The sequence below is a fragment of the Schistocerca serialis genome, chromosome 11, assembly GCF_023864345.2.
Source record: "Schistocerca serialis cubense isolate TAMUIC-IGC-003099 chromosome 11, iqSchSeri2.2, whole genome shotgun sequence".
Classification (NCBI taxonomy): Eukaryota; Metazoa; Arthropoda; class Insecta; order Orthoptera; family Acrididae; genus Schistocerca; species Schistocerca serialis.
Window position 1 is genome coordinate 374,241 of NC_064648.1, and position 72,089 is coordinate 446,329.

Sequence of the window (72,089 nt, forward strand, 5' to 3'; positions counted from 1 at the left end):
GTCTCCAAGGGTCTAATGTTGCCTCGGGCACTTTACGGTCGTTCTCTTGTAAGTCTAGATTTACGAATCCGACGCCAAAATGATAGTTAATTGTAACGTTCAGGGCCGCCTAATGACGATGGAACTCTCAAATTGCGTCGAGATTCAATACATCGTCCTCCAGCCGACTTGTCTCCAAGGGTCTATTGCTGCCTCGGGCACCTTATGGTCGTTCTCCTGTGAGTCTAGATTTTCGTATCCGACACAAAAATGATAGTTAATTGTAACGTTCAGGGCCTTCAAATGACGATGGAACACTCAAATTGCGTCGAGATTCAATACATCGGCCTCCAGCCGACTTGTCTCCAAGGGGATATCGCTGCCTCGTGCACCACATGGTCCTTCTCCTGTGAGTCTAGATTTTCGAATCCGACGCAAAAATGATAGTGAATTGTAACGTTCAGCGCTTCCTAATGACGATAGAAGACTCAAATTGCGTCGCGATCCAATACATCGTCCTCCAGCCGACTTGTCTCCATGGGTCTATTGCTGCCTCGGGCACCTTATGGTCGTTCTCCTGTGAGTCTAGATTTTCGAAAACGACGCAAAAATGATAGTTAATTGTAACGTTCAGGGCCTTGTAATGACGATGGAACACTCAAATTGCGTCAAGATCCAATACATCGCCCTCCAGCCGACTTGTCTCCAAGGGTCTGTTGCTGCCTCGGGCACCGTATGGTCGTTCTCCTGTGAGGTTAGATTATCGAATCCGACGCAAAAATGATAGTTAATTATAACGTTCAGGGCCTCCTAATGCCGATGGAACACTCAAATTGCGTCGAGATTCAATACATCGGCCTCCAGCCGACTTGTCTCCAAGGGTCTATTGCTGCCTCGGGCACCTTATGGTCGTTCTCCTGTGAGTCTAGATTTTCGAATCCGACGAAAAAATGATAGTTAATTGTAACGTTCAGGGCCTTCTAATGACGATGGAACACTCAAATTGCGTCGAGATTCAATACATCGGCCTCCAGCCGACTTGTCTCCAAGGGTCTATTGCTGCCTCGGGCACCTTATAGTCGTTCTCCTGTGAGTTTAGATCATCGAATCCGACGCAAAAATGATAGTTAATTGTAACGTTCAGGGCCTCCTAATGCCGATGGAACACTCAAATTGCGTCGAGATTCAATACATCGGCCTCCAGCCGACTTGTCTCCAAGGGTCTGTTGCTGCCTCGGGCACTTTATGGTCGTTCTCCTGTGAGTTTAGATTATCGAATCCGACGCAAGAATGATAGTTAATTTTAACGTTCAGGGCATCCTAATGCCGATGGAACACTCAAATTGCGTCGAGATTCAATACATCGGCCTCCAGCCGACTTGTCTCCAAGGGGATATCGCTGCCTCGGGCATCACATGGTCCTTCTCCTGTGAGTCTGAATTTTCGAATCCGACGCAAAAATGATAGTGAATTATAACGTTCAGCGCCTCCTAATGACGATAGAAGACTCAAATTGCGTCGGGATTCAATACATCGTCCTCCAGCCGATTTGTCTCCAAGGGGATATTGCTGCCTCGGGCACCAAATGGTTCGTCTGCTGTGAGTCTAGATTTTCGAATCCGACGAAAAACTGATAGTTAATTGTAACATTCAGGGCCTCCTAATGACGATGGAACACTCAAATTGCGTCGCGATCCAATATATCGTCCTCCAGCCGACTTGTCTCCAAGGGTCTAATGCTGCCTCGGGCACTTTATGGTCGTTCTCTTGTAAGTCTAGATTTACGAATCCGACGCCAAAATGATAGTTAATTGTAACGTTCAGGGCCGCCTAATGACGATGGAACTCTCAAATTGCGTCGAGATTCAATACATCGTCCTCCAGCCGACTTGTCTCCAAGGGTCTATTGCTGCCTCGGGCACCTTATGGTCGTTCTCCTGTGAGTCTAGATTTTCGTATCCGACACAAAAATGATAGTTAATTGTAACGTTCAGGGCCTGCAAATGACGATGGAACACTCAAATTGCGTCGAGATTCAATACATCGTCCTCCAGCCGACTTGTCTCCAAGGGGATATTGCTGTCTCGGGCACAATATGATCCCTCTCCAGTGAGTCTAGATTTTCGAATCCGACGCAAAAATGATAGTGAATTGTAACGTTCAGCGCCTCCTAATGACGATAGAAGACTCAAATTGCGTCGGGATTCAATACATCGTCCTCCAGCCGATTTGTCTCCATGGGGATATTGCTGCCTCGGGCACCAAATTGTTCGTCTGCTGTGAGTCTAGATTTTCGAATCCGACGAAAAACTGATAGTTAATTGTAACATTCAGGGCCTCCTAATGACGATGGAACACTCAGATTGCGTCGCGATCCAATACATCGTCCTCCAGCCGACTTGTCTCCAACGGTCTAATGCTGCCTCGGGCACTTTATGGTCGTTCTCTTGTAAGTCTAGATTTACGAATCCGACGCCAAAATGATAGTGAATTGTAACGTTCAGCGCCTCCTAATGACGATAGAAGACTCAAATTGCGTCGCGATTCAATACATCGTCCTCCAGCCGACTTGTCTCCAAAGGTCTATTGCTGCCTCGGGCACCTTATGGTCGTTCTCCTGTGAGTCTAGATTTTCGAATCCGACGCAAAAATGATAGTTAATATTAACGTTCAGGGCCTCCTAATGCCGATGGAACACTCAAATTGCGTCGAGATTCAATACATCGGCCTCCAGCCGACTTGTCTCCAAGGGTCTATGGCTGCCTCGGGCACCTTATGGTCGTTCTCCTGTGAGTCTAGATTTTCGAATCCGACGCAAAAATGATAGTGAATTATAACGGTCAGGGCCTTCTAATGACGATGGAACACTCAAATTGCGTCGCGATCCAATACATCGTCCTCCAGCCGACTTGTCGCCAAGGGTCTATTGCTGCCTCGGGCACCTTATGGTCGTTCTCCTGTGAGTCTAGATTTTCGAATCCGACGCAAGAATGATAGTTAATTGTAACGTTCAGCGCCTCCTAATGTCCTAATGACCACATGGTCCTTCTCCTGTGAGTCTAGATTTTCGAATCCGACGCAAAAATGATAGTTAATTGTAACATTCAGGGCCTCCTAATGACGATGGAACACTCAAATTGCCTCGCGATCCAATACATCGTCCTCCAGCCGACTTGTCTCCAAGGGTCTAATGCTGCCGCGGGCACTTTATGGTCGTTCTCTTGTAAGTCTAGATTTACGAATCCGACGCCAAAATGATAGTTAATTGAAACGTTCAGGGCCGCGTAATGATGATGGAACTCTCAAATTGCGTCGAGATTCAATACATCGTCCTCCAGCCGACTTGTCTCCAAGGGTCTATTGCTGCCTCGAGCACCTTATGGTCGTTCTCTTGTGAGTCTAGATTTTCGTATCCGACGGAAAAAAGATAGTTAATTGTAACGTTCAGGGCCTTCTAATGACGATGGAACACTCAAATTGCGTCGAGATTCAATACATCGGCCTCCAGCCGACTTGTCTCCAAGGGTCTATTGCTGCCTCGAGCACCTTATGGTCGTTCTCTTGTGAGTCTAGATTTTCGTATCCGACGCAAAAATGATAGTTAATTGTAACGTTCAGGGCCTCCTAATGCCGATGGAACACTCAAATTGCGTCGAGATTCATTACATCGTCCTCCAGCCGACTTGTCTCCAAGGGGATATCGCTGCCTCGGGCACCACATGGTCCTTCTCCTGTGAGTCTGAATTTTCGAATCCGACGCACTAATGATAGTGAATTATAACGTTCAGCGCCTCCTAATGACGATAGAAGACTCAAATTGCGTCGCGATCCAATACATCGTCCTCCAGCCGACTTGTCTCCAAGGGTCTATTGCTGCCTCGGGCACCTTATGGTCGTTATCCTGTGAGTCTAGATTTTCGAATCCGACGCAAAAATGATAGTTAATTGTAACGTTCAGGGCCTTCTAATGACGATGGAACACTCAACTTGCGTCGAGATTCAATACATCGTCCTCCAGCCGACTTGTCTCCAAGGGGATATTGCTGTCTCGGGCACAATATGATCCTTCTCCTGTGAGTCTAGATTTTCGAATCCGACGCAAAAATGATAGTTAATTGTAACGTTCAGCGCCTCCTAATGACGATAGAAGACTCAAATTGCGTCGGGATTCAATACATCGTCCTCCAGCCTTTTTTATCTCCAAGGGGATATTTCAGCCTCGGGCACCATATGGTTCGTCTGCTGTGAGTCTAGATTTTGGAATCCGACGAAAAACTGATAGTTAATTGTAACATTCAGCGCCTCCTAATGACGATGGAACACTCAAATTGCGTCGCGATCCAATACATCGTCCTCCAGCCGACTTGTCTCCAAGGGTCTAATGCTGCCTCGGGCACTTTATGGTCGTTCTCTTGTAAGTCTAGATTTACGAATCCGACGCCAAAATGATAGTTAATTGTAACGTTCAGGGCCGCCTAATGACGATGGAACTCTCAAATTGCGTCGAGATTCAATACATCGTCCTCCAGCCGACTTGTCTCCAAGGGTCTATTGTACGCCTCGGGCACCTTATGGTCGTTCTCCTGTGAGTCTAGATTTTCGTATCCGACACAAAAATGATAGTTAATTGTAACGTTCAGGGCCTTCAAATGACGATGGAACACTCAAATTGCGTCGAGATTCAATACATCGGCCTCCAGCCGACTTGTCTCCAAGGGGATATCGCTGCCTCGTGCACCACATGGTCCTTCTCCTGTGAGTCTAGATTTTCGAATCCGACGCAAAAATGATAGTGAATTGTAACGTTCAGTGCCTCCTAATGACGATAGAAGACTCAAATTGCGTCGCGATCCAATACATCGTCCTCCAGCCGACTTGTCTCCAAGGGTCTAATGCTGCCGCGGGCACTTTATGGTCGTTCTCTTGTAAGTCTAGATTTACGAATCCGACGCCAAAATGATAGTTAATTGAAACGTTCAGGGCCGCCTAATGATGATGGAACTCTCAAATTGCGTCGAGATTCAATACATCGTCCTCCAGCCGACTTGTCTCCAAGGGTCTATTGCTGCCTCGAGCACCTTATGGTCGATCTCTTGTGAGTCTAGATTTTCGAATCCGACGCAAAAATGATAGTGAATTGTAACGTTCAGCGCCTCCTAATGACGATAGAAACCTCAAATTGCGTCGCGATCCAATACATCGTCCTCCAGCCGACTTGTCTCCAAGGGTCTATTGCTGCCTCGGGCACCTTATGGTCGTTCTCCTGTGAGTCTAGATTATCGAATCCGACGCAAAAATGATAGTTAATTGTAACGTTCAGGGCCTTCTAATGACGATGGAACACTCAAATTGCGTCGAGATTCAATACATCGGCCTCCAGCCGACTTGTTTCCAAGGGTCTATAGCTGCCTCGGGCACCTTATGGTCGTTCTCCTGTGAGTTTATATTATCGAATCCGACGCAAAAATGATAGTTAATTATAACGTTCAGGGCCTCCTAATGCCGATGGAACACTCAAATTGCGTCGAGATTCAATACATCGGCCTCCAGCCGACTTGTCTCCAAGGGTCTATTGCTGCCTCGGGCACCTTATGGTCGTTGTCCTGTGAGTCTAGATTTTCGAATCCGACGCAAAAATGATAGTTTATTGTAACGTTCAGGGCCTTCTAATGACGATGGAAGACTCAAATTGCGTCGAGATTCAATACATCGGCCTCCAGCCTACTTGTCTCCAAGGGGATATCGCTGCCTCGGGCACCACATGGTCCTTCTCCTGTGAGTCTAGATTTTCGAATCCGACGCAAAAATGATAGTTAATTGTAACGTTCAGGGCCGCCTAATGACGATGGAACTCTCAAATTGCGTCGAGATTCAATACATCGTCCTCCAGCCGACTTGTCTCCAAGGGTCTATTGCTGCCTCGGGCACCTTATGGTCGTTCTCCTGTGAGTCTAGATTTTCGAACCCGACGCTAAAATGATAGTTAATTGTAACGTTCAGGGCCTCCTAATGACGATAGAAGACTCAAATTGCGTCGCGATCCAATACATCGTCCTCCAGCCGACTTGTCTCCAAGGGTCTATTGCTGCTTCGGGCACCGTATGGTCGTTCTCCTGTGAGTTTAGATTATCGTATCCGACGCAAAAATGATAGTTAATTTTAACGTTCAGGGCCTCCTAATGCCGATGGAACACTCAAATTGCGTCGAGATTCAATACATCGGCCTCCAGCCGACTTGTCTCCAAGGGTCTATTGCTGCCTCGGGCACCTTATGGTCGTTCTCCTGTGAGTCTAGATTTTCGAATCCGACGCAAAAATGATAGTTAATTGTAACGTTCAGGGCCTTCTAATGACGATGGAACACTCAAATTGCGTCGAGATTCAATACATTGTCCTCCAGCCGACTTGTCTCCAAGGGGATATTGCTGTCTCGGGCACAATATGATCCTTCTCCTGTGAGTCTAGATTTTCGAATCCGACGCAAAAATGATAGTGAATTGTAACGTTCAGCGCCTCCTAATGACGATAGAAGACTCAAATTGCGTCGGGATTCAATACATCGTCCTCCAGCCGATTTGTCTCCAAGGGGATATTGCTGCATCGAGCACCAACTGGTTCGCCTGCTGTAGGTCTAGATTTTCGAATCCGACGAAAAACTGATAGTTAATTGTAACATTCAGGGCCTCCTAATGACAATGGAACACTCAAATTACGTCGCGATCCAATACAACGTCCTCCAGCCGACTTGTCTCCAAGGGTCTAATGCTGCATCGGGCACTTTATGGTCGTTCTCTTGTAAGTCTAGATTTACGAATCCGACGCCAAAATGATAGTTAATTGTAACGTTCAGGGCCGCCTAATGACGATGGAACTCTCAAATTGCGTCGAGATTCAATACATCGTCTTCCAGCCGACTTGTCTCCAAGGGTCTATTGCTGCCTCGGGCACCTTATGGTCCTTCTCCTGTGAGTCTAGATTTTCGAATCCGACGCAAAAATGATAGTTAATTGTAGCATTCGGGGCCTCCTAATGACGATGGAACACTCAAATTGCGTCGCGATCCAATACATCGTCCTCCAGCCGACTTGTCTCCAAGGGTCTAATGCTGCCGCGGGCACTTTATGGTCGTTCTCCTGTAAGTCTAGATTTACGAATCCGACGCCAAAATGATAGTTAATTGAAACGTTCAGGGCCGCCTAATGATGATGGGACTCTCAAATTGCGTCGAGATACAATACATCGTCCTCCAGCCGACTTGTCTCCAAGGGTCTATTGCTGCCTCTAGCACCTTATGGTCGTTCTCTTGTGAGTCTAGATTTTCGTATCCGACGCAAAAATGATAGTTAATTGTAACGTTCAGGGCCTTCTAATGACGATGGAACACTCAAATTGCGTCGAGATTCAATACATCGGCCTCCAGCCGACTTGCCACCAGGGGTCTATTGCTGCCTCGGGCACCTTATGGTCGTTCTCCTGTGAGTCTAGATTTTCGAATCCGACGCAAAAATGATAGTTAATTGTAACGTTCAGGGCCTTCTAATGACGATGGAACACTCAAATTGCGTCGAGATTCAATACATAGGCCTCCAGCCGACTTGTCTCCAAGGGTCTATTGCTGCCTCGGGCACCTTATAGTCGTTCTCCTGTGAGTTTAGATTATCGAATCCGACGCAAAAATGATAGTTAATTGCAACGTTCAGGGCTTCCTAATGCCGATGGAACACTTAAATTGCGTCGAGATTCAATACATCGGCCTCCAGCCGACTTGTCTCAAAGGGTCTGTTGCTGCCTCGGGCACCTTATGGTCGTTCTCCTGAGAGTTTAGATTATCGAATCCGACGCAAGAATGATAAATAATTTTAACGTTCAGGGCCTCCTAATGCCGATGGAACACTCAAATTGCGTCGAGAATCAATACATCGGCCTCCAGCCGACTTGTCTCCAAGGGGATATCGCTGCCTCGGGCACCACATGGTCCTTCTCCTGTGAGTCTGAATTGTCGAATCCGACGCAAAAATGATAGTGAATTATAACGTTCAGCGCCTCCTAATGACGATAGAAGACTCAAATTGCGTCGCGATCCAATACATCGTCCTCCAGCCGACTTGTCTCCAAGGGTCTCTTGCTGCCTCGGGCACCTTATGGTCGTTCTCCTGTGAGTCTAGATTTTCGAATCCGACGCAAAAATGATAGTTAATTGTAACGTTCAGGGCCTTCTAATGACGATGGAACATTCAAATTGCGTCGAGATTCAATACATCGTCCTCCAGCCGACTTGTCTCCAAGGGGATATTTCTGTCTCGGGCACAATATGATCCTTCTCCTTTGAGTCTAGATTATCGAATCCGACGCAAAAATGATAGTTAATTGTAACGTTCAGCGCCTCCTAATGACGATAGAAGACTCAAATTGCGTCGGGATTCAATACATCGTCCTCCAGCCGATTTGTCTCCAAGGGGATATTGCTGCCTCGGGCACCAAATGGTTCGTCTGCTGTGAGTCTAGATTTTCGAATCCGACGAAAAACTGATAGTTAATTGTAACATTCAGGGCCTCCTAATGACGATGGAACACTCAAATTGCGTCGCGATCCAATACATCTTCCTCCAGCCGACTTGTCTCCAAGGGTCTAATGCTGCCTCGGGCAGTTTCTGGTCGTTCTCTTGTAAGTCTAGATTTACGAATCCGACGCCAAAATGATAGTTTATTGTAACGTTCAGGGCCGCCTAATGACGATGGAACTCTCAAATTGCGTCAGGATTCAATACATCGTCCTCCAGCCGACTTGTCTGCAAGGGTCTATTGCTGCCTCGGGCACCTTATGGTCGTTCTCCTGTGAGTCTAGATTTTCGTATCCGACACAAAAATGATAGTTAATTGTAACGTTCAGGGCCTTCAAATGACGATGGAACACTCAAATTGCGTCGAGATTCAATACATCGGCCTCCAGCCGACTTGTCTCCAAGGGGATATCGCTGCCTCGTGCACCACATGGTCGTTCTCCTGTGAGTCTAGATTTTCGAATCCGACGCAAAAATGATAGTGAATTGTAACGTTCAGCGCCTCCTAATGACGATAGAAGACTCAAATTGCGTCGCGATCCAATACATCGTCCTCCAGCCGACTTGTCTCCAAGGGGATATCGCTGCCTCGGGCACCTTATGGTCGTTCTCCTGTGAGTCTAGATTTTCGAATCCGACGCAAAAATGATAGTTAATTGTAACATTCAGGGCCTTGTAATGACGATGGAACACTCAAATTGCGTCAAGATCCAATACATCGTCCTCCAGCCGACTTGTCTCCAAGGGTCTGTTGCTGCCTCGGGCACCGTATGGTCGTTCTCCTGTGAGTTTAGATTATCGAATCCGACGCAAAAATGATAGTTAATTTTAACGTTCAGGGCCTCCTAATGCCGATGGAACACTCAAATTGCGTCGAGATTCAATACATCGGCCTCCAGCCGACTTGTCTCCAAGGGTCTATTGCTGCCTCGGGCACCTTATGGTCGTTCTCCTGTGAGTCTAGATTTTCGAATCCGACGCACAAATGATAGTTAATTCTAACGTTCAGGGCCTTCTAATGACGATGGAACACTCAAATTGCGTCGAGATTCAATACATCGTCCTCCAGCCGACTTGTCTCCAAGGGGATATTGCTGTCTCGGGCACAATATGATCCTTCTCCTGTGAGTCTAGATTTTCGAATCCGACGCAAAAATGATAGTGAATTGTAACGTTCAGCGCCTCCTAATGACGATAGAAGACTCAAATTGCGTCGGGATTCAATACATCGTCCTCCAGCCGATTTGTCTCCAAGGGGATATTACTGCATCGAGCACCAAATGGTTCGTCTGCTGTAGGTCTAGATTTTCGAATCCGACGAAAAACTGATAGTTAATTGTAACATTCAGGGCCTCCTAATGACGATGGAACACTCAAATTACGTCGCGATCCAATACATCGTCCTCCAGCCGACTTGTCTCCAAGGTTCTAATGCTGCCTCGGGCACTTTATGGTCGCTCTCTTGTAAGTCTAGATTTACGAATCCGACGCCAAAATGATAGTTAATTGTAACGTTCAGGGCCGCCTAATGACGATGGAACTCTCAAATTGCGTCGAGATTCAATACATCGTCCTCCAGCCGACTTGTCTCCAAAGGTCTATTGCTGCCTCGGGCACCTTATGGTCGTTCTCCTGTGAGTCTAGATTTTCGTATCCGACGCAAAAATGATAGTTAATTGTAACTTTCAGGGCCTTCTAATGACGATGGAACACTCAAATTGCGTCGAGATTCAATACATCGGCCTCCAGCCGACTTGTCTCCAAGGGGATATCGCTGCCTCGGGCACCACATGGTCCTTCTCCTGTGAGTCTAGATTTTCGAATCCGACGCAAAAATGATAGTGAATTGTAACGTTCAGCGCCTCCTAATGTCCTAATGACCACATGGTTCTTCTCCTGTGAGTCTAGATTTTCGAATCCGACGCAAAAATGATAGTTAATTTTAACGTTCAGGGCCTCCTAATGCCGATGGAACACTCAAATTGCGTCGAGATTCAATACATCGGCCTCCAGCCGACTTGTCTCCAAGGGTCTATTGCTGCCTCGGGCACCTTATGGTCGTTCTCCTGTGAGTCTAGATTTTCGAATCCGACGCACAAATGATAGTTAATTCTAACGTTCAGGGCCTTCTAATGACGATGGAACACTCAAATTGCGTCGAGATTCAATACATCGTCCTCCAGCCGACTTGTCTCCAAGGGGATATTGCTGTCTCGGGCACAATATGATCCTTCTCCTGTGAGTCTAGATTTTCGAATCCGACGCAAAAATGATAGTGAATTGTAACGTTCAGCGCCTCCTAATGACGATAGAAGACTCAAATTGCGTCGGGATTCAATACATCGTCCTCCAGCCGATTTGTCTCCAAGGGGATATTACTGCATCGAGCACCAAATGGTTCGTCTGCTGTAGGTCTAGATTTTCGAATCCGACGAAAAACTGATAGTTAATTGTAACATTCAGGGCCTCCTAATGACGATGGAACACTCAAATTACGTCGCGATCCAATACATCGTCCTCCAGCCGACTTGTCTCCAAGGTTCTAATGCTGCCTCGGGCACTTTATGGTCGCTCTCTTGTAAGTCTAGATTTACGAATCCGACGCCAAAATGATAGTTAATTGTAACGTTCAGGGCCGCCTAATGACGATGGAACTCTCAAATTGCGTCGAGATTCAATACATCGTCCTCCAGCCGACTTGTCTCCAAGGGTCTATTGCTGCCTCGGGCACCTTATGGTCGTTCTCCTGTGAGTCTAGATTTTCGAATCCGACGCAAAAATGATAGTTAATTGTAACGTTCAGGGCCTTCTAATGACGATGGAACACTCAAATTGCGTCGAGATTCAATACATCGTCCTCCAGCCGACTTGTCTCCAAGGGTCTAATGCTGCCTCGGGCACTTTATGGTCGTTCTCTTGTAAGTCTAGATTTACGAATCCGACGCCAAAATGATAGTTAATTGTAACGTTCAGGGCCGCCTAATGACGATGGAACTCTCAAATTGCGTCGAGATTCAATACATCGTCCTCCAGCCGACTTGTCTCCAAGGGTCTAATGCTGCCTCGGGCACTTTATGGTCGTTCTCTTGTAAGTCTAGATTTACGAATCCGACGCCAAAATGATAGTTAATTGTAACGTTCAGCGCCTCCTAATGTCGATAGAAGACTCAAATTGCGTCGCGATCCAATACATCGTCCTCCAGCCGACTTGTCTCCATGGGTCTATTGCTGCCTCGGGCACCTTATGGTCGTTCTCCTGTGAGTCTAGATTTTCGAATCCGACGCAAAAATGATAGTTAATTGTAACATTCAGGGCCTTGTAATGACGATGGAACACTCAAATTGCGTCAAGATCCAATACATCGTCCTCCAGCCGACTTGTCTCCAAGGGTCTGTTGCTGCCTCGGGCACCGTATGGTCGTTCTCCTGTGAGTTTAGATTATCGAATCCGACGCAAAAATGATAGTTAATTTTAACGTTCAGGGCCTCCTAATGCCGATGGAACACTCAAATTGCGTCGAGATTCAATACATCGGCCTCCAGCCGACTTGTCTCCAAGGGTCTATTGCTGCCTCGTGCACCTTATGGTCGTTCTCCTGTGAGTCTAGATTTTCGTATCCGACGCAAAAATGATAGTTAATTGTAACTTTCAGGGCCTTCTAATGACGATGGAACACTCAAATTGCGTCGAGATTCAATACATCGGCCTCAAGCCGACTTGTCTCCAAGGGCATATCGCTGCCTCGGGCACCACATGGTCCTTCTCCTGTGAGTCTAGATTTTCGAATCCGACGCAAAAATGATAGTGAATTGTAACGTTCAGCGCCTCCTAATAACGATAGAAGACTCAAATTGCGTCGCGATCCAATACATCGTCCTCCAGCCGACTTGTCTCAATGGGTCTATTGCTGCCTCGGGCACCTTATGGTCGTTCTCCTGTGAGTCTAGATTTTCGAATCCGACGCCAAAATGATAGTTAATTGTAATGTTCAGGGCCTTGTAATGACGATGGAACACTCAAATTGCGTCAAGATCCAATACATCGTCCTCCAGCCGACTTGTCTCCAAGGGTCTGTTGCTGCCTCGGGCACCGTATGGTCGTTCTCCTGTGAGTTTAGATTATCGAATCCGACGCAAAAATGATAGTTAATTTTAACGTTCAGGGCCTCCTAATGCCGATGGAACACTCAAATTGCGTCGAGATTCAATACATCGGCCTCCAGCCGACTTGTCTCCAAGGGTCTATTGCTGCCTCGGGCACCTTATGGTCGTTCTCCTGTGAGTCTAGATTTTCAAATCCGACGCAAAAATGATAGTTAATTGTAACGTTCAGGGCCTTCTAATGACGATGGAACACTCAAATTGCGTCGAGATTCAATACATCGTCCTCCAGCCGACTTGTCTCCAAGGGGATATTGCTGTCTCGGGCACAATATGATCCTTCTCCTGTGAGTCTAGATTTTCGAATCCGACGCAAAAATGATAGTGAATTGTAACGTTCAGCGCCTCCTAATGACGATAGAAGATTCAAATTGCGTCGGGATTCAATACATCGTCCTCCAGCCGATTTGTCTCCAAGGGGATATTGCTGCATCGAGCACCAAATGGTTCGTCTGCTGTAGGTCTAGATTTTCGAATCCGACGAAAAACTGATAGTTAATTGTAACATTCAGGGCCTCCTAATGACGATGGAACTCTCAAATTGCGTCGAGATTCAATACATCGTCCTCCAGCCGACTTGTCTCCAAGGGTCTAATGCTGCCTCGGGCACTTTATGGTCGTTCTCTTGTAAGTCTAGATTTACGAATCCGACGCCAAAATGATAGTTAATTGTAACGTTCAGGGCCGCCTAATGACGATGGAACTCTCAAATTGCGTCGAGATTCAATACATCGTCCTCCAGCCGACTTGTCTCCAAGGGTCTATTGCTGCCTCGGGCACCTTATGGTCGTTCTCCTGTGAGTCTAGATTTTCGTATCCGACGCAAAAATGATAGTTAATTGTAACTTTCAGGGCCTTCTAATGACGATGGAACACTCAAATTGCGTCGAGATTCAATACATCGGCCTCCAGCCGACTTGTCTCCAAGGGGATATCGCTGCCTCGGGCACCACATGGTCCTTCTCCTGTGAGTCTAGATTTTCGAATCCGACAAAAAATGATAGTGAATTGTAACGTTCAGCGCCTCCTAATGACGATAGAAGACTCAAATTGCGTCGCGATCCAATACATCGTCCTCCAGCCGACTTGTCTCCATGGGTCTATTGCTGCCTCGGGCACCTTATGGTCGTTCTCCTGTGAGTTTAGATTATCGAATCCGACACGCAAAAATGATAGTTAATTTTAACGTTCAGGGCCTCCTAATGCCGATGGAACACTCAAATTGCGTCGAGATTCAATACATCGGCCTCCAGCCGACTTGTCTCCAAGGGTCTATTGCTGCCTCGGGCACCTTATGGTCGTTCTCCTGTGAGTCTAGATTTTCGAATCCGACGCAAAAATGATAGGTAATTGTAACGGTCAGGGCCTTCTAATGACGATGGAACACTCAAATTGCGTCGAGATTCAATACATCGTCCTCCAGCCGACTTGTCTCCAAGGGGATATTGCTGTCTCCGGCACAATATTATCCTTCTCCTGTGAGTCTAGATTTTCGAATCCGACGCAAAGATGATCGTGAATTGTAACGTTCAGCGCCTCCTAATGACGATAGAAGACTCAAATTGCGTCGGGATTCAATACATCGTCCTCCAGCCGACTTGTCTCCAAGGGTCTATTGCTGCCTCGTGCACCTTATGGTCGTTCTCCTGTGAGTCTAGATTTTCGTATCCGACGCAAAAATGATAGTTAATTGTAACTTTCAGGGTCTTCTAATGACGATGGAACACTCAAATTGTGTCGAGATTCAATACATCGGCCTCCAGCCGACTTGTCTCCAAGGGGATATCGCTGCCTCGGGCACCACATGGTCCTTCTCCTGTGAGTCTAGATTTTCGAATCCGACGCAAAAATGATAGTGAATTGTAACGTTCAGCGCCTCCTAATGACCTAATGACCACATGGTCCTTCTCCTGTGAGTCTAGATTTTCGAATCCGACGCAAAAATGATAGTTAATTGTAACGTTCAGCGCCTCCTAATGACGATAGAAGACTCAAATTGCGTCGGGATTCAATACATCGTCCTCCAGCCGATTTGTCTCCAAGGGGATATTGCTGCATCGAGCACCAAATGGTTCGTCTGCTGTAGGTCTAGATTTTCGAATCCGACGAAAAACTGATAGTTAATTGTAACATTCAGGGCCTCCTAATGACGATGGAACACTCAAATTACGTCGCGATCCAATACATCGTCCTCCAGCCGACTTGTCTCCAAGGGTCTAATGCTGCCTCGGGCACTTTATGGTCGTTCTCTTGTAAGTCTAGATTTACGAATCCGACGCCCAAATGATAGTTAATTGTAACGTTCAGGGCCGCCTAATGACGATGGGACTCTCAAATTGCGTCGAGATTCAATACATCGTCCTCCAGCCGACTTGTCTCCAAGGGTCTATTGCTGCCTCGGGCACCTTATGGTCGTTCTCCTGTGAGTCTAGATTTTCGTATCCGACGCAAAAATGATAGTTAATTGTAACTTTCAGGGCCTTCTAATGACGATGGAACACTCAAATTGCGTCGAGATTCAATACATCGGCCTCCAGCCGACTTGTCTCCAAGGGGATATCGCTGCCTCGGGCATCACATGGTCCTTCTTCTGTGAGTCTAGATTTTCGAATCCGACGCAAAAATGATAGTGAATTGTAACGTTCAGCGCCTCCTAATAACGATAGAAGACTCAAATTGCGTCGCGATCCAATACATCGTCCTCCAGCCGATTTGTCTCCAAGGGGTTATTGCTGCCTCGGGCACCTTATGGTCGTTCTCCTGTGAGTCTAGATTTTCGAATCCGACGCAAAAATGATAGTTAATTTTAACGTTCAGGTCCTCCTAATGCCGATGGAACACTCAAATTGCGTCGAGATTCCATACATCGGCCTCCAGCCGACTTGTCTCCAAGGGTCTATTGCTGCCTCGGGCACCTTATGGTCGTTCTCCTGTGAGTCTAGATTTTAGAATCCGACGCAAAAATGATAGGTAATTGTAACGGTCAGGGCCTTCTAATGACGATGGAACACTCAAATTGCGTCGAGATTCAATACATCGTCCTCCAGCCGACTTGTCTCCAAGGGGATATTGCTGTCTCCGGCACAATATTATCCTTCTCCTGTGAGTCTAGATTTTCGAATCCGACGCAAAGATGATAGTGAATTGTAACGTTCAGCGCCTCCTAATGACGATAGAAGACTCAAATTGCGTCGTGATTCAATACATCGTCCTCCAGCCGACTTGTCTCCAAGGGTCTATTGCTGCCTCGTGCACCTTATGGTCGTTCTCCTGTGAGTCTAGATTTTCGTATCCGACGCAAAAATGATAGTTAATTGTAACTTTCAGGGCCTTCTAATGACGATGGAACACTCAAATTGCGTCGAGATTCAATACATCGGCCTCCAGCCGACTTGTCTCCAAGGGGATATCGCTGCCTCGGGCACCACATGGTCCTTCTCCTGTGAGTCTAGATTTTCGAATCCGACGCAAAAATGATAGTGAATTGTAACGTTCAGCGCCTCCTAATGACCTAATGACCACATGGTCCTTCTCCTGTGAGTCTAGATTTTCGAATCCGACGCAAAAATGATAGTTAATTGTAACGTTCAGCGCCTCCTAATGACGATAGAAGACTCAAATTGCGTCGGGATTCAATACATCGTCCTCCAGCCGATTTGTCTCCAAGGGGATATTGCTGCATCGAGCACCAAATGGTTCGTCTGCTGTAGGTCTAGATTTTCGAATCCGACGAAAAACTGATAGTTAATTGTAACATTCAGGGCCTCCTAATGACGATGGAACACTCAAATTACGTCGCGATCCAATACATCGTCCTCCAGCCGACTTGTCTCCAAGGGTCTAATGCTGCCTCGGGCACTTTATGGTCGTTCTCTTGTAAGTCTAGATTTACGAATCCGACGCCCAAATGATAGTTAATTGTAACGTTCAGGGCCGCCTAATGACGATGGGACTCTCAAATTGCGTCGAGATTCAATACATCGGCCTCCAGCCGACTTGTCTCCAAGGGGATATCGCTGCCTCGGGCATCACATGGTCCTTCTTCTGTGAGTCTAGATTTTCGAATCCGACGCAAAAATGATAGTGAATTGTAACGTTCAGCGCCTCCTAATAACGATAGAAGACTCAAATTGCGTCGCGATCCAATACATCGTCCTCCAGCCGATTTGTCTCCAAGGGGTTATTGCTGCCTCGGGCACCTTATGGTCGTTCTCCTGTGAGTCTAGATTTTCGAATCCGACGCAAAAATGATAGTTAATTTTAACGTTCAGGTCCTCCTAATGCCGATGGAACACTCAAATTGCGTCGAGATTCCATACATCGGCCTCCAGCCGACTTGTCTCCAAGGGGATGTCGCTGCCTCGGGCACCACATGGTCCTTCTCCTGTGAGTCTAGATTTTCGAATCCGACGCAAAAATGATAGTTAATTGTAACGTTCAGGGCCTTCTAATGACTCAAATTGCGTCGAGATTCAATACATCGTCCTCCAGCCGACTTCTCCAAGGGGTTATTGCTGTCTCGGGCACAATATGATCCTTCTCCTGTGAGTCTAGATTTTCGAATCCGACGCAAAAATGATAGTGAATTGTAACGTTCAGCGCCTCCTAATGACGATAGAAGACTCAAATTGCGTCGGGATTCAATACATCGTCCTCCAGCCGATTTGTCTCCAAGGGGATATTGCTGCATCGAGCACCAAATGGTTCGTCTGCTGTAGGTCTAGATTTTCGAATCCGACGAAAAACTGAAAGTTAATTGTAACATTCAGGGCCTCCTAATGACGATGGAACACTCAAATTACGTCGCGATCCAATACATCGTCCTCCAGCCGACTTGTCTCTAAGGGTCTAATGCTGCCTCGGACACTTTATGGTCGTTCTCTTGTAAGTCTAGATTTACGAATCCGACGCCAAAATGATAGTTAATTGTAACGTTCAGGGCCGCCTAATGACGATGGAACTCTCAAATTGCGTCGAGATTCAATACATCGGCCTCCAGCCGACTTGTCTCCAAGGGTCTATTGCTGCCTCGTGCACCTTATAGTCGTTCTCCTGTGAGCTTAGATTATCGAATCCGACGCAAAAATGATAGTTAATTGTAACGTTCAGGGCCTCCTAATGCCGATGGAACACTCAAATTGCGTCGAGATTCAATACATCGGCCTCCAGCCGACTTGTCTCCAAGGGTCTGTTGCTGCCTCGAGCAACTTATGGTCGTTCTCCTGTGAGTTTAGATTATCGAATCCGACGCAAGAATGATAGTTAATTTTAACGTTCAGGGCCTCCTAATGCCGATGGAACACTCAAATTGCGTCGAGATTCAATACATCGGCCTCCAGCCGACTTGTCTCCAAGGGGATATCGCTGCCTCGGGCACCACATGGTACTTCTCCAGTGAGTCTGAATTTTCAAATCAGCCGCAAAAATGATAGTGAATTATAACGTTCAGCGCCTCCTAATGACGATAGAAGACTCAAATTGCGTCGCGATCCAATACATCGTCCTCCAGCCGACTTGTCTCCAAGGGTCTATTGCTGCCTCGGGCACCTTATGGTCGTTCTCCTGTGAGTCTAGATTTTCGAATCCGACGCAAAAATGATAGTTAATTGTAACGTTCAGGGCCTTCTAATGACGATGGAACACTCAAATTGTGTCGAGATTCAATACATCGTCCTCCAGCCGACTTGTCTCCAAGGGGATATTGCTGTCTCGGGCACAATATGATCCTTCTCCTGTGAGTCTAGATTTTCGAATCCGACGCAAAAATGATAGTTAATTGTAACGTTCAGCGCCTCCTAATGACGATAGAAGACTCAAATTGCGTCGGGATTCAATACATCGTCCTCCAGCCGATTTGTCTCCAAGGGGATATTTCTGCCTCGGGCACCTTATGGTCGTTCTCCTGTGAGTCTAGATTTTCGAATCCGACGCAAAAATGATAGTTAATTTTAACGTTCAGGTCCTCCTAATGCAGATGGAACACTCAAATTGCGTCGAGATTCAATACATCGGCCTCCTGCCGACTTGTCTACAAGGGGATATCGCTGCCTCGGGCACCACATGGTCCTTCTCCTGTGAGTCTAGATTTTCGAATCCGACGCAAAAATGATAGTGAATTGTAACGTTCAGCGCCTCCTAATGACCTAATGACCACATGGTCCTTCTCCTATGAGTCTAGATTTTCGAATCCGACGCAAAAATGATAGTTAATTGTAACATGCAGGGCCTCCTAATGACGATAGAAGACTCAAATTGCGTCGCGATCCAATACATCGTCCTCCAGCCGACTTGTCTCCAAGGGTCTATTGCTGCCTCGGGCACCTTATGGTCGTTCTCCTGTGAGTCTAGATTTTCGAATCCGACGCAAAAATGATAATTAATTGTAACGTTCAGGGCCTTCTAATGACGGTTTAACACTCAAATTGCGTCGAGATTCAATACATCGTCCTCCAGCCGACTTGTCTCCAAGGGTCTATTGCTGCCTCGGGCACCTTATGGTCGTTCTCCTGTAAGTCTAGATTTTCGTATCCGACGCAAAAATGATAGTTAATTGTAACTTTCAGGGCCTTCTAATGACGATGGAACACTCAAATTGCGTCGAGATTCAATACATCGGCCTCCAGCCGACTCGTCTCCAAGGGGAAATCGCTGCCTCGGGCACCACATGGTCCTTCTCCTGTGAGTCTAGATTTTCGAATCCGACGCAAAAATGATAGTGAATTGTAACGTTCAGCGCCTCCTAATGACGATAGAAGACTCAAATTGCGTCGCGATCCAATACATCGTCCTCCAGCCGACTTGTCTCCATGGGTCTATTGCTGCCTCGGGCACCTTATGGTCGTTCTCCTGTGAGTCTAGATTTTCGAATCCGACGCAAAAATGATAGTTAATTGTAACGTTCAGGGCCTTGTAATGACGATGGAACACTCAAATTGCGTCGAGATCCAATACATCGTCCTCCAGCCGACTTGTCTCCAAGGGTCTGTTGCTGCCACGGGCACCGTATGGTCGTTCTCCTGTGAGTTTAGATTATCGAATCCGACGCAAAAATGATAGTTAATTTTAACGTTCAGGGCCTCCTAATGCCGATGGAACACTCAAATTGCGTCGAGATTCAATACATCGGCCTCCAGCCGACTTGTCTCCAAGGGTCTATTGCTGCCTCGGGCACCTTATGGTCGTTCTCCTGTGAGTCTAGATTTTCGAATCCGACGCAAAAATGATAGTTAATTGTAACGTTCAGGGCCTTCTAATGACGATGGAACACTCAAATTGCGTCGAGATTCAATACATCGTCCTCCAGCCGACTTGTCTCCAAGGGGATATTGCTGTCTCGGGCACAATATGATCCTTCTCCTGTGAGTCTAGATTCTCGAATCCGACGCAAAAGTGATAGTGAATTGTAACGTTCAGCGCCTCCTAATGACGATAGAAGACTCAAATTGCGTCGGGATTAAAAACATCGTCCTCCAGCCGATTTGTCTCCAAGGGGATATTGCTGCATCGAGCACCAAATGGTTCGTCTCCTGTAGGTCTAGATTTTCGAATCCGACGAAAAACTGATAGTTAATTGTAACATTCAGGGCCTCCTAATGACGATGGAACACTCAAATTACGTCGCGATCCAATACATCGTCCTCCAGCCGACTTGTCTCCAAGGGTCTAATGCTGCCTCGGGCACTTTATGGTCGTTCTCTTGTAAGTCTAGATTTACGAATCCGACGCCAAAATGATAGTTAATTGTAACGTTCAGGGCAGTATAATGACGATGGAACTCTCAAATTGCGTCGAGATTCAATACATCGGCCTCCAGCCGACTATTGCTGCCTCGGGCACCTTATGGTCGTTCTCCTGTGAGTCTAGATTTTCGAATCCGATGCAAAAATGATAGTTAATTGTAACGTTCAGGGCCTTCTAATGACGATGGAACACTCAAATTGCGTCGAGATTCAATACATCGGCCTCCAGCCGACTTGTCTCCAAGGGTCTATTGCTGCCTCGTGCACCTTATAGTCGTTCTCCTGTGAGTTTAGATTATCGAATCCGACGCAAAAATGATAGTTAATTGTAACGTTCAGGGCCTCCTAATGCCGATGGAACACTCAAATTGCGTCGAGATTCAATACATCGGCCTCCAGCCGACTTGTCTCCAAGGGTCTGTTGCTGCCTCGGGCACCTTATGGTCGTTCTCCTGTGAGTTTAGATTATCGAATCAAACGCAAGAATGATAGTTAATTTTAACGTTCAGGGCCTCCTAATGCCGATGGAACACTCAAATTGCGTCGAGATTCAATACATCGGCCTCCAGCCGACTTGTCTCCAAGGGGATATCGCTGCCTCGGGCACCACATGGTACTTCTCCAGTGAGTCTGAATTTTCAAATCAGACGCAAAAATGATAGTGAATTATAACGTTCAGCGCCTCCTAATGACGATAGAAGACTCAAATTGCGTCGCGATCCAATACATCGTCCTCCAGCCGACTTGTCTCCAAAGGGATATTGCTGTCTCCGGCACAATATGATCCTTCTCCTGTGAGTCTAGGTTTTCGAATCCGACGCAAAGATGATAGTGAATTGTAACGTTCAACGCCTCCTAATGACGATAGAAGACTCAAATTGCGTCGGGATTCAATACATCGTCCTCCAGCCGATTTGTCTCCAAGGGGATATTGCTGCCTCGGGCACCTTATGGTTGTTCTCCTGTGAGTCTAGATTTTCGAATCCGACGCAAAAATGATAGTTAATTGTAACGTTCAGGTCCTCCTAATGCCGATGGAACACTCAAATTGCGTCGAGATTCAATACATCGGCCTGCAGCCGACTTGTCTCCAAGGGGATATCGCTGCCTCGGGCACCACATGGTCCATCTCCTGTGAGTCTAGATTTCCGAATCCGACGCAAAAATGATAGTGAATTGTAACGTTCAGCGCCTCCTAATGACCTAATGACCACATGGTCCTTCTCCTGTGAGTCTAGATTTTCGAATCCGACGCAAAAATGATAGTTAATTGTAACATTCAGGTCCTCCTAATGACGATTGAAGACTCAAATTGCGTCGCGATCCAATACATCGTCCTCCAGCCGACTTGTCTCCAAGGGTCTATTGCTGCCTCGGGCACCTTATGGTCGTTCTCCTGTGAGTCTAGATTTTCGAATCCGACGCAAAAATGATAGTTAATTGTAACGTTCAGGGCCTTCTAATGACGATGGAACACTCAAATTGCGTCGAGATTCAATACATCGTCCTCCAGCCGACTTGTCTCCAAGGGTCTAATGCTGCCTCGGGCACTTTATGGTCGTTCTCTTGTAAGTCTAGATTTACGAATCCGACGCCAAAATGATAGTTAATTGTAACGTTCAGGGCCGCCTAATGACGATGGAACTCTCAAATTGCGTCGAGATTCAATACATCGTCCTCCAGCCGACTTGTCTCCAAGGGTCTAATGCTGCCTCGGGCACTTTATGGTCGTTCTCTTGTAACTCTAGATTTACGAATCCGACGCCAAAATGATAGTTAATTGTAACGTTCAGCGCCTCCTAATGTCGATAGAAGACTCAAATTGCGTCGCGATCCAATACATCGTCCTCCAGCCGACTTGTCTCCATGGGTCTATTGCTGCCTCGGGCACCTTATGGTCGTTCTCCTGTGAGTCTAGATTTTCGAATCCGACGCAAAAATGATAGTTAATTGTAACGTTCAGGGCCTTGTAATGACGATGGAACACTCAAATTGCGTCGAGATCCAATACATCGTCCTCCAGCCGACTTGTCTCCAAGGGTCTGTTGCTGCCTCGGGCACCGTATGGTCGTTCTCCTGTGAGTTTAGATTATCGAATCCGACGCAAAAATGATAGTTAATTTTAACGTTCAGGGTCTCCTAATGCCGATGGAACACTCAAATTGCGTCGAGATTCAATACATCGGCCTCCAGCCGACTTGTCTCCAAGAGTCTATTGCTGGCTCGGGCACCTTATGGTCGTTCTCCTGTGAGCCTAGATTTTCGAATCCGACGCAAAAATGATAGGTAATTGTAAGGGTCAGGGCCTTCTAATGACGATGGAACACTCAAATTGCGTCGAGATTCAATACATCGTCCTCCAGCCGACTTGTCTCCAAGGGGATATTGCTGTCTCCGGCACAATATGATCCTTCTCCTGTGAGTCTAGATTTTCGAATCCGACGCAAAGATGATAGTGAATTGTAACGTTCAGCGCCTCCTAATGACGATAGAAGACTCAAATTGCGTCGGGATTCAATACATCGTCCTCCAGCCGACTTGTCTCCAAGGGTCTATTGCTGCCTCGTGCACCTTATGGTCGTTCTCCTGTGAGTCTAGATTTTCGTATCCGACGCAAAAATGATAGTTAATTGTAACTTTCAGGGCCTTCTAATGACGATGGAACACTCAAATTGCGTCGAGATTCAATACATCGGCCTCAAGCCGACTTGTCTCCAAGGGCATATCGCTGCCTCGGGCACCACATGGTCCTTCTCCTGTGAGTCTAGATTTTCGAATCCGACGCAAAAATGATAGTGAATTGTAACGTTCAGCGCCTCCTAATAACGATAGAAGACTCAAATTGCGTCGCGATCCAATACATCGTCCTCCAGCCGACTTGTCTCAATGGGTCAATTGCTGCCTCGGGCACCTTATGGTCGTTCTCCTGTGAGTCTAGATTTTCGAATCCGACGCCAAAATGATAGTTAATTGTAATGTTCAGGGCCTTGTAATGACGATGGAACACTCAAATTGCGTCAAGATCCAATACATCGTCCTCCAGCCGACTTGTCTCCAAGGGTCTGTTGCTGCCTCGGGCACCGTATGGTCGTTCTCCTGTGAGTTTAGATTATCGAATCCGACGCAAAAATGATAGTTAATTTTAACGTTCAGGGCCTCCTAATGCCGATGGAACACTCAAATTGCGTCGAGATTCAATACATCGGCCTCCAGCCGACTTGTCTCCAAGGGTCTATTGCTGCCTCGGGCACCTTATGGTCGTTCTCCTGTGAGTCTAGATTTTCAAATCCGACGCAAAAATGATAGTTAATTGTAACGTTCAGGGCCTTCTAATGACGATGGAACACTCAAATTGCGTCGAGATTCAATACATCGTCCTCCAGCCGACTTGTCTCCAAGGGGATATTGCTGTCTCGGGCACAATATGATCCTTCTCCTGTGAGTCTAGATTTTCGAATCCGACGCAAAAATGATAGTGAATTGTAACGTTCAGCGCCTCCTAATGACGATAGAAGATTCAAATTGCGTCGGGATTCAATACATCGTCCTCCAGCCGATTTGTCTCCAAGGGGATATTGCTGCATCGAGCACCAAATGGTTCGTCTGCTGTAGGTCTAGATTTTCGAATCCGACGAAAAACTGATAGTTAATTGTAACATTCAGGGCCTCCTAATGACGATGGAACACTCAAATTACGTCGCGATCCAATACATCGTCCTCCAGCCGACTTGTCTCCAAGGGTCTAATGCTGCCTCGGGCACTTTTTGGTCGTTCTCTTGTAAGTCTAGATTTACGAATCCGACGCCAAAATGATAGTTAATTGTAACGTTCAGGGCCGCCTAATGACGATGGAACTCTCAAATTGCGTCGAGATTCAATACATCGTCCTCCAGCCGACTTGTCTCCAAGGGTCTATTGCTGCCTCGGGCACCTTATGGTCGTTCTCCTGTGAGTCTAGATTTTCGTATCCGACGCAAAAATGATAGTTAATTGTAACTTTCAGGGCCTTCTAATGACGATGAAACACTCAAATTGCGTCGAGATTCAATACATCGGCCTCCAGCCGACTTGTCTCCAAGGGGATATCGCTGCCTCGGGCACCACATGGTCCTTCTCCTGTGAGTCTAGATTTTCGAATCCGACGCAAAAATGATAGTTAATTGTAACGTTCAGCGCATCCTGATAACGATAGAAGACTCAAATTGAGTCGGGATTCAATACATCGTCCTCCAGCCGATTTGTCTCCAAGGGGATATTGCTGCCTCGGGCACCTTATGGTTGTTCTCCTGTGAGTCTAGATTTTCGAATCCGACGCAAAAATGATAGTTAATTTTAACGTTCAGGTCCTCCTAATGCCGATAGAACACTCAAATTGCGTCGAGATTCAATACATCGGCCTCCAGCCGACTTGTCTCCAAGGGGATATCGCTGCCTCGGTCACCACATGGTCCTTCTCCTGTGAGTCTAGATTTTCGAATCCGACGCAAAAATGATAGTGAATTGTAACGTTCAGCGCCTCCTAATGACCTAATGACCACATGGTCCTTCTCCTGTGAGTCTAGATTTTCGAATCCGACGCAAAAATGATAGTTAATTGTAACATTCAGGTCCTCCTAATGACGATAAAGACTCAAATTGCGTCGCGATCCAATACATCGTCCTCCAGCCGACTTGTCTCCAAGGCTCTATTGCTGCCTCGGGCACCTTATGGACGTTCTCCTGTGAGTGTAGATTTTCAAATCCGACGCAAAAATGATAGTTAATTGTAACGTTCAGGGCCTTCTAATGACGATGGAACACTCAAATTGCGTCGAGATTCAATACATCGTCCTCCAGCCGACTTGTCTCCAAGGGTCTAATGCTGCCTCGGGCACTTTATGGTCGTTCTCTTGTAAGTCTAGATTTACGAATCCGACGCCAAAATGATAGTTAATTGTAACGTTCAGGGCCGCCTAATGACGATGGAACTCTCAAATTGCGTCGAGATTCAATACATCGTCCTCCAGCCGACTTGTCTCCAAGGGTCTATTGCTGCCTCGGGCACCTTATGGTCGTTCTCCTGTGAGTCTAGATTTTCGTATCCGACGCAAAAATGATAGTTAATTGTAACTTTCAGGGCCTTCTAATGACGATGGAACACTCAAATTGCGTCGAGATTCAATACATCGGCCTCCAGCCGACTTGTTTCCAAGGGGATATCGCTGCCTCGGGCACCACATGGTCCTTCTCCTGTGAGTCTAGATTTTCGAATCCGACGCAAAAATGATAGTGAATTGTAACGTTCAGCGCCTCCTAATGACGATAGAAGACTCAAATTGCGTCGCGATCCAATACATCGTCCTCCAGCCGACTTGTCTCCATGGGTCTATTGCTGCCTCGGGCACATTATGGTCGTTCTCCTGTGTGTCTAGATTTTCGAATCCGACGCAAAAATGATAGTTAATTGTAACGTTCAGGGCCTTGTAATGACGATGGAACACTCAAATTGCGTCGAGATCCAATACATCGTCCTCCAGCCGACTTGTCTCCAAGGGTCTGTTGCTGTCTCGGGCACCGTATGGTCGTTCTCCTGTGAGTTTAGATTATCGAATCCGACACGCAAAAATGATAGTTAATTTTAACGTTCAGGGCCTCCTAATGCCGATGGAACACTCAAATTGCGTCGAGATTCAATACATCGTCCTCCAGCCGACTTGTCTCCAAGGGGATATTGCTGTCTCCGGCACAATATTATCCTTCTCCTGTGAGTCTAGATTTTCGAATCCGACGCAAAGATGATAGTGAATTGTAACGTTCAGCGCCTCCTAATGACGATAGAAGACTCAAATTGCGTCGGGATTCAATACATCGTCCTCCAGCCGACTTGTCTCCAAGGGTCTATTGCTGCCTCGTGCACCTTATGGTCGTTCTCCTGTGAGTCTAGATTTTCGTATCCGACGCAAAAATGATAGTTAATTGTAACTTTCAGGGCCTTCTAATGACGATGGAACACTCAAATTGCGTCGAGATTCAATACATCGGCCTCCAGCCGACTTGTCTCCAAGGGGATATCGCAGCCTCGGGCACCACATGGTCCTTCTCCTGTGAGTCTAGATTTTCGAATCCGACGCAAAAATGATAGTGAATTGTAACGTTCAGCGCCTCCTAGTGACCTAATGACCACATGGTCCTTCTCCTGTGAGTCTAGATTTTCGAATCCGACGCAAAAATGATAGTTAATTGTAACGTTCAGCGCCTCCTAATGACGATAGAAGACTCAAATTGCGTCGGGATTCAATACATCGTCCTCCAGCCGATTTGTCTCCAAGGGGATATTGCTGCATCGAGCACCAAATGGTTCGTCTGCTGTAGGTCTAGATTTTCGAATCCGACGAAAAACTGATAGTTAATTGTAACATTCAGGGCCTCCTAATGACGATGGAACACTCAAATTACGTCGCGATCCAATACATCGTCCTCCAGCCGACTTGTCTCCTAGGGTCTAATGCTGCCTCGGGCACTTTATGGTCGTTCTCTTGTAAGTCTAGATTTACGAATCCGACGCCCAAATGATAGTTAATTGTAACGTTCAGGGCCGCCTAATGACGATGGGACTCTCAAATTGCGTCGAGATTCAATACATCGTCCTCCAGCCGACTTGTCTCCAAGGGTCTATTGCTGCCTCGGGCACCTTATGGTCGTTCTCCTGTGAGTCTAGATTTTCGTATCCGACGCAAAAATGATAGTTAATAGTAACTTTCAGGGCCTTCTAATGACGATGGAACACTCAAATTGCGTCGAGATTCAATACATCGGCCTCCAGCCGACTTGTCTCCAAGGGGATATCGCTGCCTCGGGCATCACATGGTCCTTCTTCTGTGAGTCTAGATTTTCGAATCCGACGCAAAAATGATAGTGAATTGTAACGTTCAGCGCCTCCTAATAACGATAGAAGACTCAAATTGCGTCGCAATCCAATACATCGTCCTCCAGCCGATTTGTCTCCAAGGGGTTATTGCTGCCTCGGGCACCTTATGGTCGTTCTCCTGTGAGTCTAGATTTTCGAATCCGACGCAAAAATGATAGTTAATTTTAACGTTCAGGTCCTCCTAATGCCGATGGAACACTCAAATTGCGTCGAGATTCCATACATCGGCCTCCAGCCGACCTGTCTCCAAGGGTCTATTGCTGCCTCGGGCACCTTATGGTCGTTCTCCTGTGAGTCTAGATTTTCGAATCCGACGCAAAAATGATAGGTAATTGTAACGGTCAGGGCCTTCTAATGACGATGGAACACTCAAATTGCGTCGAGATTCAATACATCGTCCTCCAGCCGACTTGTCTCCAAGGGGATATTGCTGTCTCCGGCACAATATTATCCTTCTCCTGTGAGTCTAGATTTTCGAATCCGACGCAAAGATGATAGTGAATTGTAACGTTCAGCGCCTCCTAATGACGATAGAAGACTCAAATTGCGTCGGGATTCAATACATCGTCCTCCAGCCGACTTGTCTCCAAGGGTCTATTGCTGCCTCGTGCACCTTATGGTCGTTCTCCTGTGAGTCTAGATTTTCGTATCCGACGCAAAAATGATAGTTAATTGTAACTTTCAGGGCCTTCTAATGACGATGGAACACTCAAATTGCGTCGAGATTCAATACATCGGCCTCCAGCCGACTTGTCTCCAAGGGGATATCGCTGCCTCGGGCACCACATGGTCCTTCTCCTGTGAGTCTAGATTTTCGAATCCGACGCAAAAATGATAGTGAATTGTAACGTTCAGCGCCTCCTAATGACCTAATGACCACATGGTCCTTCTCCTGTGAGTCTAGATTTTCGAATCCGACGCAAAGATGATAGTTAATTGTAACGTTCAGCGCCTCCTAATGACGATAGAAGACTCAAATTGCGTCGGGATTCAATACATCGTCCTCCAGCCGATTTGTCTCCAAGGGGATATTGCTGCATCGAGCACCAAATGGTTCGTCTGCTGTAGGTCTAGATTTTCGAATCCGACGAAAAACTGATAGTTAATTGTAACATTCAGGGCCTCCTAATGACGATGGAACACTCAAATTACGTCGCGATCCAATACATCGTCCTCCAGCCGACTTGTCTCCAAGGGTCTAATGCTGCCTCGGGCACTTTATGGTCGTTCTCTTGTAAGTCTAGATTTACGAATCCGACGCCCAAATGATAGTTAATTGTAACGTTCAGGGCCGCCTAATGACGATGGGACTCTCAAATTGCGTCGAGATTCAATACATCGTCCTCCAGCCGACTTGTCTCCAAGGGTCTATTGCTGCCTCGGGCACCTTATGGTCGTTCTCCTGTGAGTCTAGATTTTCGTATCCGACGCAAAAATGATAGTTAATTGTAACTTTCAGGGCCTTCTAATGACGATGGAACACTCAAATTGCGTCGAGATTCAATACATCGGCCTCCAGCCGACTTGTCTCCAAGGGGATATCGCTGCCTCGGGCATCACATGGTCCTTCTTCTGTGAGTCTAGATTTTCGAATCCGACGCAAAAATGATAGTGAATTGTAACGTTCAGCGCCTCCTAATAACGATAGAAGACTCAAATTGCGTCGCGATCCAATACATCGTCCTCCAGCCGATTTGTCTCCAAGGGGTTATTGCTGCCTCGGGCACCTTATGGTCGTTCTCCTGTGAGTCTAGATTTTCGAATCCGACGCAAAAATGATAGTTAATTTTAACGTTCAGGTCCTCCTAATGCCGATGGAACACTCAAATTGCGTCGAGATTCCATACATCGGCCTCCAGCCGACTTGTCTCCAAGGGGATGTCGCTGCCTCGGGCACCACATGGTCCTTCTCCTGTGAGTCTAGATTTTCGAATCCGACGCAAAAATGATAGTTAATTGTAACGTTCAGGGCCTTCTAATGACTCAAATTGCGTCGAGATTCAATACATCGTCCTCCAGCCGACTTCTCCAAGGGGTTATTGCTGTCTCGGGCACAATATGATCCTTCTCCTGTGAGTCTAGATTTTCGAATCCGACGCAAAAATGATAGTGAATTGTAACGTTCAGCGCCTCCTAATGACGATAGAAGACTCAAATTGCGTCGGGATTCAATACATCGTCCTCCAGCCGATTTGTCTCCAAGGGGATATTGCTGCATCGAGCACCAAATGGTTCGTCTGCTGTAGGTCTAGATTTTCGAATCCGACGAAAAACTGAAAGTTAATTGTAACATTCAGGGCCTCCTAATGACGATGGAACACTCAAATTACGTCGCGATCCAATACATCGTCCTCCAGCCGACTTGTCTCCAAGGGTCTAATGCTGCCTCGGGCACTTTATGGTCGTTCTCTTGTAAGTCTAGATTTACGAATCCGACGCCAAAATGATAGTTAATTGTAACGTTCAGGTCCGCCTAATGACGATGGAACTCTCAAATTGCGTCGAGATTCAATACATCGGCCTCCAGCCGACTATTGCTGCCTCGGGCACCTTATGGTCGTTCTCCTGTGAGTCTAGATTTTCGAATCCGACGCAAAAATGATAGTTAATTGAAACGTTCAGGGCCTTCTAATGACGATGGAACACTCAAATTGCGTCGAGATTCAATACATCGGCCTCCAGCCGACTTGTCTCCAAGGGTCTATTGCTGCCTCGTGCACCTTATAGTCGTTCTCCTGTGAGCTTAGATTATCGAATCCGACGCAAAAATGATAGTTAATTGTAACGTTCAGGGCCTCCTAATGCCGATGGAACACTCAAATTGCGTCGAGATTCAATACATCGGCCTCCAGCCGACTTGTCTCCAAGGGTCTGTTGCTGCCTCGAGCAACTTATGGTCGTTCTCCTGTGAGTTTAGATTATCGAATCCGACGCAAGAATGATAGTTAATTTTAACGTTCAGGGCCTCCTAATGCCGATGGAACACTCAAATTGCGTCGAGATTCAATACATCGGCCTCCAGCCGACTTGTCTCCAAGGGGATATCGCTGCCTCGGGCACCTTATGGTACTTCTCCAGTGAGTCTGAATTTTCAAATCAGCCGCAAAAATGATAGTGAATTATAACGTTCAGCGCCTCCTAATGACGATAGAAGACTCAAATTGCGTCGCGATCCAATACATCGTCCTCCAGCCGACTTGTCTCCAAGGGCCTATTGCTGCCTCGGGCACCTTATGGTCGTTCTCCTGTGAGTCTAGATTTTCGAATCCGACGCAAAAATGATAGTTAATTGTAACGTTCAGGGCCTTCTAATGACGATGGAACACTCAAATTGTGTCGAGATTCAATACATCGTCCTCCAGCCGACTTGTCTCCAAGGGGATATTGCTGTCTCGGGCACAATATGATCCTTCTCCTGTGAGTCTAGATTTTCGAATCCGACGCAAAAATGATAGTTAATTGTAACGTTCAGCGCCTCCTAATGACGATAGAAGACTCAAATTGCGTCGGGATTCAATACATCGTCCTCCAGCCGATTTGTCTCCAAGGGGATATTGCTGCCTCGGGCACCTTATGGTCGTTCTCCTGTGAGTCTAGATTTTCGAATCCGACGCAAAAATGATAGTTAATTTTAACGTTCAGGTCCTCCTAATGCAGATGGAACACTCAAATTGCGTCGAGATTCAATACATCGGCCTCCTGCCGACTTGTCTACAAGGGGATATCGCTGCCTCGGGCACCACATGGTCCTTCTCCTGTGAGTCTAGATTTTCGAATCCGACGCAAAAATGATAGTGAATTGTAACGTTCAGCGCCTCCTAATGACCTAATGACCACATGGTCCTTCTCCTATGAGTCTAGATTTTCGAATCCGACGCAAAAATGATAGTTAATTGTAACATTCAGGGCCTCCTAATGACGATAGAAGACTCAAATTGCGTCGCGATCCAATACATCGTCCTCCAGCCGACTTGTCGCCAAGGGTCTATTGCTGCCTCGGGCACCTTATGGTCGTTCTCCTGTGAGTCTAGATTTTCGAATCCGACGCAAAAATGATAATTAATTGTAACTTTCAGGGCCTTCTAATGACGGTTTAACACTCAAATTGCGTCGAGATTCAATACATCGTCCTCCAGCCGACTTGTCTCCAAGGGGATATTGCTGTCTCGGGCACAATATGATCCTTCTCCTGTGAGTCTAGATTTTCGAATCCGACGCAAAAATGATAGTTAATTGTAACGATCAGCGCCTCCTAATGACGATAGAAGACTCAAATTGCTTCGGGATTCAATACATCGTCCTCCAGCCGATTTGTCTCCAAGGGGATATTGCTGCCTCGGGCACCAAATGGTTCGTCTGCTGTGAGTCTAGATTTTCGAATCCGACGAAAAACTGATAGTTAATTCTAACATTCAGGGCCTCTTAATGACGATGGAACACTCAAATTGCGTCGCGATCCAATACATCGTCCTCCAGCCGACTTGTCTCCAAGGGTCTATTGCTGCCTCGGGCACCTTATGGTCGTTCTCCTGTAAGTCTAGATTTTCGTATCCGACGCAAAAATGATAGTTAATTGTAACTTTCAGGGCCTTCTAATGACGATGGAACACTCAAATTGCGTCGAGATTCAATACATCGGCCTCCAGCCGACTCGTCTCCAAGGGGAAATCGCTGCCTCGGGCACCACATGGTCCTTCTCCTGTGAGTCTAGATTTTCGAATCCGACGCAAAAATGATAGTGAATTGTAACGTTCAGCGCCTCCTAATGACGATAGAAGACTCAAATTGCGTCGCGATCCAATACATCGTCCTCCAGCCGACTTGTCTCCATGGGTCTATTGCTGCCTCGGGCACCTTATGGTCGTTCTCCTGTGAGTCTAGATTTTCGAATCCGACGCAAAAATGATAGTTAATTGTAACGTTCAGGGCCTTGTAATGACGATGGAACACTCAAATTGCGTCGAGATCCAATACATCGTCCTCCAGCCGACTTGTCTCCAAGGGTCTGTTGCTGCCTCGGGCACCGTATGGTCGTTCTCCTGTGAGTTTAGATTATCGAATCCGACGCAAAAATGATAGTTAATTTTAACGTTCAGGGCCTCCTAATGCCGATGGAACACTCAAATTGCGTCGAGATTCAATACATCGGCCTCCAGCCGACTTGTCTCCAAGGGTCTATTGCTGCCTCGGGCACCTTATGGTCGTTCTCCTGTGAGTCTAGATTTTCGAATGCGACGCAAAAATGATAGTTAATTGTAACGTTCAGGGCCTTCTAATGACGATGGAACACTCAAATTTCGTCGAGATTCAATACATCGTCCTCCAGCCGACTTGTCTCCAAAGGGATATTGCTGTCTCCGGCACAATATGATCCTTCTCCTGTGAGTCTAGATTTTCGAATCCGACGCAAAGATGATAGTGAATTGTAACGTTCAGCGCCTCCTAATGGCGATAGAAGACTCAAATTGCGTCGGGATTCAATACATCGTCCTCCAGCCGACTTGTCTCCAAGGGGATATTGCTGCCTCGGGCACCTTATGGTCGTTCTCCTGTGAGTCTAGATTTTCGAATCCGACGCAAAAATGATAGTTAATTGTAATGTTCAGGGCCTTGTAATGACGATGGAACACTCAAATTGCGTCAAGATCCAATACATCGTCCTCCAGCCGACTTGTCTCCAAGGGTCTGTTGCTGCCTCGGGCACCGTATGGTCGTTCTCCTGTGAGTTTAGATTATCGAATCCGACGCAAAAATGATAGTTAATTTTAACGTTCAGGGCCTCCTAATGCCGATGGAACACTCAAATTGCGTCGAGATTCAATACATCGGCCTCCAGCCGACTTGTCTCCAAGGGTCTATTGCTGCCTCGGGCACCTTATGGTCGTTCTCCTGTGAGTCTAGATTTTCGAATCCGACGCAAAAATGATAGTTAATTGTAACGTTCAGGGCCTTCTAATGACGATGGAACACTCAAATTGCGTCGAGATTCAATACATCTTCCTCCAGCCGACTTGTCTCCAAGGGGATATTGCTGTCTCGGGCACAATATGATCCTTCTCCTGTGAGTCTAGATTCTCGAATCCGACGCAAAAGTGATAGTGAATTGTAACGTTCAGCGCCTCCTAATGACGATAGAAGACTCAAATTGCGTCGGGATTCAATACATCGTCCTCCAGCCGATTTGTCTCCAAGGGGATATTGCTGCATCGAGCACCAAATGGTTCGTCTCCTGTAGGTCTAGATTTTCGAATCCGACGAAAAACTGATAGTTAATTGTAACATTCAGGGCCTCCTAATGACGATGGAACACTCAAATTACGTCGCGATCCAATACATCGTCCTCCTGCCGACTTGTCTCCAAGGGTCTAATGCTGCCTCGGGCACTTTATGGTCGTTCTCTTGTAAGTCTAGATTTACGAATCCGACGCCAAAATGATAGTTAATTGTAACGTTCAGGGCCGCCTAATGACGATGGAACTCTCAAATTGCGTCGAGATTCAATACATCGGCCTCCAGCCGACTATTGCTGCCTCGGGCACCTTATGGTCGTTCTCCTGTGAGTCTAGATTTTCGAATCCGATGCAAAAATGATAGTTAATTGTAACGTTCAGGGCCTTCTAATGACGATGGAACACTCAAATTGCGTCGAGATTCAATACATCGGCCTCCAGCCGACTTGTCTCCAAGGGTCTATTGCTGCCTCGTGCACCTTATAGTCGTTCTCCTGTGAGTTTAGATTATCGAATCCGACGCAAAAATGATAGTTAATTGTAACGTTCAGGGCCTCCTAATGCCGATGGAACACTCAAATTGCGTCGAGATTCAATACATCGGCCTCCAGCCGACTTGTCTCCAAGGGTCTGTTGCTGCCTCGGGCACCTTATGGTCGTTCTCCTGTGAGTTTAGATTATCGAATCCGACGCAAGAATGATAGTTAATTTTAACGTTCAGGGCCTCCTAATGCCGATGGAACACTCAAATTGCGTCGAGATTCAATACATCGGCCTCCAGCCGACTTGTCTCCAAGGGGATACGCTGCCTCGGGCACCACATGGTACTTCTCCAGTGAGTCTGAATTTTCAAATCAGACGCAAAAATGATAGTGAATTATAACGTTCAGCGCCTCCTAATGACGATAGAAGACTCAAATTGCGTCGCGATCCAATACATCGTCCTCCAGCCGACTTGTCTCCAAAGGGATATTGCTGTCTCCGGCACAATATGATCCTTCTCCTGTGAGTCTAGGTTTTCGAATCCGACGCAAAGATGATAGTGAATTGTAACGTTCAACGCCTCCTAATGACGATAGAAGACTCAAATTGCGTCGGGATTCAATACATCGTCCTCCAGCCGATTTGTCTCCAAGGGGATATTGCTGCCTCGGGCACCAAATGGTTCGTCTGCTGTGAGTCTAGATTTTCGAATCCGACGAAAAACTGATAGTTAATTGTAACATTCAGGGCCTCCTAATGACGATGGAACACACAAATTGCGTCGCGATCCAATACATCGTCCTCCAGCCGACTTGTCTCCATGGGTCTAATGCCACCTCGGGCACTTTATGGTCGTTCTCTTGTAAGTCTAGATTTACGAATCCGACGCCAATATGATAGTTAATTGTAACGTTCAGGGCCGCCTAACGACGATGGAACTCTCAAATTGCGTCGAGATTCAATACAAGGTCCTCCAGCCGACTTGTCTCCAAGGGTCTATTGCTGCCTCGGGCACCTTATGGTCGTTCTCCTGTGAGTCTAGATTTTCGTATCCGGCGCAAAAATGATAGTTAATTGTAACGTTCAGGGCCTTGTAATGACGATGGAACACTCAAATTGCGTCGAGATTCAATACATCGTCCTCCAGCCGACTTGTCTCCAAGGGTCTGTTGCTGCCTCGGGCACCGTATGGTCGTTCTCCTGTGAGTTTAGATTATCGAATCCGACGCAAAAATGATAGTTAATTTTAACGTTCAGGGCCTCCTAATGCCGATGGAACACTCAAATTGCGTCGAGATTCAATACATCGGCCTCCAGCCGACTTGTCTCCAAGGGTCTATTGCTGCCTCGGGCACCTTATGGTCGTTCTCCTGTGAGTCTAGATTTTCGAATCCGACGCAAAAATGATAGTTAATTGTAACGTTCAGGGCCTTCTAATGACGATGGAACACTCAAATATCGTCGAGATTCAATACATCGTCCTCCAGCCGACTTGTCTCCAAGGGGATATTGCTGTTTCGGGCACAATATGATCCTTCTCCTGTGAGTCTAAATTTTCGAATCCGACGCAAAAATGATAGTGAATTGTAACGTTCAGCGCCTCCTAATGACGATAGAAGACTCAAATTGCGTCGGGATTCAATACATCGTCCTCCAGCCGATTTGTCTCCAAGGGGATATTGCTGCATCGAGCACCAAATGGTTCGTCTGCTGTAGGTCTAGATTTTCGAATCCGACGAAAAACTGATAGTTAATTGTAACATTCAGGGCCTCCTAATGACGATGGAACACTCAAATTACGTCGCGATCCAATACATCGTCCTCCAGCCGACTTGTCTCCAAGGGTCTAATGCTGCCTCGGGCACTTTATGGTCGTTCTCTTGTAAGTCTAGATTTACGAATCCGTCGCCAAAATGATAGTTAATTGTAACGTTCAGGGCCGCCTAATGACGATGGAACTCTCAAATTGCGTCGAGATTCAATACATCGTCCTCCAGCCGACTTGTCTCCAAGGGTCTATTGCTGCCTCGGGCACCTTATGGTCGTTCTCCTGTGAGTCTAGATTTTCGTATCCGACGCAAAAATGATAGTTAATTGTAACTTTCAGGGCCTTCTAATGACGATGGAACACTCAAATTGCGTCGAGATTCAATACATCGGCCTCCAGCCGACTTGTCTCCAAGGGGATATCGCTGCCTCGGGCACCACATGGTCCTTCTCCTGTGAGTCTAGATTTTCGAATCCGACGCAAAAATGATAGCGAATTGTAACGTTCAGCGCCTCCTAATAACGATAGAAGACTCAAATTGCGTCGCGATCCAATACAACGTCCTCCAGCCGACTTGTCTCCATGGGTCTATTGCTGCCTCGGGCACCTTAAGGTCGTTCTCCTGTGAGTCTAGATTTTCGAATCCGACGTAAAAATGATAGTTAATTGTAACGTTCAGGGCCTTGTAATGACAATGGAACACTCAAATTGCGTCAAGATCCAATACATCGGCCTCCAGCCGACTTGTCTCCAAGTGTCTATTGCTGCCTCGGGCACCTTATGGTCGTTCTCATGTGAGTCTAGATTTTCGAATCCGACGCAAAAATGATAGTTAATTGTAACGTTCAGGGCCTTCTAATGACGATGAAACACTCAAATTGCGTCGAGATTCAATACATCGTCCTCCAGCCGACTTGTCTCCAAGGGGATATTGCTGTCTCGGGCACAATATGATCCTTCTCCTGTGAGTCTAGATTTTCGAATCCGACGCAAAAATGATCGTGAATTGTAACGTTCAGCGCCTCCTAATGACGATAGAAGACTCAAATTGCGTCGGGATTCAATACATCGTCCTCCAGCCGATTTGTCTCCAAGGGGATATTGCTGCATCGAGCACCAAATGGTTCGTCTGCTGTAGGTCTAGATTTTCGAATCCGACGAAAAACTGATAGTTAATTGTAACATTCAGGGCCTCCTAATGACGATGGAACACTCAAATTACGTCGCGATCCAATACATCGTCCTCCAGCCGACTTGTCTCCAAGGGTCTATTGCTGCCTCGGGCACCTTATGGTCGTTCTCCTGTGAGTCTAGATTTTCGTATCCGACGCAAAAATGATAGTTTATTGTAACTTTCAGGGCCTTCTAATGACGATGGAACACTCAAATTGCGTCGAGATTCAATACATCGGCCTCCAGCCGACTTGCCTCCAAGGGGATATCGCTGCCTCGGGCACCACATGGTCCTTCTCCTGTGAGTCTAGATTTTCGAATCCGACGCAAAAATGATAGTGAATTGTAACGTTCAGCGCCTCCTAATGACGATAGAAGACTCAAATTGCGTCGCGATCCAATACATCGTCCTCCAGCCGACTTGTCTCCACGGGTCTATTGCTGCCTCGGGCACCTTATGGTCGTTCTCCTGTGAGTCTAGATTTTCGAATCCGACGCAAAAATGATAGTTAATTGTAACGTTCAGGGCCTTTTAATGACGATGGAACACTCAAATTGCGTCGAGATCCAATACATCGTCCTCCAGCCGACTTGTCTCCAAGGGTCTGTTGCTGCCTCGGGCACCGTATGGTCGTTCTCCTGTGAGTTTAGATTATCGAATCCGACGCAAAAATGATAGTTAATTTTAACGTTCAGGGCCTCCTAATGCCGATGGAACACTCAAATTGCGTCGAGATTCAATACATCGTCCTCCAGCCGACTTGTCTCCATGGGGATATTGCTGTCTCGGGCACAATATGATCCTTCTCCTGTGAGTCTAGATTTTCGAATCCGACGCAAAAATGATAGTTAATTGTAACGTTCAGCGCCTCCTAATGACGATAGAAGACTCAAATTGCGTCGGGATTCAATACATCGTCTTCCAGCCGATTTGTCTCCAAGGGGATATTGCTGCCTCGGGCACCTTATGGTCGTTCTCCTGTGAGTCTAGATTTTCGAATCCGACGCAAAAATGATAGTTAATTTTAACGTTCAGGTGCTCCTAATGCCGATGGAACATTCAAATTGCGTCGAGATTCCATACATCGGCCTCCAGCCGACTTGTCTCCAAGGGGATATCGCTGCCTCGGGCACCACATGGTCCTTCTCCTGTGAGTCTAGATTTTCGAATCCGACGCAAAAATGATAGTGAATTGTAACGTTCAGCGCCTCCTAATGACCTAATGACCACATGGTCCTTCTCCTGTGAGTCTAGATTTTCGAATCCGACGCAAAAATGATAGTTAATTGTAACATTCAGGGCCTCCTAATGACGATAGACGACTCAAATTGCGTCGCGATCCAATACATCGTCCTCCAGCCGACTTGTCTCCAAGGGTCTATTGCTGCCTCGGGCACCTTTTGGTCGTTCTCCTGTGAGTCTAGATTTTCGAGTGCGACGCAAAAATGATAGTTAATTTAACGTTCAGGGCCTTCTAATGACGATGGAACACTCAAATTGCGTCGAGATTCAATACATCGTCCTCCAGCCGACTTGTCTCCAAGGGGATATTGCTGTCTCGGGCACAATATGATCCTTCTCCTGTGAGTCTAGATTTTCGAATCCGACGCAAAAAGTTATCGTGAATTGTAACGTTCAGCGCCTCCTAATGACGATAGAAGACACAAATTGCGTCGGGATTCAATACATCGTCCTCCAGCCGATTTGTCTCCAAGGGGATATTGCTGCATCGAGCACCAAATGGCTCGTCTGCTGTAGGTCTAGATTTTCGAATCCGACGAAAAACTGATAGTTAATTGTAACATTCAGGGCCTCCTAATGACGATGGAACACTCAAATTACGTCGCGATCCAATACATCGTCCTCCAGCCGACTTGTCTCCAAGGGTCTATTGCTGCCTCGGGCACCTTATGGTCGTTCTCCTGTGAGTCTAGATTTTCGTATCCGACGCAAAAATGATAGTTTATTGTAACTTTCAGGGCCTTCTAATGACGATGGAACACTCAAATTGCGTCGAGATTCAATACATCGGCCTCCAGCCGACTTAACTCCAAGGGGAAATCGCTGCCTCGGGCACCACATGGTCCTTCTCCTGTGAGTCTAGATTTTCGAATCCGACGCAAAAATGATAGTGAATTGTAACGTTCAGCGCCTCCTAATGACGATAGAAGAGTCAAATTGCGTCGCGATCCAATACATCGTCCTCCAGCCGACTTGTCTCCACGGGTCTATTGCTGCCTCGGGCACCTTATGGTCGTCCTCCTGTGAGTCTAGATTTTCGAATCCGACGCAAAAATGATAGTTAATTGTAACGTTCAGGGCCTTGTAATGACGATGGAACACTCAAATTGCGTCGAGATCCAATACATCGTCCTCCAGCCGACTTGACTCCAAGGGTCTGTTGCTGCCTCGGGCACCGTATGGTCGTTCTCCTGTGAGTTTAGATTATCGAATCCGACGCAAAAATGATAGTTAATTTTAACGTTCAGGGCCTCCTAATGCCGATGGAACTCTCAAATTGCGTCGAGATTCAATACATCGTCCTCCAGCCGACTTGTCTCCATGGGGATATTGCTGTCTCGGGCACAATATGATCCTTCTCCTGTGAGTCTAGATTTTCGAATCCGACGCAAAAATGATAGTTAATTGTAACGTTCAGCGCCTCCTAATGACGATAGAAGACTCAAATTGCGTCGCGATCCAATACATCGTCCTCCAGCCGATTTGTCTCCAAGGGGATACTGCTGCCTCGGGCACCTTATGGTCGTTCTCCTGTGAGTCTAGATTTTCGAATCCGACGCAAAAATGATAGTTAATTTTAACGTTCAGGTCCTCCTAATGCCGATGGAACATTCAAATTGCGTCGAGATCCCATACATCGGCCTCCAGCCGACTTGTCTCCAAGGGGATATCGCTGCCTCGGGCACCACATGGTCCTTCTCCTGTGAGTCTAGATTTTCGAATCCGACGCAAAAATGATAGTGAATTGTAACGTTCAGCGCCTCCTAATGACCTAATGACCACATGGTCCTTCTCCTGTGAGTCTAGATTTTCGTATCCGACGCAAAAATGATAGTTAATTGTAACATTCAGGGCCTCCTAATGACGATAGAAGACTCAAATTGCGTCGCGATCCAATACATCGTCCTCCAGCCGACTTGTCTCCAAGGGTCTATTGCTGCCTCGGGCACCTTTCGGTCGTTCTCCTGTGAGTCTAGATTTTCGAGTGCGACGCAAAAATGATAGTTAATTGTAACGTTCAGGGCCTTCTAATGACGATGGAACACTCAAATTGCGTCGAGATTCAATACATCGTCCTCCAGCCGACTTGTCTCCAAGGGGATATTGCTGTCTCGGGCACAATATGATCCTTCTCCTGTGAGTCTAGATTTTCGAATCCGACGCAAAAATGATAGTGAATTGTAACGTTCAGCGCCTCCTAATGACGATAGAAGACTCAAATTGCGTCGGGATTCAATACATCGTCCTCCAGCCGATTTGTCTCCAAGGGGATATTGCTGCATCGAGCACCAAATGGTTCGTCTGCTGTAGGTCTACATTTTCGAATCCGACGAAAAACTGATAGTTAATTGTAACATTCAGGGCCTCCTAATGACGATGGAACACTCAAATTACGTCGCGATCCAATACATCGTCCTCCAGCCGACTTGTCTCCAAGGGTCTAATGCTGCCTCGGGCACTTTATGGTCGTTCTCTTGTAAGTCTAGATTTACGAATCCGACGCCAAAATGATAGTTAATTAAAACGTTCAGGGCCGCCTAATGACGATAGAACTCTCAAATTGCGTCGAGATTCAATACATCGGCCTCCAGCCGACTATTGCTGCCTCGGGCACCTTATGGTCGTTCTCCTGTGAGTCTAGATTTTCGAATCCGACGCAAAAATGATAGTTAATTGTAACGTTCAGGGCCTTCTAATGACGATGGAACACTCAAATTGCGTCGAGATTCAATACATCGGCCTCCAGCCGACTTGTCTCCAAGGGTCTATTGCTGCCTCGTGCACCTTATAGTCGTTCTCCAGTGAGTTTAGATTATCGAATCCGACGCAAAAATGATAGTTAATTGTAACGTTCAGGGCCTCCTAATGCCGATGGAACACTCAAATTGCGTCGAGATTCAATACATCGGCCTCCAGCCGACTTGTCTCCAAGGGTCTGTTGCTGCCTCGGGCACCTTATGGTCGTTCTCCTGTGAGTTTAGATTATCGAATCCGACGCAAGAATGATAGTTAATTTTAACGTTCAGGGCCTTCTAATGACGATGGAACACTCAAATTGCGTCGAGATTCAATACATCGTCCTCCAGCCGACTTGTCTCCAAGCGTCTAATGCTGCCTCGGGCACTTTATGGTCGTTCTCTTGTAAGTCTAGATTTACAAATCCGACGCCAAAATGATAGTTAATTGTAACGTTCAGGGCCGCCTAATGACGATGGAACTCTCAAATTGCGTCGAGATTCAATACATCGTCCTCCAGCCGACTTGTCTCCAAGGGTCTATTGCTGCCTCGGGCACAATATGATCCTTCTCCTATGAGTCTAGATTTTCGAATCCGACGCAAAGATGATAGTGAATTGTAACGTTCAGCGCCTCCTAATGACGATAGAAGACTCAAATTGCGTCGGGATTCAATACATCGTCCTCCAGCCGACTTGTCTCCAAGGGTCTATTGCTGCCTCATGCACCTTATGGTCGTTCTCCTGTGAGTCTAGATTTTCGTATCCGACGCAAAAATGATAGTTAATTGTAACTTTCAGGGCCTTCTAATGACGATGGAACACTCAAATTGCGTCGAGATGCAATACATCGGCCTCCAGCCGACTTGTCTCCAAGGGGATATCGCTGCCTCGGGCACCACATGGTCCTTCTCCTGTGAGTCTAGATTTTCGAATCCGACGCAAAAATGATAGTGAATTGTAACGTTCAGCGCCTCCTAATGTCCTAATGACCACATGGTCCTTCTCCTGTGAGTCTAGATTTTCGAATCCGACGTAAAAATGATAGTTAATTGTAACATTCAGGGCCTCCTAATGACGATGGAACACTCAAATTGCGTCGCGATCCAATACATCGTCCTCCAGCCGACTTGTCTCCAAGGGTCTAATGCTGCCGCGGGCAGTTTATGGTCGTTCTCTTGTAAGTCTAGATTTACGGATCCGACGCCAAAATGATAGTTAATTGTAACGTTCAGGGCCATCTAATGACGATAGAACACTGAAATTGCGTCGAGATTCAATACATCGTCCTCCAGCCGACTTGTCTCCAAGCCGATATTGCTGTATCGGGCACAAAATGATCCTTCTCCTGTGAGTCTAGATTTTCGAATCCGACGCAAAAATGATAGTTAATTGTAACGTTCAGCGCCTCCTAATGACGATAGAAGACTCAAATTGCGTCGAGATTCAATACATCGGCCTCCAGCCTACTTGTCTCCAAGGGGATATTGCTGCCTCGGGCACCAAATGGTTCGTCTGCTGTGAGTCTAGATTTTCGAATCCGACGAAAAACTGATAGTTAATTGTAACATTCAGGGCCACCTAATGACGATGGAACACACAAATTGCGTCGCGATCCAATACATCGTCCTCCAGCCGACTTGTCTCCAAGGGGCTAATGCTGCCTCGGGCACTTTATGGTCGTTCTCTTGTAAGTCTAGATTTACGAATCCGACGCCAATATGATAGTTAATTGTAACGTTCAGGGCCGCCTAATGACGATGGAACTCTCAAATTGCGTCGAGATTCAATACATCGTCCTCCAGCCGAGTTGTCTCCAAGGGTCTATTGCTGCCTCGGGCACCTTATGGTCGTTCTCCTGTGAGTCTAGATTTTCGTATCCGGCGCAAAAATGATAGTTAATTGTAACGTTCAGGGCCTTGTAATGACGATGGAACACTCAAATTGCGTCGAGATCCAATACATCGTCCTCCAGCCGACTTGTCTCCAAGGGTCTGTTGCTGCCTCGGGCACCGTATGGTCGTTCTCCTGTGAGTTTAGATTATCGAATCCGACGCAAAAATGATAGTTAATTTTAACGTACAGGGCCTCCTAATGCCGATGGAACACTCAAATTGCGTCGAGATTCAATACATCGGCCTCCAGCCGACTTGTCTCCAAGGGTCTATTGCTGCCTCGGGCACCTTATGGTCGTTCTCCTGTGAGTCTAGATTTTCGAATCCGACGCAAAAATGATAGTTAATTGTAACGTTCAGGGCCTTCTAATAACGATGGAACACTCAAATTGCGTCGAGATTCAATACATCGTCCTCCAGCCGACTTGTCTCCAAGGGTCTATTGCTGCCTCGGGCACCTTATGGTCGTTCTCCTGTGAGTCTAGATTTTCGAAACCGACGCAAAAATGATAGTTAATTGTAACGTTCAGGGCCTTGTAATGACGATGGAACACTCAAATTGCGTCGAGATCCAATACATCGTCCTCCAGCCGACTTGTCTCCAAGGGTCTGTTGCTGCCTCGGGCACCGTATGGTCGTTCTCCTGTGAGTTTAGATTATCGAATCCGACGCAAAAATGATAGTTAATTGTAACGTTCAGGGCCGCCTAATGATGATGGAACTCTCAAATTGCGTCGAGATTCAATACATCGTCCTCCAGCCGACTTGTCTCCAAGGGTCTATTGCTGTCTCGAGCACCTTATGGTCGTTCTCCTGTGAGTCTACATTTTCGTATCCGACGCAAAAATGATAGTTAATTGTAACGTTAAGGGCCTTCTAATGACGATGGAACACTCAAATTGCGTCGAGATTCAATACATCGGCCTCCAGCCGACTTGTCACCAGGGGTCTATTGCTGCCTCGGGCACCTTATGGTCGTTCTCCTGTGAGTCTAGATTTTCGAATCCGACGCAAAAATGATAGTTAATTGTAACGTTCAGGGCCTTCTAAAGACGAAGGAACACTCAAATTGCGTCGAGATTCAATACATCGGCCTCCAGCCGACTTGTCTCCAAGGGTGTATTGCTGCCTCGGGCACCTTATAGTCGTTCTCCTGTGAGTTTAGATTATCGAATCCGACGCAAAAATGATAGTTAATTGTAACGTTCAGGGCCTCCTAATGCCGATGGAAAACTCAAATTGCGTCGAGATTCGATACATCGGCCTCCAGCCGACTTGTCTCCAAGGGTCTGTTGCTGCCTCGGGCACCTTATGGTCGTTTTCCTGTGAGTTTAGATTATCGAATCCGACGCAAGAATGATAGTTAATTTTAACGTTCAGGGCTTCCTAATGCCAATGGAACACTCAAATTGCGTCGAGATTCAATACATCGGCCTCCAGCCGACTTGTCTCCAAGGGGATATCGCTGCCTCGGGCACCACATGGTCCTTCTCCTGTGAGTCTGAATTTTCGAATCCGACGCAAAAATGATAGTGAATTATAACGTTCAGCGCCTCCTAATGACGATAGAAGACTCAAATTGCGTCGCGATCCAATACATCGTCCTCCAGCCGACTTGTCTCCAAGGGTCTATTGCTGCCTCGGGCACCTTGTGTTCGTTCTCCTGTGAGTCTAGATTTTCGAATCCGACGCAAAAATGATAGTTAATTGTAACGTTCAGGGCCGTCTAATGACGATGGAACACTCAAATTGCGTCGAGATTCAATACATCGTCCTCCAGCCGACTTGTCTCCAAGGGGATATTGCTGTCTCGGGCACAATATGATCCTTCTCCTGTGAGTCTAGATTTTTGAATCCGACGCAAAAATGATAGTAAATTGTAACGTTCAGGGCCTCCTAATGACGATAGAAGACTCAAATTGCGACGGGATTCAATACATCGTCCACCAGCCGATTTGTCTCCAAGGGGATATTGCTGCCTCGGGCACCAAATGGTTCGTCTGCTGTGAGTCTAGATTTTCGAATCCGACGAAAAACTGATAGTTAATTGTAACATTCAGGGCCTCCTAATGACGATGGAACACTCAAATTGCGTCGCGATCCAATACATCGTCCTCCAGCCGACTTGTCTCCAAGGGTCTAATGCTGCCTCGGGCACTTTATGGTCGTTCTCTTGTAAGTCTAGATTTACGAATCCGACGCCAAAATGATAGTTAATTGTAACGTTGAGGGCAGCCTAATGACGATGGAACTCTCAAATTGCGTCGAGATTCAATACATCGTCCTCCAGCCGACTTGTCTCCAAGGGTCTATTGCTGCCTCGGGCACCTTATGGTCGTTCTCCTGTGAGTCTAGATTTTCGTATCCGACGCAAAAATGATAGTTAATTGTAACGTTCAGGGCCTTCTAATGACGATGGAACACTCAAATTGCGTCGAGATTCAATACATCGGCCTCCAGCCGACTTGTCTCCAAGGGGATATCGCTGTCTCGGGCACCACATGGTCCTTCTCCTGTGAGTCTAGATTTTCGAATCCGACGCAAAAATGATAGTGAATTGTAACGTTCAGCGCCTCCTAATGACGATAGAGGACTCAAATTGCGTCGAGATTCAATACATCGGCCTCCAGCCGACTTGTCTCCAAGGGGATATCGCTGCCTCGGGCACCACATGGTCCTTCTCCTGTGAGTCTAGATTTTCGAATCCGACGCAAAAATGATAGTTAATTGTAACGTTCAGGGCCTTGTAATGACGATGGAACACTCAAATTGCGTCGAGATCCAATACATCGTCCTCCAGCCGACTTGTCTCCAAGGGTCTGTTGCTGCCTCGGGCACCGTATGGTCGTTCTCCTGTGAGTTTAGATTATCGAATCCGACGCAAAAATGATAGTTAATTTTAACGTTCAGGGCCTCCTAATGCCGATGGATCACTCAAATTGCGTCGAGATTCAATACATCGGCCTCCAGCCGACTTGTCTCCATGGGTCTATTGCTGACTCGGGCACCTTATGGTCGTTCTCCTGTGAGTCTAGATTTTCGAATCCGACGCAAAAATGATAGTTAATTGTAACGTTCAGGGCCTTCTAATGACGATGGAACACTCAAATTGCGTCGAGATTCAATACATCGTCCTCCAGCCGACTTGTCTCCAAGGGGATATTGCTGTCTCGGGCACAATGTGATCCTTCTCCTGTGAGTCTAGATTTTCGAATCCGACGCAAAAATGATAGTGAATTGTAACGTTCAGAGCCTCATAATGACGATAGAAGACTCAAATTGCGTCGGGATTCAATACATCGTCCTCCAGCCGATTTGTCTCCAAGTCTGCCTCGGGCACCAAATGGTTCGTCTGCTGTGAGTCTAGATTTTCGAATCCGACGAAAAACTGATAGTTAATTGTAACATTCAGGGACTCCTAATGACAATGGAACACTCAAATTGCGTCGCGATCCAATACATCGTCCTCCAGCCGACTTGTCTCCAAGGGTCTAATGCTGCCTCGGGCACTTTATGGTCGTTCTCTTGTAAGTCTAGATTTGCGAATCCGACGCCAAAATGATAGTTAATTGTAACGTTCAGGGCCGCCTAATGACGATGGAACACTCAAATTGCGTCGAGATTCAATAGATCGGCCTCCAGCCGACTTGTCTCCAAGGGGATATCGCTGCCTCGGGCACCACATGGTCCTTCTCCTGTGAGTCTAGATTTTCGAATCCGACGCAAAACTGATAGTTAATTGTAACATTCAGGGCCTCCTAATGACGATCGGACACTCAAATTGCGTCGCGATCCAATACATCGTCCTCCAGCCGACTTGTCTCCAAGGGTCTAATGCTGCCGCGGGCACTTTATGATCGTTCTCTTGTAAGACTAGATTTACGGATCCGACGCAAAAATGATAGTTAATTGTGATGTTTAGGGCCTCCTAATGACGATGGGACACTCAAATTGCGTCGAGATTCAATACATTGTCCTCCAGCCGACTTGTCTCCAAGGGGATATTGCTGTCTCGCGCACAATATGATCCTTCTCCTGTGAGTCTAGATTTTCGAATCCGACGCAAAAATGATAGTGAATTGTAACGTTCAGCGCCTCCTAATGACGATAGAAGACTCAAATTGCGTCGGGATTCAATACATCGTCCTCCAGCCGATTTGTATCCAAGGGGATATTGCTGCCTCGGGCACCAAATGGTTCGTCTGCTGTGATTCTATATTTTCGAATCCGACGAAAAACTAATAGTGAATTGTAACGTTCAGCGCCTCCTAATGACGATAGAAGACTCAAATTGCGTCGGGATTTAATACATCGTCCTCCAGCCGATTTGTCTCCAAGGGGATATTGCTGCCTCGGGCACCAAATGGTTCGTCTGCTGTGAGTCTAGATTTTCGAATCCGACGAAAAACTGATAGTTAATTGTAACATTCAGGGCCTCCTAATGACGATGGAACTCTCAAATTGCGTCGCGATCCAATACATCGTCCTCCAGCCGACTTGTCTCCAAGGGCACTTTATGGTCGTTCTCTTGTAAGTCTAGATTTACGAATCCGACGCCAAAATGATAGTTAATTGTAACGTTCAGGGCCGCCTAATGACGATGGAACTCTCAAATTGCGTCGAGATTCAATACATCGTCCTCCAGCTGACTTGTCTCCAAGGGTCTATTGCTGCCTCGGGCACCTTAAGGTCGTTCTCCTGTGAGTCTAGATTTTCGTATCCGACGCAAAAATGATAGTTAATTTTAACGTTCAGGGCCTTCTAATGACGATGGAACACTCAAATTGCGTCTAGATTTAATACATCGTCCTCCAGCCGACTTGTCTCCAAGGGGATATTGCTGTCTCGGGCACAATATGATCCTTCTCCTGTGAGTCAAGATTTTCGAATCCGACGCAAAAATGATAGTGAATTGTAACGTTCAGCGTCTCCTAATGACGATAGAAGACTCAAATTGCGTCGGGATTCAATACATCGTCCTCCAGCCGATTTGTCTCCAAGGGGATATTGCTGCCTCGGGCACCAAATGGTTCGTCTCCTGTGAGTCTAGATTTTCGAATCCGACGAAAAACTGATAGTTAATTGTAACATTCAGGGCCTCCTAATGACGATGGAACACTCAAATTGCGTCGCGATCCAATACATCGTCCTCCAGCCGACTTGTCTCCAAGGGTCTAATGCTGCCTCGGGCACTTTATGGTCGTTCTCTTGTAAGTCTAGATTTACGAATCCGACGCCAAAATGATAGTTAATTGTAACGTTCAGGGCCGCCTAATGACGATGGAACTCTCAAATTGCGTCGAGATTCAATACATCGTCCTCCAGCCGACTTGTCTCCAAGGGTCTATTGCTGCCTCGGGCACCTTATGGTCGTTCTCTTGTAAGTCTAGATTTACGAATCCGACGCCAAAATGATAGTTAATTGTAACTTTCAGGGCCTTCTAATGACGATGGAACACTCAAATTGCGTCGAGATTCAATACATCGGCCTCCAGCCGACTTGTCTCCAAGGGGATATCGCTGCCTCGGGCACCACATGGTCCTTCTCCTGTGAGTCTAGATTTTCGAATCCGACGCAAAACTGATAGTTAATTGTAACATTCAGGGCCTCCTAATGACGATGGAACACTCAAATTGCGTCGCGATCCAATACATCGTCCTCCAGCCGACTTGTCTCCAAGGGTCTAATGCTGCCGCGGGCACTTTATGGTCGTTCTCTTGTAAGTCTAGAGTTACGAATCCGACGCAAAAATGATAGTTAATTGTAATGTTTAGGGCCTCCTAATGACGATGGGACACACAAATTGCGTCGAGATTCAATACATTGTCCTCCAGCCGACTTGTCTCCAAGGCGATATTGCTGTCTCGCGCACAATATGATCCTTTTGCTGTGAGTCTAGATTATCGAATCCGACGCAAAAATGATAGTGAATTGTAACGTTCAGCGCCTCCTAATGACGATAGTAGACTCAAATTGCGTCGGGATTCAATACATCGTCCTCCAGCCGATTTGTCTCCAAGGGGATATTGCTGCCTCGGGCACCAAATGGTTCGTCTGCTGTGAGTCTAGGTTTTCGAATCCGACGAAAAACTGATAGTTAATTGTAACATTCAGGGCCTCCTAGTGACGATGGAACACTCAAATTGCGTCGCGATCCAATACATCGTCCTCCAGCCGACTTGTCTCCAAGGGTCTAATGCTGCCTCGGGCACTTTATGGGCGTTCTCTTGTAAGTCTAGATTTACGAATCCGACGCCAAAATGATAGTTAATTGTAACGTTCAGGGCCGCCTAATGACGATGGAACTCTCAAATTGCGTCGCGATTCAATACAACGTCCTCCAGCCGACTTGTCTCCAAGGGTCTATTGCTGCCTCGGGCACCTTATGGTCGTTCTCCTGTGTGTCCAGATTTTCGTATCCGACGCAAAAATGATAGTTAATTGTAACGTTCAGGGCCTTCTAATGACGATGGAACACTCAAATTGCGTCGAGATTCAATGCATCGTCCTCCAGCCGACTTGTCGCCAAGGGTATATTGCTGCCTCGGGCACCTTATGGTCGTTCTCCTGTGAGTCTAGATTTTCGAATCCGACGCAAAAATGATAGTTAATTGTATCGTTCAGGGCCTTCTAATGACGATGGAACACTCAAATTGCGTCGAGATTCAATACATTGCCTCCAGCCGACTTGTCTCCAAGGGGATATTGCTGTCTCGGGCACAATATGATCCTTCTCCTGTGAGTCTAGATTTTCGAATCCGACGCAAAAATGATAGTGAATTGTAACGCTCAGCGCCTCCTAATGACGATAGAAGACTCAAATTGCGTCGGGATTCAATACATCGTCCTCCATCCGATTTGTCTCCAAGGGGATATTGCTGCCTCGGGCACCAAATGGTTCGTCTCCTGTGAGTCTAGATTTTCGAAACCGACGAAAAACTGATAGTTAATTGTAACATTCAGGGCCTCCTAATGACGATGGAACACTCAAATTGCGTCGCGATCCAATACATCGTCCTCCAGCCGACTTGTCTCCAAGGGTCTAATGCTGCCTCGGGCACTTTATGGTCGTTCTCTTGTAAGTCTAGATTTACGAATCCGACGCCAAAATGATAGTTAATTGTAACGTTCAGGGCCGCCTAATGACGATGGAACTCTCAAATTGCGTCGAGATTCAATACATCGTCCTCCAGCCGACTTGTCTCCAAGGGTCTATTGCTGCCTCGGGCACCTTATGGTCGTTCTCTTGTAAGTCTAGATTTACGAATCCGACGCCAAAATGATAGTTAATTGTAACTTTCAGGGCCTTCTAATGACGATGGAACACTCAAATTGCGTCGAGATTCAATACATCGGCCTCCAGCCGACTTGTCTCCAAGGGGATATCGCTGCCTCGGGCACCACATGGTCCTTCTCCTGTGAGTCTAGATTTTCGAATCCGACGCAAAACTGATAGTTAATTGTAACATTCAGGGCCTCCTAATGACGATGGAACACTCAAATTGCGTCGCGATCCAATACATCGTCCTCCAGCCGACTTGTCTCCAAGGGTCTAATGCTGCCGCGGGCACTTTATGGTCGTTCTCTTGTAAGTCTAGAGTTACGAATCCGACGCAAAAATGATAGTTAATTGTAATGTTTAGGGCCTCCTAATGACGATGGGACACACAAATTGCGTCGAGATTCAATACATTGTCCTCCAGCCGACTTGTCTCCAAGGCGATATTGCTGTCTCGCGCACAATATGATCCTTTTGCTGTGAGTCTAGATTATCGAATCCGACGCAAAAATGATAGTGAATTGTAACGTTCAGCGCCTCCTAATGACGATAGTAGACTCAAATTGCGTCGGGATTCAATACATCGTCCTCCAGCCGATTTGTCTCCAAGGGGATATTGCTGCCTCGGGCACCAAATGGTTCGTCTGCTGTGAGTCTAGGTTTTCGAATCCGACGAAAAACTGATAGTTAATTGTAACATTCAGGGCCTCCTAGTGACGATGGAACACTCAAATTGCGTCGCGATCCAATACATCGTCCTCCAGCCGACTTGTCTCCAAGGGTCTAATGCTGCCTCGGGCACTTTATGGGCGTTCTCTTGTAAGTCTAGATTTACGAATCCGACGCCAAAATGATAGTTAATTGTAACGTTCAGGGCCGCCTAATGACGATGGAACTCTCAAATTGCGTCGCGATTCAATACAACGTCCTCCAGAAGACTTGTCTCCAAGGGTCTATTGCTGCCTCGGGCACCTTATGGTCGTTCTCCTGTGTGTCCAGATTTTCGTATCCGACGCAAAAATGATAGTTAATTGTAACGTTCAGGGCCTTCTAATGACGATGGAACACTCAAATTGCGTCGAGATTCAATACATCGTCCTCCAGCCGACTTGTCGCCAAGGGTATATTGCTGCCTCGGGCACCTTATGGTCGTTCTCCTGTGAGTCTAGATTTTCGAATCCGACGCAAAAATGATAGTTAATTGTATCGTTCAGGGCCTTCTAATGACGATGGAACACTCAAATTGCGTCGAGATTCAATACATCGTCCTCCAGCCGACTTGTCTCCAAGGGGATATTGCTGTCTCGGGCACAATATGATCCTTCTCCTGTGAGTCTAGATTTTCGAATCCGACCCAAAAATGATAGTGAATTGTAACGCTCAGCGCCTCCTAATGACGATAGAAGACTCAAATTGCGTCGGGATTCAATACATCGTCCTCCAGCCGATTTGTCTCCAAGGGGATATTGCTGCCTCGGGCACCAAATGGTTCGTCTGCTGTGAGTCTAGATTTTCGAATCCGACGAAAAACTGATAGTTAATTGTAACATTCAGGGCCTCCTAATGACGATGGAACACTCAAATTGCGTCGAGATTCAGTACATCGTCCTCCAGCCGACTTGTCTCCAAGGGTCTATTGCTGCCTCGGGCACCTTATGGTCGTTCTCCTGTGAGTCTAGATTTTCGTATCCGACGCAAAAATGATAGTTAATTGTAACGTTCAGAGCCTTCTAATGACGATGGAACACTCAAATTGCATCGAGATTCAATACATCGGCCTCCAGCCGACTTGTCTCCAAGGGGATATCGCTGCCTCGGGCACCACATGGTCCTTCTCCTGTGAGTCTAGATTTTCGAATCCGACGCAAAAATGATAGTGAATTGTAACGTTCAGCGCCTCCTAATGACGATAGAGGACTCAAATTGCGTCGAGATTCAATACATCGGCCTCCAGCCGACTTGTCTCCAAGGGGATATCGCTGCCTCGGGCACCACATGGTCCTTCTCCTGTGAGTCTAGATTTTCGAATCCGACGCAAAAATGATAGTTAATTGTAACGTTCAGGGCCTTGTAATGACGATGGAACACTCAAATTGCGTCGAGATCCAATACATCGTCCTCCAGCCGACTTGTCTCCAAGGGTCTGTTGCTGCCTCGGGCACCGTATGGTCGTTCTCCTGTGAGTTAAGATTATCGAATCCGACGCAAAAATGATAGTTAATTTTAACGTTCAGGGCCTCCTAATGCCGATGGATCACTCAAATTGCGTCGAGATTCAATACATCGGCCTCCAGCCGACTTGTCTCCAAGGGTCTATTGCTGACTCGGGCACGTTATGGTCGTTCTCCTGTGAGTCTAGATTTTCGAATCCGACGCAAAAATGATAGTTAATTGTAACGTTCAGGGCCTTCTAATGACGATGGAACACTCAAATTGCGTCGAGATTCAATACATCGTCCTCCAGCCGACTTGTCTCCAAGGGGATATTGCTGTCTCGGGCACAATATGATCCTTCTCCTGTGAGTCTAGATTTTCGAATCCGACGCAAAAATGATAGTGAATTGTAACGTTCAGAGCCTCCTAATGACGATAGAAGACTCAAATTGCATCGGGATTCAATACATCGTCCTCCAGCCGATTTGTATCCAAGGGGATATTGCTGCCTCGGGCACCAAATGGTTCGTCTGCTGTGATTCTATATTTTCGAATCCGACGAAAAACTGATAGTGAATTGTAACGTTCAGCGCCTCCTAATGACGATAGAAGACTCAAATTGCGTCGGGATTTAATACATCGTCCTCCAGCCGATTTGTCTCCAAGGGGATATTGCTGCCTCGGGCACCAAATGGTTCGTCTGCTGTGAGTCTAGATTTTCGAATCCGACGAAAAACTGATAGTTAATTGTAACATTCAGGTCCTCCTAATGACGATGGAACACTCAAATTGCGTCGCGATCCAATACATCGTCCTCCAGCCGACTTGTCTCCAAGGGCACTTTATGGTCGTTCTCTTGTAAGTCTAGATTTACGAATCCGACGCCAAAATGATAGTTAATTGTAACGTTCAGGGCCGCCTAATGACGATGGAACTCTCAAATTGCGTCGAGATTCAATACATCGTCCCCCAGCTGACTTGTCTCCAAGGGTCTATTGCTGCCTCGGGCACCTTAAGGTCGTTCTCCTGTGAGTCTAGATTTTCGTATCCGACGCAAAAGTGATAGTTAATTGTAACGTTCAGGGCCTTCTAATGACGATGGAACACTCAAATTGCGTCTAGATTCAATACATCGTCCTCCAGCCGACTTGTCTCCAAGGGGATATTGCTGTCTCGGGCACAATATGATCCTTCTCCTGTGAGTCAAGATTTTCGAATCCGACGCAAAAATGATAGTGAATTGTAACGTTCAGCGTCTCCTAATGACGATAGAAGACTCAAATTGCGTCGGGATTCAATACATCGTCCTCCAGCCGATTTGTCTCCAAGGGGATATTGCTGCCTCGGGCACCAAATGGTTCGTCTCCTGTGAGTCTTGATTTTCGAATCCGACGAAAAACTGATAGTTAATTGTAACATTCAGGGCCTCCTAATGACGATGGAACACTCAAATTGCGTCGCGATCCAATACATCGTCCTCCAGCCGACTTGTCTCCAAGGGTCTAATGCTGCCTCGGGCACTTTATGGTCGTTCTCTTGTAAGTCTAGATTTACGAATCCGACGCCAAAATGATAGTTAATTGTAACGTTCAGGGCCGCCTAATGACGATGGAACTCTCAAATTGCGTCGAGAGTCAATGCATCGTCCTCCAGCCGACTTGTCTCCAAGGGTCTATTGCTGCCTCGGGCACCTTATGGTCGTTCTCTTGTAAGTCTAGATTTACGAATCCGACGCCAAAATGATAGTTAATTGTAACTTTCAGGGCCTTCTAATGACGATGGAACACTCAAATTGCGTCGAGATTCAATACATCGGCCTCCAGCCGACTTGTCTCAAAGGGGATATCGCTGCCTCGGGCACCACATGGTCCTTCTCCTGTGAGTCTAGATTTTCGAATCCGACGCAAAACTGATAGTTAATTGTAACATTCAGGGCCTCCTAATGACGATGGAACACTCAAATTGCGTCGCGATCCAATACATCGTCCTCCAGCTGACTTTTCTCCAAGGTTCTAATGCTGCCGCGGGCACTTTATGGTCGTTCTCTTGTAAGTCTAGATTTACGAATCCGACGCAAAAATGATAGTTAATTGTAATGTTTAGGGCCTCCTAATGACGATGGGACACTCAAATTGCGTCGAGATTCAATACATTGTCCTCCAGCCGACTTGTCTCCAAGGGGATATTGCTGTCTCGCGCACAATATGATCCTTCTCCTGTGAGTCTATATTTTCGAATCCGACGCAAAAATGATAGTGAATTGTAACGTTCAGCGCCTCCTAATGACGATAGAAGACTCAAATTGCGTCGGGATTCAATACATCGTCCTCCAGCCTATTTGTATCCAAGGGGATATTGCTGCCTCGGTCACCAAATGGTTCGTCTGCTGTGATTCTAGATTTTCGAATCCGACGAAAAACTGATAGTGAATTGTAACGTTCAGCGCCTCCTAATGACGATAGAAGACTCAAATTGCGTCGGGATTCAATACATCGTCCTCCAGCCGATTTGTCTCCAAGGGGATATTGCTGCCTCGGGCACCAAATGGTTCGTCTGCTGTGAGTCTAGATTTTCGAATCCGACGAAAAACTGATAGTTAATTGTAACATTCAGGGCCTCCTAATGACGATGGAACACTCAAATTGCGTCGCGATCCAATACATCGTCCTCCAGCCGACTTGTCTCCAAGGGCACTTTATGGTCGTTCTCTTGTATGTCTAGATTTACGAATCCTAAGCCAAAATGATAGTTAATTGTAACGTTCAGGGCCGCCTAATGACGATGGAACTCACAAATTACGTCGAGATTCAATACATCGTCCTCCAGCTGACTTGTCTCCAAGGGTCTATTGCTGCCTCGGGCACCTTATGGTCGTTCTCCTGTGAGTCTAGATTTTCGTATCCGACGCAAAAATGATAGTTAATTGTAACGTTCAGGGGCTTCTAATGACGATGGGACACTCAAATTGCGTCGAGATTCAATACATCGGCCTCCAGCCGACTTGTCTCCAAGGGGATATCGCTGCCTCGGGCACACATGGTCCTTCTCCTGTGAGTCTAGATTTTCGAATCCGACGCAAAACTGATAGTTAATTGTAACATTCAGGGCCTCCTAATGACGATGGAACACTCAAATTGCGTCGCGATCCAATACATCGTCCTCCAGCCGACTTGTCTCCAAGGGTCTAATGCTGCCGCGGGCACTTTATGGTCGTTCTCTTGTAAGTCTAGAGTTACGAATCCGACGCAAAAATGATAGTTAATTGTAATGTTTAGGGCCTCCTAATGACGATGGGACACTCAAATTGCGTCGAGATTCAATACATTGTCCTCCAGCCGACTTGTCTCCAAGGGGATATTGCTGTCTCGCGCACAATATGATCCTTTTCCTGTGAGTCTAGATTTTCGAATGCGACGCAAAAATGATAGTGAATTGTAACGTTCAGCGCCTCCTAATGACGATAGAAGACTCAAATTGCGTCGGGATTCAATACATCGTCCTCCAGCCGATTTGTCTCCAAGGGGATATTGCTGCCTCGGGCACCAAATGGTTCGTCTGCTGTGAGTCTAGATTTTCGAATCCGACGAAAAACTGATAGTTAATTGTAACATTCAGGGCCTCCTAGTGACGATGGAACACTCAAATTGCGTCGCGATCCAATACATCGTCCTCCAGCCGACTTGTCTCCAAGGGTCTAATGCTGCCTCGGGCACTTTATGGGCGTTCTCTTGTAAGTCTAGATTTACGAATCCGACGCCAAAATGATAGTTAATTGTAACGTTCAGGGCCGCCTAATGACGATGGAACTCTCAAATTGCGTCGCGATTCAATACATCGTCCTCCAGCCGACTTGTCTCCAAGGGTCTATTGCTGCCTCGGGCACCTTATGGTCGTTCTCCTGTGTGTCCAGATTTTCGTATCCGACGCAAAAATGATAGTTAATTGTAACGTTCAGGGCCTTCTAATGACGATGGAACACTCAAATTGCGTCGAGATTCAATACATCGTCCTCCAGCCGACTTGTCGCCAAGGGTATATTGCTGCCTCGGGCACCTTATGGTCGTTCTCCTGTGAGTCTAGATTTTCGAATCCGACGCAAAAATGATAGTTAATTGTATCGTTCAGGGCCTTCTAATGACGATGGAACACTCAAATTGCGTCGAGATTCAATACATCGTCCTCCAGCCGACTTGTCTCCAAGGGGATATTGCTGTCTCGGGCACAATATGATCCTTCTCCTGTGAGTCTAGATTTTCGAATCCGACGCAAAAATGATAGTGAATTGTAACGTTCAGCGCCTCCTAATGACGATAGAAGACTCAAGTTGCGTCGGGATTCAATACATCGTCCTCCAGCCGATTTGTCTCCAAGGGGATATTGCTGCCTCGGGCACCAAATGGTTCGTCTGCTGTGAGTCTAGATTTTCGAATCCGACGAAAAACTGATAGTTAATTGTAACATTCAGGGCCTCCTAATGACGATGGAACACTCAAATTGCGTCGCGATCCAATACATCGTCCTCCAGCCGACTTGTCTCCAAGGGTCTAATGCTGCCTCGGGCACCTTATGGTCGTTCTCCTGTGAGTCTAGATTTTCGTATCCGACGCAAAAATGATAGTTTATTGTAACTTTCAGGGCCTTCTAATGACGATGGAACACTCAAATTGCGTCGAGATTCAATACATCGGCCTCCACCCGACTTGTCTCCAAGGGGATATCGCCGCCTCGGGCACCACATGGTCCTTCTCCTGTGAGTCTAGATTTTCGAATCCGACGCAAAAATGATAGTTAATTGTAACATTCAGGGCCTCCTAATGACGATGGAACACTCAAATTGCGTCGCGATCCAATACATCGTCCTCCAGCCGACTTGTCTCCAATGGTCTAATGCTGCCGCGGGCACTTTATGGTCGTTCTCTTGTAAGTCTAGATTTACGAATCCGACGCCAAAATGATAGTTAATTGTAACGTTCAGGGCCGCCTAATGATGATGGCACTCTCAAATTGCGTCGAGATTCAATACATCGTCCTCCAGCCGACTTGTCTCCAAAGGTCTATTGCTGCCTCGAGCACCTTATGGTCGTTCTCCTGTGAGTCTAGATTTTCGTATCCGACGCAAAAATGATACTTAATTGTAACGTTCAGGGCCTTCTAACGACAATGGAACACTCAAATTGCGTCGAGATTCAATACATCGGCCTCCAGCCGACTTGTCACCAGGGATCTATTGCTGCCTCGGGCACCTTATGGTCGTTCTCCTGTGAGTCTAGATTTTCGAATCCGACGCAAAAATGAAAGTTAATTGTAACGTTCAGGGCCTTCTAATGACGATGGAACACTCAAATTGCGTCGAGATTCAATACATCGGCCTCCAGCCGACTTGTCTCCAAGGGTCTATTGCTGCCTCGGGCACCTTATGGTCGTTCTCCTGTGAGTTTAGATTATCGAATCCGACGCAAAAATGATAGTTAATTGTAACGTTCAGGGCCTCCTAATGCCGATGGAACACTCAAATTGCGTCGAGATTCAATACATCGTCCTCCAGCCGACTTGTCTCCAAGGGTCTGTTGCTGCCTCGGGCACCTTATGGTCGTTCTCCTGTGAGTTTAGATTATCGAATCCGACGCAAGAATGATAGTTAATTGTAACGTTCAGGGCCTTGTAATGACGATGGAACACTCAAATTGCGTCGAGATCCAATACATCGTCCTCCAGCCGACTTGTCTCCAAGGGTCTGTTGCTGCCTCGAGCACCGTATGGTCGTTCTTCTGTGAGTTTAGATTATCGAATCCGACGCAAAAATGATAGTTAATTTTAACGTTCAGGGCCTTGTAATGCCGATGGAACATTCAAATTGCGTCGAGATTCAATCCATCGTCCTCCAGCCGACTTGTCTCCAAGAGTCTATTGCTGCCTCGGGCACCTTATGGTCGTTCTCCTGTGAGTCTAGATTTTCGAATCCGACGCAAAAATGATAGTTAATTGTAACGTTCAGGGCCTTCTAATGACGATGGAACACTCAAATTGCGTCGAGATTCCATACATCGTCCTCCAGCCGACTTGTCTCCAAGGGGATATTGCTGCCTCAGGCACAATATGATCCTTCTCCTGTGAGTCTAGATTTTCGAATCCGACGCAAAAATGATAGTGAATTGTAACGTTCAGCGCCTCCTAATGACGATAGAAGACTCAAATTGCGTCGGGATTCAATACATCGTCCTCCAGCCGATTTGTCTCCAGGGGGATATTGCTGCCTCGGGCACCAAATGGTTCGTCTGCTGTGAGTCTAGATTTTCAAATCCGACGAAAAACTGATAGTTAATTGTAACATTCAGTGTCTCCTAATGACGATGGAACACTCAAATTGCGTCGCGACCCAATACATCGTCCTTCATCCGACTTGTCTCCAAGGGTCTAATGCTGCCTCGGGCACTTTATGGTCGTTCTCTTGTAAGTCTAGATTTACGAATCCGACGCCAAAATGATAGTTAATTGTAACGTTCAGGGCCGCCTAATGACGCTGGAACTCTCAAATTGCGTCGAGATTCAATACATCGTCCTCCAGCCGACTTGTCTCCAAGGGACTATTGCTGCCTCGGGCACCTTATGGTCGTTCTCCTGTGAGTCTAGATGTTCGTATTCGACGCAAAAATGATAGTTAATTGTAACTTTCAGGGCCTTCTAATGACGATGGAACACTCAAATTGCGTCGAGATTCAATACATCGGCCTCCAGCCGACTTGTCTCAAAGGGGATATCGCTGCCTCGGGCACCACATGGTCCTTCTCCTGTGAGTCTAGATTTTCTAATCCGACGCAAAAATGGTAGTGAATTATAACGTTCAGCGCCTCCTAATGACGATAGAAGAATCAAATTGCGTCGCGATCCAATACATCGTCCTCCAGCCGACTTGTCTCCAAGGGTCTATTGCTGCCTCGGGCACCTTATGGTTGTTCTCCTGTGAGTCTAGATTTTCGAATCCGACGCAAAAATGATAGTTAATTGTAACGTTCAGGGCCTTCTAATGACGATGGAACACTTAAATTGCGTCGAGATTCAATACATCGTCCTCCAGCCGACTTGTCTCCAAGGGGATATTGCTGTCTCGGGCACAATATGATCCTTCTCCTGTGAGTCTAGATTTTCGAATCCGACGCAAAAATGATAGTGAATTGTAACGTTCAGCGGCTCCTAATGACGATAGAAGACTCAAATTGCGTCGGGATTCAATACATCGTCCTCCAGCCGATTTGTCTCCAAGGGGATATTGCTGCATCGAGCACCAAATGGTTCGTCTGCTGTAGGTCTAGATTTTCGAATCCGACGAAAAACTGATAGATAATTGTAACATTCAGGGCCTCCTAATGACGATGGAACACTCAAATTGCGTCGCGATCCAATACATCGTCCTCCAGCCGACTTGTCTCCAAGGAATGCTGCATCGGGCACTTTATGGTCGTTCTCTTGTAAGTCTAGATTTACGAATCCGACGCCAAATTGATAGTTAATTGTAACGTTCAGGGCCGCCTAATGACGATGGAACTCTCAAATTGCGTCGAGATTCAATACATCGTCCTTCAGCCGACTTGTCTCCAAGGGTCTATTGCTGCCTCGGGCACCTTATGGTCGTTCTCCTGTGAGTCTAGATTTCCGTATCCGACGCAAAAATGATAGTTAATTGTAACGTTCAGGGCCTTCTAATGACGATGGAACACTCAAATTGCGTCGAGATTCAATACATCGGCCTCCAGCCGACTTGTCTCCAAGGGTCTATTGCTGCCTCGGGCACCTTATGGTCGTTCTCCTGCGAGTCTAGATTTTCGAATCCGACGCAAAAATCATAGTTAATTGTAACGTTCAGGGCCTCCTAATGACGATGGAACACTCAAATTGCGTCGCGATCCAATACATCGTCCTCCAGCCGACATGCCTCCAAGGGTCTAATGCTGCCTCGGGCACTTTATGGTCGTTCTCTTGTAAGTCTAGATCTACGAATCCGACGACAAAATGATAGTTAATTGTAACGTTCAGGGCCTTCTAATGACGATGGAACACTCAAATTGCGTCGAGATTCAATACATCGGCCTCCAGCCGACTTGTCTCCAAGGGGATATCGCTGCCTCGGGCACCACATGGTCCTTCTCCTGTGAGTCTAGAGTTTCGAATCCGACGCAAAAATGATAGTGAATTATAACGTTCAGCGCCTCCTAATGACGATAGAAGACTCAAATTGCGTCGCGATCAAATACATCGTCCTCCAGCCGACTTGTCTCGGGCACCTTATGGTCGTTCTCCTGTGAGTCTAGATTTTCGAATCCGACGCAAAAATGATAGTTAATTGTAACGTTCAGGGCCTTGTAATGACGATGGAACACTCAAATTGCGTCGAGATCCAATACATCGTCCTCCAGCCGACTTGTCTCCAAGGGACTATTGCTGCCTCGGGCACCGTATGGTCGTTCTCCTGTGAGTTTAGATTATCGAATCCGACGCAAAAATGATAGTTAATTTTAACGTTCAGGGCCTTGTAATGCCGATGGAACACTCAAATTGCGTCGAGATTCAATACATCGGCCTCCAGCCGACTTGTCTCCAAGGGGATATTGCCGTCTCGGGCACAATATGATCCTTCTCCTGTGAGTCTAGATTTTCGAATCCAACGCAAAAATGATACTGAATTGTAACGTTCAGCGCCTCCTAATGACGACAGAAGACTCAAATTGCGTCGGCATTCAATACATCGTCCTCCAGCCGATTTCACTCCAAGGGGATATTGCTGCCTCGGGCACCAAATGGTTCGTCTGCTGTGAGTCTAGATTTTCGAATCCGACGAAAAACTGATAGTTAATTGTAACTTTCAGGGCCTCCTAATGACGATGGTACACTCAAATTGCGTCGCGATCCAATACATCGTCCTCCAGCCGACTTGTCTCCAAGGGTCAAATGCTGCCTCGGGCACTTTATGGTCGTTCTCCTGTAAGTCTAGATTTACGAATCCGACGCCAAAATGATAGTTAATTGTAACGTTCAGGTCCGCCTAATGACGATGGAACTCTCAAATTGCGTCGAGATTCAATACATCGTGCTCCAGCCGACTTGTCTCCAAGGGTCTGTTGCTGCCTCGGGCACCTTATGGTCGTTCTCCTGTGTGTCTAGATTTTCGTATCCGACGCAAAAATGATAGTTAATTGTAACGTTCAGGGCCTTCTAATGACGATGGAACACTCAAATTGCGTCGAGATTCAATACATCGGCCTCCAGCCGACTTGTCTCCAAAGGTCTATTGCTGCCTCGGGCACCTTATAATCGTTCTCCTGTGAGTCTAGATTTTCGAATCCGACGCAAAAATGATAGTTAATTGTAACGTTCAGGGCCTTCTAATGACGATGGAACACTCAAATTGCGTCGAGATTCAATACATCGTCCTCCAGCCGACTTGTCTCCTAGGGTCTGTTGCTGCCTCGGGCACCGTATGGTCGTTCTCCTGTGAGTCTAGATTTTCGAATCCGACGCAAAAATGATAGTTAATTGTAACGTTCAGGGCCTTCTAATGACGATGGAACACTCAAATTGCGTCGAGATTCAATACATCGTCCTCCAGCCGACTTGTCTCCAAGGGGATATTGCTGTCTCGGGCACAATATGATCCTTCTCCTGTGAGTCTAGATTTTCGAATCCGACGCAAAAATGATAGTGAATTGTAACGTTCAGAGCCTCCTAATGACGATAGAAGACTCAAATTGCGTCGGCATTCAATACATCGTCCTCCAGCCGATTTGTCTCCAAGGGGATATTGCTGCCTCGGGCACCAAATGGTTCGTCTGCTGTGAGTCTAGATTTTCGAATCCGACGAAAAACTGATAGTTAATTGTAACATTCAGGGCCTCCTAATGACGATGGAACACTCAAATTGCGTCGCGATCCAATACATCGTCCTCCAGCCGACTTGTCTCCAAGGGTCTAATGCTGCCTCGGGCACTTAATGGTCGTTCTCTTGTAAGTCTAGATTTACGAATCCGACGCCAAAATGATAGTTAGTTGTAACGTTCAGGGCCGCCTAATGACGATGGAACTCTCAAATTGCGTCGAGATTCAATACATCGTCCTCCAGCCGACTTGTCTCCAAGGGTCTATTGCTGCCTCGGGCACCTTATTGTCGTTCTCCTGTGAGTCTAGATTTTCGTATCCAACGCAAAAATGATAGTTAATTGTAACGTTCAGGGCCTTCTAATGACGATGGAACACTCAAATTGCGTCGAGATTCAATACATCGGCCTCCAGCCGACTTGTCACCAAGGGTCTATTGCTGCCTCGGGCACCTTATGGTCGTTCTCCTGTGAGTCTAGATTTTCGAATCCGACGCAAAAATGATAGTTAATTGTTACGTTCAGGGCCTTCTAATGACGATGGAACACTCAAATTGCGTCGAGATCCAATACATCGGCCTCCAGCCGACTTGTCTCCAAGGGTCTATTGCTGCCTCGGGCACCTTATGGTCGTTCCCCTGTGAGTCTAGATTTTCGAATCCGACGCAAAAATCATAGTTAATTGTAACGTTCAGGGCCTTTTAATGACGATGGAACACTCGAATTGCGTCGAGATTCAATACATCGTCCTCCAGCCGACTTGTCTCCAAGGGGATATTGCCGTCTCGGGCACAATATGATCTTTCTCCTGTGAGTCTAGATTTTCGAATCCGACGCAAAAATGATAGTGAATTGTAACGTTCAGCGCCTCCTAATGACGATAGAAGACTCAAATTGCGTCGAGATTCAATACATCGTCCTCCAGCCGATTTGTCTCCAAGGGGTATATTGCTGTCTCGAGCACCGTATGAACTTCTCCTGTGAGTAGATTTTCGAATCCGACGCGATACTGATAGTTAATCGTAAGGTTCAGGGCCTTGTAATGACGATGGAACACTCAAATTGCGACGAGATTCAATACATCGGCCTCCAGCCGACTTGTCTCCAACGGTCTATTGCTGCCTCGGGCACCTTATGGTCGTTCTCCTGTGAGTTTAGATTTTCGAATCCGACGAAAAACTGATAGTTAATTGTAACTTTCAGGGCCTCCTAATGACGATGGAACACTCAAATTGCGTCGCGATCCAATACATCGTCCTCCAGCCGAATTGTCTCCAAGTGTCTAATGCTGCCGCGGGCACTTTATGGTCGTTCCCCTGTGAGTTTAGATTATCGAATCCGACGCCAAAATGATAGTTAATTGTAACGTTCAGGACCGCCTAATGATGATGGAACTCTCAAATTGCGTCGAGATTCAATACATCGTCCTCCAGCCGACTTGTCTCCAAGGGTCTATTGCTGCCTCGGGCACCATATGGTCGTTCTCCTGTGAGTCTAAATTTTCGAATCCGACGCAAAAATGATAGTTAATTGTAAAGTTCACGGCCTTCTAATGACGATGGAACACTCAAATTGCGTCGAGATTCTATACATCGTCCTCCAGCCGACTTGTCTCCAAGGGGATATTGCTGTCTCGGGCACAATATGATCCTTCTCCTGTGAGTATAGATTTTCGAATCCGACGCAAAAATGATAGTGAATTGAAACGTTCAGCGCCTCCTAATGACGATAGAAGACTCAAATTGCGTCGGCATTCAATACATCGTCCTCCAGCCGATTTTTCTCCAAGGGGATATTGCTGCCTCGGGCACCAGATGGTTCGTCTGCTGTGAGTCTTGATTTTCGAATCCGACGAAAAACTGATAGTTAATTGTAACATTCAGGGCCTCCTAATGACGATGGAACACTCAAATTGCGTCGCGATTCAATACATCGTCCTCCAGCCGACTTGTCTCCAAGGGTCTAATGCTGCCTCGGTCACTTTATGGTCGTTCTCTTGTTCTTCTAGATTTACGAATCCGACGCCAAAATGATAGTTAATTGTAACGTTCACGGCCGCCTAATAACGATGGAACTCTCAAATTGCGTCGAGATTCAATACATCGTCCTCCAGCCGACTTGTCTCCAAGGGTCTATTGCTGCCTCGGGCACCTTATGGTCGTTCTCCTGTGAGTCTAGATTTTCGAATCCGACGCAAAAATGATAGTTAATTGTAACGTTCAGGGCCTTCTAATGACGATGGAACACTCAAATTGCGTCGAGATTCTATACATCGTCCTCCAGCCGACTTGTCTCCAAGGGGATATTGCTGTCTCGGGCACAATATGATCCTTCTCCTGTGAGTATAGAGTTTCGAATCCGACGCAAAAATGATAGTGAATTGAAACGTTCAGCGCCTCCTAATGACGATAGAAGACTCAAATTGCGTCGGCATTCAATACATCGTCCTCCAGCCGATTTTTCTCCAAGGGGATATTGCTGCCTCGGGCACCAGATGGTTCGTCTGCTGTGAGTCTTGATTTTCGAATCCGACGAAAAACTGATAGTTAATTGTAACATTCAGGGCCTCCTAATGACGATGGAACACTCAAATTGCGTCGCGATTCAATACATCGTCCTCCAGCCGACTTGTCTCCACGGGTCTAATGCTGCCTCGGTCACTTTATGGTCGTTCTCTTGTTCGTCTAGATTTACGAATCCGACGCCAAAATGATAGTTAATTGTAACGTTCACGGCCGCCTAATGACGATGGAACTCTCAAATTGCGTCGAGATTCAATACATCGTCCTCCAGCCGACTTGTCTCCAAGGGTCTATTGCTGCCTCGGGCACCTTATGGTCGTTCTCCTGTGAGTCTAGATTCTCGAATCCGACGCAAAAATGATAGTTAATTGTAACGTTCAGGGCCTTCTAATGACGATGGAACACTCAAATTGCGTCGAGATTCAATACATCGGCCTCCAGCCGACTTGTCACCAAGGGTCTATTGCTGCCTCGGGCACAATATGATCCTTCTCCTGTGAGTCTTGATTTTCGAATCCGACGCAAAAATGATAGTTAATTGTAACGTTCAGGGCCTTCTAATGACGATGGAACACTCAAATTGCGTCGAGATCCAATACATCGGCCTCCAGCCGACTTGTCTCCTAGGGTCTATTCCTGCCTCGGGCACCTTATGGTCGTTCTCCTGTGAGTCTAGATTTTCGAATCCGACGCAAAAATGATAGTTAATTGTAACGTTCAGGGCCTTCTAATTACGATGGAACACTCAAATTGCGTCGAGATTCAATACATCGTCCTCCAGCCGACTTGTCTCCAAGGGGATATTGCTGTCTCGGGCACAATATGATCTTTCTCCTGTGAGTCTAGATTTTCGAATCCGACGCAAAAATGATAGTGAATTGTAACGTTCAGCGCCTCCTAATGACGATAGAAGACTCAAATTGCGTCGAGATTCAATACATCGTCCTCCAGCCGATTTGTCTCCAAGGGGTATATTGCTGTCTCGAGCACCGTATGAACTTCTCCTGTGAGTAGATTTTCGAATCCGACGCGAAACTGATAGTTAATCGTAAGGTTCAGGGCCTTGTAATGACGATGGAACACTCAAATTGCGTCGAGATTCAATACATTGGCCTCCAGCCGACTTGTCTCCAACGGTCTATTGCTGCCTCGGGCACCTTATGGTCGTTCTCCTGTGAGTTTAGATTTTGGAATCCGACGAAAAACTGATAGTTAATTGTAACATTCAGGGCCTCCTAATGATGATGGAACACTCAAATTGCGTCGCGATCCAATACATCGTCCTCCAGCCGACTTGTCTCCAAGGGTCTAATGCTGCCACGGGCACTTTATGGTTGTTCCCCTGTGAGTTTAGATTATCGAATCCGACGCCAAAATGATAGTTAATTGTAACGTTCAGTACCGCCTAATGATGATGGAACTCTCAAATTGCGTCGAGATTCAATACATCGTCCTCCAGCCGACTTGTCTCCAAGGGTCTATTGCTGCCTCGGGCACCTTATGGTCGTTCTCCTGTGAGTCTAGATTTTCGAATCCGACGCAAAAATGATAGTTAATTGTAACGTTCAGGGCCTTCTAATGACGATGGAACACTCAAATTGCGTCGAGACTCTATACATCGTCCTCCAGCCGACTTGTCTCCAAGGGGATATTGCTGTCTCGGGCACAATATGATCCTTCTCCTGTGAGTCTAGATTTTCGAATCCGACGCAAAAATGATAGTGAATTGTAACGTTCAGCGCCTCCTAATGACGATAGTAGACTCAAATTGCGTCGGCATTCAATACATCGTCCTCGAGCCGATTTGTCCCCAGGGGGATATTGCTGCCTCGGGCACCAAATGGTTCGTCTGCTGTGAGTCTAGATTTTCGAATCCGACGACAAACTGATAGTTAATTGTAACATTCAGGGCCTCCTAATGACGATGGAACACTCAAATTGCGTCGCGATTCAATACATCGTCCTCCAGCCGACTTGTCTCCAAGGGTCTAATGCTGCCTCGGGCACTTTATGGTCGTTCTCTTGTAAGTATAGATTTATGAATCCGACGCCAAAATGATAGTTAATTGGAACGTTCAGGGCCGCCTAATGACGATGGAACTCTCAAATTGCGTCGAGATTCAATACATCGTCCTCCAGCCGACTTGTCTCCAAGGGGATATTGCTGCCTCGGGCACCTTATGGTCGTTCTCCTGTGAGTCTAGATTTTCGAATCCGACGCAAAAATGATAGTTAATTGTAACGTTCAGGGCCTTCTAATGACAATGGAACCACTCAAATTGCGTCGAGATTCAATACATCGGCCTCCAGCCGACTTGTCACCAAGGGTCTATTGCTGCCTCGGGCACAATATGATCCTTCTCCTGTGAGTCTAGATTTTCGAATCCGACGCAAAAATGATAGTTAATTGTAACGTTCAGGGCCTTCTAATGACGATGGAACACTCAAATTGCGTCGAGATCCAATACATCGGCCTCCAGCCGACTTGTCTCAAAGGGTCTATTGCTGCGTCGGGCACCTTATGGTCGTTCTCCTGTGAATCTAGATTTTCGAATCCGACGCAAAAATGATAGTCAATTGTAACGTTCAAGGCCTTCTAATGACGATGGAACACTCAAATTGCGTCGAGATTCAATACATCGTCCTCCAGCCGACTTGTCTCCAAGGGGATATTGCTGTCTCGGGCACAATATGATCTTTCTCCTGTGAGTCTAGATTTTCGAATCCGACGCAAAAATGATAGTGAATTGTAACGTTCAGCGCCTCCTAATGACGATAGAAGACTCAAATTGCGTCGAGATTCAATACATCGTCCTCCAGCCGATTTGTCTCCAAGGGGTATATTGCTGTCTCGAGCACCGTATGAACTTCTCCTGTGAGTAGATTTTCAAGTCCGACGCGAAACTGATAGTTAATTGTAAGGTTCAGGGCCTTGTAATGACGATGGAACACTCAAATTGCGTCGAGATTCAATACATCGGCCTCCAGCCGACTTGTCTCCAACGGTCTATTGCTGCCTCGGGCACCTTATGGTCGTTCTCCTGTGAGTTTAGATTTTCGAATCCGACGAAAAACTGATAGTTAATTGTAACATTCAGGGCATCCTCATGACGATGGAACACTCAAATTGCGTCGCGATCCAATACATCGTCCTCCAGCCGACTTGTCTCCAAGGGTCTATTGCTGCCTCGGGCACCTTATGGTCGTTCTCCTGTGAGTCTAGATTTTCGAATCCGACGCCAAAATGATAGTTAATTGTAACGTTCAGGACCGCCTAATGATGATGGAACTCTCAAATTGCGTCGAGATTCAATACATCGTCCTCCAGCCGACTTGTCTCCAAGGGTCTATTGCTGCCTCGGGCACATTATGGTCGTTCTCTGTGAGTCTAGATTTTCGTATCCGACGCAAAAATGATAGTTAATTGTAACGTTCAGGGCCTTCTAATGACGATGGAACACTCAAATTGCGACGAGATTCAATACATCGGCATCCAGCCGACTTGTCACCAGGGGTCTATTGCTGCCTCGAGCACCTTATGGTCGTTCTCCTGTGAGTCTAGATTTTCAAATCCGACTCAAAAACTATAGTTAATTGTAACGTTCAGGGCCTTCTAATGACGATGGAACACTCAAATTGCGTCGAGATTCAATACATCGGCCTCCAGCCGACTTGTCACCAAGGGTCTATTGCTGCCTCGGGCACCTTATGTTCGTTCTCCTGTGAGTTTAGATAATCGAATCCGACGCAAAAATGATAGTTAATTGTAACATTCAGGGCCTCCTAATGCCGATGGAACACTCAAATTGCGTCGAGATCCAATACATCGTCCTCCAGCCGACTTGTCTCCAAGGGTCTAATGCTGCCTCGGACACTATATGGTCGTTCTCTTGTAAGTCTAGATTTACGAATCCGACGCCAAAATGATAGTTAATTGTAACGTTCAGGAGCGCCTAATGACGATGGAACTCTCAAATTGCGTCGAGATTCAATACATCGTCCTCCAGCCGACTTGTCTCCAAGGGTCTATTGCTGCCTCGGGCACCTTATGGTCGTTCTCCTGTGTGTCTGGATTTTCGTATCCGACGCAAAAATGATAGTTAATTGTAACGTTCAGGGCCTGCTAATGACGATGGAACACTCAAATAGCGTCGAGATTCAATACATCGGCCTCCAGCCGACTTGTCTCCAAGGGGATATTGCTGTCTCGGGCACAATATGATCCTTCTCCTGTGAGTCTAGATTTTCGAATCCGACGCAAAAATGATAGTGAATTGTAACGTTCAGCGCCTCCTAATGACGACAGAAGACTCAAATTGCGTCGAGATTCAATACATCGTCCTCCAGCCGATTTGTCTCCAAGGGGTATAATGCTGTCTCGAGCACCGTATGAACTTCTCCTGTGAGTAGATTTTCGAATCCGACGCGAAACTGATAGTTAATTGTAAGGTTCAGGGCCTTGTAATGACGATGGAACACTCAAATTGCGTCGCGATCCAATACATCGTCCTCCAGCCGACTTGTCTCCAAGGGTCTAATGCTGCCGCGGGCACTTTATGGTCGTTCCCCTGTGAGTTTAGATTATCGAATCCGACGCCAAAATGATAGTTAATTGTAACGTTCAGGACCGCCTAATGATGATGGAACTCTCAAATTGCGTCGAGATTCAATACATCGGCCCCCAGCCGACTTGTCACCAGGGGTCTATTGCTGCCTCGGGCACCTTATGGTCGTTCTCCTGAGAGTCTAGATTTTCGAATCCGACGCAAAAATGATAGTGAATTGTAACGTTCAGCGCCTCCTAATGACGATAGAAAACTCAAATTGCGTCGGGATTCAAAACATCGTCCTTCAGCCGATTTGTCTCCAAGGGGATATTGCTGCCTCGGGCACCAAATGGTTCGTCTGCTGTGAGTCTAGATTTTCGAATCCGACGAAAAACTGATAGTTAATTGTAACATTCAGGGCCTCCTAATGACGATGGAACACTCTAATTGCGTCGCGATCCAATACATCGTCCTCCAGCCGACTTGGGTCCAAGGGTCTAATGCTGCCTCGGGCACTATATGGTCGTTCTCTTGTAAGTCTAGATTTACGAATCCGACGCCAAAATGATAGTTAATTGTAACGTTCAGGGCCGCCTAATGACGATGGAACTCTCAAATTGCGTCGCGATTCAATACATCGTCCTCCAGCCGACTTGTCTCCAAGGGTCTATTGCTGCCTCGGGCACCTTATGGTCGTTCTCCTGTGTGTCTTGATTTTCGTATCCGACGCAAAAATGATAGTTAATTGTAACGTTCAGGGCCTTCAATGACGATGGAACACTCAAATTGCGTCGAGATTCAATACATCGGCCTCCAGCCGGCTTGTCTCCAAGGGGATATCGCTGCCTCCGGCACCACATGGTCCTTCTCCTGTGAGTCTAGATTTTCGAATCCGACGCAAAAATGATAGTGAATTGTAACGTTCAGCGCCTCCTAATGACGATAGAAGACACAAATTGCGTCGCGATCCAATACATCGTCCTCCAGCCGACTTGTCTCCAAGGGTCTAATGCTGCCTCGGGCGCTTTATGGTCGTTCTCTTGTAAGTCTAGATTTACGAATCCGACGCCAAAATGATAGTTAATTGTAACGTTCAGGGCCGCCTAATGACGATGGAACTCTCAAATTGCGTCGAGATTCAATACATCGGCCTCCAGCCGACTTGTCTCCAAGGGGATATCGCTGCCTCGGGCACCACATGGTCCTTCTCCTGTGAGTCTAGATTTTCGAATCCGACGCAAAAATGATAGTGAATTGTAACGTTCAGCGCCTCCTAATGTCGATAGAAGACTCAAATTGCGTCGCGATCCAATACATCGTCCTCCAGCCGACTTGTCTCCAAGGGTCTGTTGGTGCCTCGGGCACCGTATGGTCGTTCTCCTGTGAGTTTAGATTATCGAATCCGACGGAAAAATGATACTTAATTTTAACGTTCAGGGCCTCCTAATGCCGATGGAACACGCACATTGCGTCGAGATTCAATACATCGGCCTCCAGCCGACTTGTCTCCAAGGGTCTATTGCTGCCTCGGGCACCTTATAGTCGTTCTCCTGTGAGTCTAGATTTTCGAATCCGACGCAAAAATGATAGTTTATAGTAACGTTCAGGACCTTCTAATGACGATGGAACACTCAAATTGCGTCGAGATTCAATACATCGTCCTCCAGCCGACTTGTCTCCAAGGGGATATTGCTGTCTCGGGCACAATGTGATCCTTCTCCTGTGAGTCTAGATTTTCGAATCCGACGCAAAAATGATAGTGAATTGTAACGTTCAGCGCCTCCTAATGACGATAGAAGACTCAAAATGCGTCGGCATTCAATACATCGTCCTCCAGCCGACTTGTCTCCAAGGGGATATTGCTGCCTCGGGCACCAAATGGTTCGTCTGCTGTGAGTCTAGATTTTCGAATCCGACGAAAAACTGATAGTTAATTGTAACATTCAGGGCCTCCTAATGACGATGGAACACTCAAATTGCGTCGCGATCCAATACATCGTCCTCCAGGCGACTTGTCTCCAAGGGTCTAATGCTGCCTCGGGCACTTTATGGTCGTTCTCTTGTAAGTCTAGATTTACGAATCCGACGCCAAAATGATAGTTAATTGTAACGTTCAGGGCCGCCTAATGACGATGGAACTCTCAAATTGCGTCGAGATTCAATACATCGTCCTCCAGCCGACTTGTCTCCAACGGTCTGTTGGTGCCTCGGGCACCGTATGGTCGTTCTCCTGTGAGTTTAGATTATCGAATCCGACGGAAAAATGATACTTACTTTTAACGTTCAGGGCCTCCTAATGCCGATGGAACACGCACATTGCGTCGAGATTCAATACATCGGCCTCCAGCCGACTTGTCTCCAAGGGTCTATTGGTGCCTCGGGCACCTTATGGTCGTTCTCCTGTGAGTCTAGATTTTCGAATCCGACGCAAAAATGATAGTTTATTGTAACGTTCAGGACCTTCTAATGACGATGGAACACTCAAATTGCGCCGAGATTCAATACATCGTCCTCCAGCCGACTTGTCTCCAAGGGGATATTGCTGTCTCGGGCACAATATGATCCTTCTCCTGTGAGTCTAGATTTTCGAATCCGACGCAAAAATGATAGTGAATTGTAACGTTCAGCGCCGCCTAATGACGATAGAAGACTCAAAATGCGTCGGCATTCAATACATCGTCCTCCAGCCGACTTGTCTCCAAGGGGATATTGCTGCCTCGGGCACCAAATGGTTCGTCTGCTGTGAGTCTAGATTTTCGAATCCGACGAAAAACTGATAGTTAATTGTAACATTCAGGGCCTCCTAATGACGATGGAACACTCAAATTGCGTCGCGATCCAATACA